This window comes from Zea mays, chromosome 1 (assembly GCF_902167145.1).
Source record: "Zea mays cultivar B73 chromosome 1, Zm-B73-REFERENCE-NAM-5.0, whole genome shotgun sequence".
NCBI lineage: Eukaryota > Viridiplantae > Streptophyta > Magnoliopsida > Poales > Poaceae > Zea > Zea mays.
Window position 1 is genome coordinate 252,582,312 of NC_050096.1, and position 59,020 is coordinate 252,641,331.

The 59,020-nt window shown below is 43.5% G+C and overlaps 1 protein-coding gene, 2 long non-coding RNA genes and 1 pseudogene across 13 annotated transcripts; 1 reads left to right on the forward strand and 3 right to left on the reverse strand.

Moving 5' to 3' along the window:
• Positions 1-2,995: 2,995 nt before the first annotated feature.
• LOC103643644 (uncharacterized) lies at positions 2,996-10,251 on the forward strand. Of its 10 annotated transcripts, none has more exons than XR_561143.3 (7): positions 2,996-4,571; positions 5,141-5,602; positions 5,700-8,729; positions 8,848-8,931; positions 9,026-9,120; positions 9,209-9,820; positions 9,981-10,251. It is a non-coding gene; the product is annotated as an uncharacterized lncRNA (long non-coding RNA). The 10 variants fall into 10 exon arrangements; XR_561148.2 differs by having other exon boundaries at positions 5,700-8,206; positions 8,576-8,729; positions 9,209-10,236; XR_561149.2 differs by having other exon boundaries at positions 5,700-8,206; positions 8,620-8,729; positions 9,209-10,236.
• Positions 10,252-16,963: 6,712 nt separating this feature from the next.
• On the reverse strand, positions 16,964-21,118 carry LOC109942158 (UDP-glycosyltransferase TURAN-like; annotated as a pseudogene).
• Positions 21,119-22,511: 1,393 nt separating this feature from the next.
• Positions 22,512-26,193, reverse strand: LOC103643646 (uncharacterized). 2 transcript variants are annotated; one of them, XR_002266850.2, is made up of 4 exons: positions 23,698-26,193; positions 23,271-23,540; positions 23,069-23,164; positions 22,512-22,944 (listed from the first exon to the last, which is right to left on the reverse strand). It is a non-coding gene; the product is annotated as an uncharacterized lncRNA (long non-coding RNA). The 2 variants fall into 2 exon arrangements; XR_002266849.2 differs by lacking the exon at positions 22,512-22,944 and having other exon boundaries at positions 22,960-23,164.
• A 10,840-nt stretch (positions 26,194-37,033) lies between these two features.
• Positions 37,034-39,573, reverse strand: LOC103645435 (uncharacterized). The gene is made up of 3 exons (XM_008668489.2): positions 38,738-39,573; positions 37,407-37,557; positions 37,034-37,228 (listed from the first exon to the last, which is right to left on the reverse strand). The coding sequence occupies exons 1-3, from the start codon at positions 39,571-39,573 to the stop codon at positions 37,034-37,036; spliced, it is 1,182 nt and encodes a 393-aa protein (XP_008666711.2).
• Positions 39,574-59,020: the final 19,447 nt, after the last annotated feature.

Below are 59,020 nucleotides of genomic sequence, written 5' to 3' on the forward strand. Positions count from 1 at the left end.
ATTTCTTTTTAGTTTTTCAAGTATAAGTTTACAAAATGTTCATATCTGAACCAATAGAGTATAGTATAATAAACATTTGTAGAACAAGCCTCACAAGCAAAATAAAAAATGACGATCCAAAAAATAAGTCAAGTGGCCGTGCGGTTTTTAGGGCTCGATTAATTAGGAATTTCATGGCAAGGAACTTAAAGATGTGGTTTTTGATGACCTGGAGAACATAAACCAAAGATATGACATTAACTACTACACATTATCAAAGTATAACCCCTTGTTAAGGCTACAACAACACCACAATACACACAGGTACATGATAAGGAAGTACATAACACATTATATGTCTAAAGTTTGGGTCACTTGTCCTCTATTCACGATAAGAAAGTACATAACACATAATATGTCTAAGTTTGGGTCACTTATCCTCGATTCACCATATCATCTAACTACGGAAAGAAAAAGAGCAACCAATCACACATCCATACATGAGAACAACTTTAATCTGCTATTGTTTTTAACCATGGGAAATCTTTTTGGTATATATGAGCTGAAACATCCATCGGAAAAGGACAATAAACCTGCAGATACTTCTACTAACAAGACTGTCACGAGTATGTTTATGTTTTTTATAGATAAATATAAATTAATAGCTGGATACCTCAAATCTCCACACAGTCCATTATGGCATAGCAACAGAGCATATGGGCTTCAATTATGGCATAGCAACAGAGCATATGGGTTTCTGTTTTTTATAGATAAATATAAATTCTCGGCATCATCCAAGCAGTCCATTATGGCATAGCAACAGAGCATATGGGCTTCAATGACAAAAAATACAAGTGCCAAGAAGTATCTCAAAATCTCGTGTGAAATTAGAGCATGGTAGCCTATGCAAACATAAGTACAAATAGAGTTCTGAACTGAAATCAATAAATGCATCATCAAATGCAAAAGAAAAATGGTTCCTAAAATATCAAGACAATTCTGAAAATCGCCCCAAGGGAGGATATGCCACTCTGTGCTATCTATGTGGTCGCTTTTAATCCATCAAAAGCATGTGACTGACGATGATCCCTGAACAAAGCCACAAAAATGATAGGATTTCGGAGATTGTTACCGGCGGGCCGGGCTACTCGCTGCGACGCCGCCCGTGTATAATCCATGCAGTAGATGCATTTGAAAAGGGTCAGCTTCAGCTAGTAGCTCACAGTAAAAAACAGGACCGAGGCCACATCTCGATATCGTCATGGTTTGCTCACACAGAAAACCTGTTAAGTTTCAGTCAATATAGAGAGATTCTTGGGCCCAAGAACAGGTTGCATAAAGTTTACTTCCGTTCATTCCTTCATTCACCGCCATTGTTAAACAATAATCCTGCTGCACGGGGTCAACAAAAGCAGCTTCGTTTTGTATGCACCATCTATGGCGATATTAGTACTAAGGGCATGTACGAGAGGTAAGGAATGAGGGCAGACATACCTCACCACTTTTTTGGAAGGGGAGCTCGCCGGAGGGGATGGAGAAGCCTCGTCAATGGTACTACCTCGCAGACCTGCAAAGAGAGAGTAGAGGTGAGGAACTAAAGGCAGAGAGGATCCATGTGGCTAGCGGAGGGATAGCTCCATCCCTAGCACCCACTATGCTGCTCTCGGTGATCTGGTTCACCGTTGTGCACCTCGCCGTATTCCCCCTGTGCTTCTAGGGATCGTCCAGGTGCGCGTCGACGTCCACGGGTCCGTGGAGAACCACCGCGTGTGCGGTCGCACCGTCCCCAACAACAGGAGAAGGAAAGGCGAGGTGCGCGTGTGAAGAGCTCCTGCACCGAACGCAGTGGATCCATGGAGGAGGGAAACGCGCGTGAAGAGCTCCTGCGCCGAGCGCAGTGGATCCATGGAGGAGGGCGACGGTGGGCAGGCGGAGGGGACGAGAAGAGTGGATCCTACACCGTGCACTGTGGATCCGCAGGAGGAGGACGGCGGGGGGCGGGTGGGTGGGTGGAGGGGAGGGGCAGTTGGTCAATGTCAACGAGGGTGTAGCACGCGGGGTACTCATAGGTGTGCTAGAGAGCAAGGATAAGAGCTCGCGGAGTGGAGGTCGTGGAGGTCCTGGAGACAGGGGATGCGGGTGTGGACCGACACCGTCACAGCAGCGGTTGCGAGGACGAAGGCGCCGTCACATGTCGACCTCTCGAGAGACCGATGTGCGAGAGTGAGCTGGAGGGGGGCCCACTGGATAGTGAGAACGTTGGCGAGGGACTGAAACACCAAGTTGGGCCGAGCCAGAGAAGTGTGGTGTGCTGGCCATGCTAGTGGGCTGCACCAAATAACACAACCCACACGTCGTCGTCACCAGCTCACCGTGGCGCAAAAATTGTACCATACCGGTCAGTCGATCCCCCCATTCCCAGCTTATAAGCCTTCCTGCTTTGGAGGAAGCAATAGTGCTCAAGTGCTCTTGTTAGTGTCAAAGTGACTTGCTTTTTGCGCAAGCGGACGTGGGCCCGACGTGTGCAAAATTGAGGGTGGCTGTAACATGGGCCCGAAGTGCGGAGTGTGGGCCCGACGTCTAGAGTGTGAATGGGAAATGGGAATGGGGGGCTGTCACATGGGCTCGATGGGCAATGTCGTAATGGGAATGGGGGCTGTCACGTGGGCCCCGCGTCCGGAGTGTGATGGTTTGCGCTATGGGAATGGGGGTCGTGACGCGGGGCTGACTAGGGTGTGCACCAAGGAATGTTGAGAATGGGAATGGGAATGGAAATGACAGCATGGTGTGCAACAAGGAATGGTGAGAATGAGAATGGGAATGGAAATGACAAAACAGGAATGTGAAAGGCAGAGCACGGAATGGCAGAAAGGCAGAACACGGAATGGCAGACTACTATTGCAGCTTATTCCCCTCCTATTGTCCGCTCCATCTCTTTCTCAAGTTTTCTGAAATCCCTAACCCTAACCGCGTGCGGCCCAGTAGCCCAGTGTGCGGCCCAAGGCCCCTCCTCTTCAACACGGCCTCCGATCGGAGTATCCATTGTCGGTGCCTCCACCACTCCTCGGTCGCGTAGCCTCCACCGCGACAGAACAACATCCTCCAACCCCGGCGGCCTCCATCTCCCCCTTCTCTTCAACGTGTGACACAACGGCCTCCTCCTCCCCCACCGGCGGACTCCACCACCCCACCGGTCGGCGACCTCAACCGTCCCCGCCCCTGTGCACGCCGTAGATCCAGAGACAGCTCCACGACATCATCTTCTAAGGACCGCATCTTCGTCTTCAACGGCGACTACGTTGATCGTGGTGCCTAGGGCCTCGAGGTCTTCCTCCTGCTCCTCGACTGGAAGGTGAATTATGTCGCAGATTTTCCAACTCACTGTTAAGCCTCATGCATGTTTTGGTTCCATTTTTGTTGTTGAATCTATGAGATTTATGGACGCAGATTGATACTAACTGGTTGAGTTGTTTTGATGGCAGCTCAGACTCTGACGATAATGTCTTCTCCCCTTTGTTTGGATTGGACTTAATAACAACTGTAGGTTTGCTAATTTTGCACAATAAACAATTAAATGGAATCAACATAGAATTATTATTCATGACCCACACAATTTATCTTGGAGTACTTGTTCTCGTTCCCTCAGATTTCAATGGTTGGCATATTGATGATGTGATATCGATGTACTAAATATTGTATAGCGGGTTGTTGTTAGAGGTAGCAGATCATTAATTCTAAATTTAAGTATATATATCATGAATAATGGGTATAAATAGACATTTAACTGTACTAAAAATATAAAGTCGCACATACTTAAATTGTGAAAAAATATGATGCCATTTAAACCATATGTATGTTAAGTGAATTAGAATTATTCGTTTGTTTCATATTGTATTCATACGCTGTAGCTGCAGTTGTAGGAGGTCGCTACGATCGCTATTTAGTGCCATGTGTGATATATATTTAGACATTTGATTGTTAACTCGCACAAGATGTGAATCCTCCTTTGACATTCTATAGAAATTTTAATTCAACCATCGAATAGTGTGAAACATAAATGATTGCTAATTAATGGTGTTCTTTCTTTCTTTCGAGTGCTACTCCAAAATTGTGTGTTCCTTCTCCGGGGAAACCATGAATCCTTTAATATGGTTTTGAGAAGGAGATAATGACTAAATACAAAGATCAGGGCCCTCAACTTTATCGAAAATTTTAAAGATGTTTTGGGGAGCTTCCTCTAGTGGCAATAATAGCAGGATGTGTGTACACTTCACGTGGAGGTGTCTCAGTAGTTCCATGGTACAATTGTAATGCCATCAAATAATTCAAAAAAGGGGGGAAAGGGTCACAACTACAAGGTGAATTTTACTGATGATTTGACTTCCATGAAACTTGGATCATTGGATGAGTTATTGAAAGCAATGAGAACTGTTCTTGACCCTCCTTAGGAAGGCTCAAATTTGATCCCTAGGGATGTGTTGTGGTCTGACCCTTCCTTGCAGATGGGTCTTTCTCCGAATAAAGAACAAGACAATGGATTGCTTTGGGGTCCTGATATCACCCAGCAATTTCTGAGGACAAATCATTTGAAGGTTCGTTTTGTTTCATTTATTACTCTTCCTATTATATTTCAAATTGTTTGATCAGTAGAAATAATTTTTACTGGTGCCAGCGCCGGTGGGTACGCCTCATTTGCCTCTTTCCCATTTCTTCTTTCTCTTTAGTAGCAAATTTTGAGGCATGTGAAGATATGCCAATGAGCATTGTCGTAGGGATTCTAAAGAAATAAGTGCTATTAAAGCCTTCCAAATGATGCTACTTACCTGTAAAAATCAACTGATCAGCAAAAGTTTCTATGTATCCTTATTGAGTGTTGACACTGTTTCCGTTAGACATATGTTGTCTGGGCCTTGTCTAGGAATGAATTATTCTTTATAGTACCTTTTTTAGGAGGTTTTCCCCGGGTTTTTATGCCCCCTTTTGGTCGTGTAGTAAGATTTGCAGCAGGTCTTTTTCTTTAGAGTTTTTTGCTGATGTCAATTCAACATGCATTGTATTTCTCAATTAAATATGGTGAATTTGAGTCTGTCTTGGCGTCATTGATTCTTTCGGAAATGGATTCCTAACACAAATTTTGTGTGCATTGATCAACGACGCACAGGCGAATTGATCATGTGGAGGTCTGGAAGTGTAATGGTGGTTTATCGAGGGAGCATTTACAAAAGGCCTCTAAAATCTCAAGCTCTAAATGGTGCCTCATCATCGGTTAAAGGCGAATATGGTGCATTGTTCATCCCAAATGCCTCGAACGCTGTTGAGAATGATATTCATGGGATATATTTGTCTGCAAAACATGCAACTGTGTCCCTATTGAATGTGTAGAATATTGAGCACATGAATGAGGAAGGGCTGGAGTTCAATTAGATAATTGATGAGCTAGGTCCTCATTTTGTGGATTGGTGGGAACAGGTATTTTACCAATGGATGTCGACTTGCTGCCTCAAATAATCCCTGGTTATAATATACCATACAGAGTTCTTCCGACTAGAATGTGTTCGACCCTTACCAACGCTGAGCTGACTAGCCAAAGTTAGTGAGGAACCTTCCATGCATTTTGCTCTAGGTATTGCTTTTGACGGTGTCAATATTACTTTTGACTGTAATAGTTTTTACTAATTAATAGTACATGCCTTCTTATAGCTTGCTAAACTTTATTGAAGGGAGAAACCAGAACTATCAAGTTTAGCAGCAGTAATATAATAAGGAGCATGCTGCAACTGCCCTAGCGCGGCGACGACGATGAATATGGACATCGAGCGTGTGCTCAAGGAGAAGTTCGGCGACGCTTTCAAGGAAATCCATCGGGTGTTCGACGGGGACCAGCTGGCGGCCGAGACAACGTCCGAGGTCAGTGAACGAACTCCACCACTGTAGACAGCACTATCGTCATACTATAATCAATATCACTCATTGGCAAGCGGATCCTTTTTATAAAGGAACAAGAATGGGCAATACTCAGAGAACAGACACAGTTATTTCTACGGCTTGCAAATTCTCAATGTATTGGCCATAATTTCCCTCTAATTTCTAGCACACCTACATAGTTTACCTTTTCATATCACTTACAGATGTTGAATATTAAATTCAATATTAGTGGTTGATCCGGTGGTTGATTGTGCTAATCAACTCTCCAAGTTCTGCTTATGGTGTAATGCGAAGTGTCAACACAGTAAAAAACAATCATTAAAAATAGGAAGTGTAGACATCTCTAAAACAATGTGATCATAAATTGTTGAACTGCTTAGACAATGGAACTATTGCAGATTAGTCTTAGTTTCTTCCAATTGCTTTTGCAAGTTTGAATTTTTATCCTTTGTTTCTTCATTTGCTTGCTGGATAACTGAAATTTGGTTCTACTGCTATTCCAAGTCACTCTAAAGATTCTTGATTTGAGCCTCAGATTCTTGTAACTGAGTCAGTGCTACAATTTTCTATTTTTGAAGTAACATAACCTCATTATGCAAATCAGTCTTTGCTGCTTTGAGGTCTTTGTTGTCCTCCTGAAGATTTGAAATCTCTTGTACTTGTTGTTCTAACATTCTCTTAAGATTAACTATAGAAGCAACAACTTCATTCTTTTGAACTTCTACAATCTCATTGTGCATGTTAGCATTTGCCAGCTTCAGGTTTCATTAGTTTTCTACATATCTTAAATCCTATCAAGTTGTTGCGATAGATCATTCTCAATATTCATCAAAGAAGCCTTTAGCCATTCTATCTATTATGTGGTAGAATTCTTCTACTTCCATAGTTCCACAATATGACTATTGGGAACACTTTTTGTTGACTCCAGTTCCTTTTCCAAATCTTTAACATTAGAATGTGCCTCCTCTTCCTCTAACTCATAGTCACAAGAAACGGGTACAGTGGTAGCGACCCTTGACCCGGAAACACCATCCTCGACCTGGATATGTAGAGTAATTTTTGTACCTACCATGTAAAAATCTCTCATAGATAGTGTACCACGTTCCTCGACCCTATCGATCCAGGAATTTTGTGACTATGCTCTAACTCACTCGTTTACATAGAATTTTCTGATGTTAGCCCTTCTTTTTCTTCTATAGTTCTGCTGCAATACTATGTTCCTTGTCCAAATTGTCCATTGTCTTTGTGGTCTCAATCTTCAATCCATCTATTTTCACCCTCAATTGCTGGAGTTTTCTTTCAGCTAAATAATTTTCTGTGGTCAATGATTCAATTTTAGCTTTGGTTTCTTCGATGGTTGCCTTCAGTTGATAACACTCAATATCTAAGTTATGATGAAGTGCTTTCAGGTTATCACGCTCCACTGACTGACAGGCTGACAGCATCAAGTTATGGTTCTTTAGATTCTGGTTTTCTTCAAACAAGGTTTGCACCTCTTTCTTAGCCTTCAAGGACAACATCCCTTTTTGGCCAAAAAAAGATAACGACCTGCAGCACCAGAGCCCTTGCTCTCAGCCTCACCACGCATCTGGCTCAGGCCTAGGCACCGCGAGCACCCTCTCCGACTTAGCCCCTCAAGTGGAGGTTCTCGCAGGTGAGAGAGGTGAAACGTCCATCCTCAATATTATTCTCAGGGTCCTAATCATGTTGTATCACCTACGCTGCATAGCAGTTCTCCATATGTATTTACTATTTTCAAATTGTCGAATTATACGCCAGCAACCAAAAATTTGTCACTTGCCTTTATGTTCATAGCACACTTGTTTTGTTTTACAATTATGGCTTTTTTTATCAACTATTGTACATTTTTGATCTAGTTACTGTTGCAGGGTTGTCTTGTCAAAGTAAATTTCTGCTTCCTAACATGCTAATGTTTTTCTTCGTGTTTGGGGTTCTTCACCTCCCTCGCAGCAAAGAATGTATTTTTTATCAAGGGATATTTCGTTAATTAGCTAGATGAATATTATTACCAATGTGACCATTATGTTGTGGGCAGTGGGACTCATGTTTGGTCTGTTAACCATTTTGTGGCCTGAGTTGTTTGGACTCGATTAATTTAAGGGAAGCATGTGGCTTTGCATGATCATAAACCAGAGCTTGGTGTCATATGCCTCATCAATACAAGATTGTCCCCAATACAGGTGGCTCAAGCTGATTGTCAAGATGCATGTTCTGTCTATTTAAGGGAATACTGATCAGCTCCTGATATTAACATATACGACGATTCAAATTTTACATTTTTGTAAGTCCTATAATCTCTCATAAATTACCTCCATGGACTTGGATCGTTTAAGGGAATACTGATAAGCTTTTGATATTAACATATATGGTGATTCAAATTTTACATTTCTGTAAATCCTATAATCTCTCATAAATCACCTCCATGGACTTGGATCGTTAGCGATGGTATCATTTTATCTGTCATGGTAATGTCATAAAATGTTTTTAGAATTCAATTTGGATGCCTCTTATAGATCACATAATTTGTTTGTGCACATTTCTATAGCCTCGTTATTTTGGTCCTTTTAATTGGCTTACTCTTCGATATAAGAAAAACAAACAGATACATTTTTTGAAACATTAGCTAACCTTTTGGCTTCGTCAAATATAGACATCACATTACACCTACGACTGATGTTATTTGAATTGGTGAAGAACTCTCTCTGCGACTCCGTCTGGTGCAAGACCGATATATTAATTTTGATAAAGATGTTCCTCCAGTGAGAATTATAGTTGCTGATGGAGAAGAGGATGTTACTATCAAGGTAGTAGTCTTTATTATCACCTATCTTGAATTGTCGGTAATGTTCTAGATACATCTATTTAATCGTAAAATTAATTAGTATACTATATGTGAGACTCTGTTTTCCTGTGGCACTCTAGATATTTTTTAAATTTTCTTTTGAAAATGCCACGACTTGAAGCTATTCTCATTGTGATATGCATGGTATCTTCACATTATTCAATGTAGGTATAATCATTCAAGAATCTTTTGTTTACATTGAATTTCTAATAAGTTATTTACTCTTTTTTTGAATTCCAATTATCTTGCTATTCTTAGGAGCTAAAGAAAGAAAAACTAAAGAATGTTGTTGCCAATAAAAGAACTGCAAGAAAAAAACTGAACAAAAGCTGCAGGATGAGCTGCAGAGGAAGGTGTGCTAGATTCGATAAATGTTTATGTTCTCTTTTCTATATATACTATTTCATTAAGTAATTGAACTTAATACAACTAATTTAATAGAATGAAGAAACAATCCAACGGATTGAGACGGCTCAAGAGACGACAAAAGATGAACTTGTTGCAGCTGTTGTAAAAGAGAAAGCATCCCAGATTGACCAAATTAATAAACAATTTATTATTCAGTTTTTACAAAATCGCACTATTGCATATATCTGTTTTTATTTAGCATATTATATGGTTGGATGCAGTTGTGCCAATACAAAAATAAATTTCATTTATGTGACATCGGCATCAATTTATTCTTGTATATATGTGTTATAGTCATAATTTCTTGGCTACATATTCAAATCTCTAATTACTTATATTGATTGCTGATTTTATGTTGTTGAAGTGTTGCTACTTTTGTAATAATATAACATCGACCATATTAACAAGATGATAGCACTTCATTACATCAGTAACCCATATGCTTGTTGCATCTAAAATATATAGTTCTATCTCAGACTTCATATTTTGTAGGGCTCAACTGCTTAGAGTGATGAAGACTTGCATAACAGTCTTACGTAAATAGCAGGCTATGGCCTTTGCACGTGCTGTAGCAGCAGGGTTTGTTATCGACAACTTGTTGTATTTGATCACTTTTGCAGAGCGTTTTGGTTCTTCTCGCTTGATGTAAGTACAATGTTCTTGTGTCTAATTATAATATCTTGGTTGCTCGATTGGATATCTCATTTTTAGTATCATGTACATCTTCCTTGGCTCCTCGTGATGTTGTTGAGACTACAATTTATCTTCAACTGACTCTACATTATAACTATGGATTTTACTCTAGTGACAATGACAGTTAACGAAGGAGCCATGGTGTAGGCAATTACCAAACAACGAGTTGTTGAGAATCCAAATATTTGTAGTTTTTGCAATATGCAAGTAGCTTCAGCTATTTATCTTTTTTCCAGTACCATATGTATCATGTCGAATCACATTATAGATTGTTCTTGTTGAAAATCCTAATCCTCAATCAGGATGGACTGTGTTGCATACATTATAAAAGGAGCTACATGGTTGTATGTTGTCGCAGCGCATGGGTATTGTACTATCATATTGTTGACGCCTTTTTGGAGCGCCAAACACTCAACAAGAACCGTGGCGGTGCCCTCTGTACAGGGCCGGATGGTCCGCGCGCAGGGGCCGGACGGTCCGCGCGCAAGGGCCAGATGGTCCGCGGCCAGGTGCGAGGCGCGGCGGTGCTCTCTGCATAGGGGCGGACGGTCCGCGCGCAGGGGCCGGACGGTCTGCGGCCTGGTGCAAGGCTAGGGCTCCTGCCTGACGGCCGGACAGTCCGCGCCCTGGGGCCGGACGGTCCGCGCGTGCGCAGGGGCGGCGGAAGATCGCCGGCGGCGCCTGGATCTCGCTCCTGGGAGGGACCCCGTCGGGGAGGAGAGATCCTAGGGGTTGTCTAGGCTCGGGCCGGCCGACCTAGACTCCTATAATCGGCGTAGAGTCGAAGAGAGGCGAAGAATTTGGGGATCGAGAGACTAAACTAGAACTAGACTAGAACTACTCCTAATTGTACTGGAAATAAATGCGAATAGAAGTTGTATTGATTCGATTGATGATTACAAATCGGCCGTATACCTCTCTATTTATAGAGGAGGGGGCTGGACCCTTTACAAACTAATTTCCGAGCGAATCCCATGAATTTAGCTAACAACCGTAGCACAAAACTCGGAACCCTAATCTGTTCGGTGCTTGCGCGGACCGTCCGGCCCACAGGCGCGGACCGTCCGGCCTCAGGGCCGGACCGTCCGCCGGCTCAATTTGGTTCCAAACATATGCCCCCCTGCCTTTTGGTGGAGCTAGGCGAACCAAAAGCAACTAACTCGATGTGATCACATCAGTTTGCTTAGGCATCTTGACCCTTACTAGGATGATACGCAGTGGCCTTAGTCCCGATGGTTGACTCAACGGACGTGACTCCTTTAGCTTTGATCGAACTGTTAGTCCCAATATCGCCGTGCGCCATACTGGTCCTGACCAATTTGTCACCTTGCTTTCCTAATTTTCTAAGTGTTCTGGCGTAGCTTCGTAGTCGACCAGGTCTTCTCCTTGCAGGTCGTCTTCCTCCATGGGTGTTGGTACGTCGTTGCAGGTGTCATGGTGTATTGCGGATGAGTCGGCCTCAGGGGTCGGACGATCCGCGCCCTATACGGTTGGTCCGGTCTTTATAGCCGGACTGTCTGCCATACCTGCAAAGAGCTGCACAGTTGTTGTTTTATTTTCTGTCTTTGTGGCCGTTTGATTTTCCTCAACGGCCTTTGGTCTCCATCTCTTTTGTGGTGGCGGATACTGCGGATGTGTGTCATTGAATATTTTTCCGCCTCCTTCTCCTGATTCTCCTTTGCTCTAAGGCGCTGTTATTTTTGCTTTTGCGATCGTGTCAATCCCTATGGGCACCATCGGGGCATGGAGTATTTTGGATCGGCTATTTTGTTGACAGTCGTACCTTCTTTTTTGTTTGTGTTGGCCGATTCACAAAAAATCATCGGTCCTTCGTTATTTTGTTGTACGACGACATCTGTTGTTCCTATTTTAATGACGTCTCCTTTTTCATACTGTTGGAGGTTGTAGCTGTATGCCCCCCTGCCGGATTAGTCAGCCTTTGGGGTTGAGTTGTTCGGCAATCTTGCTGGGCCTGTGCTCATGGACCAGATTGAGGGGCTCTCAATCGGCCTTGTACTGGAGGTGTCAGCCTATTGAATATAGATGTTTGGGGTGCCCCCCAAGCGGGGTACTGTGGCATCCCAAATGAGTATGGTGGCATGCCCCACATTTGATTTGGGACATATGGTGGAGGTATGTATGTGTATGGATATGACATAGGTGGATATGGTGGTGGAGGTGTCCATGCAGGTACGTTAGGTCTTAATTGAACATTATGACCTCTCGTCCTTTCCGATTGGTGTGGTGGTCCAATCGGCCTAACCTGCCGTCGCACCTGGGTGGGTAAGCGAGGTCACTTTGGTGGCCGGTCGCTGGGGTCAGCCTTCTTTTCACATATTTAGACAATAATTAATCAAAGGTCGGGCTAGATTTTACTAACCGACTAGTTGCCTTGAACGTGTTAGTTTTCCACGTACCTATTTTTGGTCGTCGTGGTTTGAAGGTACGTGGTCGCCTTGGTTCTTCAGCGTTGCCGGACCGTCCGCTGGAACGCTCCGAACCGTCTTGCGATGTCACGGACCGTCCGCGCCTGGGCACCGGACCGTCCGCGATGCGTAGTATGGGTTCTTGCGCATGTCTCCTTGTCTGCACTTGCCCTCCAGTGCCGGAGTTTGTGATGGTCACCTTCAGTGTCTCCCCTCCATTAGGAGTCTTCTCGGCCACCACTTTCCTGCAAGCAATTTTGTTGTTTCCATCGGCCTCCCGTGCGTTGCCGATGATGACTTCTTTGTCTTTGCCCTTATCGGCTGTGTTGGGCCGAATTAGGACCTTTTTGCCATTGAAGTCGATCATATTCATTGGAAAGGGCTCCGTGTCCTCCTGAAATTTCAATCGTCCCTCATTAATGGCCAATTGGATTTGTCGTCGGAACACATTACAATCATTAGTGGCATGGGAAAATGAGTTGTGCCACTTGCAATATGCGCGACACTTTAGTTCATCGGCAGGTGGAACGATATAATCAATCTTAATGTTATCATTTTTTAGTAATTCATCGAATATCTTATCACATCTGCCAACATTAAATGTAAACTTAATCTCCTCCTACCGTTTCTTTTCAACTGGCTGCAAGGAGGAGCAAGCCGAAGATTTAGCCGGCTCAGGCCAAACTATTTCGGCAGTGTAAATTTCCTTTGGTTCACCGTCCGAACTACTTTGACTATGTTCTACTATATGGACATTGTGATGAATCGTTTTGACTAGTTCTTTGCTTCGGCTTTCACAAGCCGAAGCTCTCTGATGTAATTTGCTAGCGTAAAGAACTGGATGCCTTCTAATTTCTCTTTTAAATAATAGCGCAATCCATCAAAGGCTATTTCCGCCAGTTGTTTATCTGTTAAATGAATTTGAAAGCATCGGTTTCTCGTATCCCGGAATCTCCGGATGTAATCACTAATCGATTCATCTTTTTCTTGTCGTAGGGCTACTAAGTCTACTAAATCTAGCTCATCATCGCCAGCGAAGAAATGTTCATGAAATTTTTGTTCTAAATCTTCCCACGACAAAATGGAGTTAGGAGGGAGCGTGGCATACCATGTGAATGCAGTTCCTGTTAAAGATAATGAAAATAAACATACACAGAATGCTTCGGTGTCGGCCAATTCTCCTAACTGTGCTAAGAACTGGTATATGTGCTCACGCGTGCTCTTTTCTTGGTCACCCGAAAACTTTGCGAATTCAGGTATTCTGGTCCCTTGTGGGTATGGGAGTCGGTCAAACTGGCTATCATAAGGTCTCCGATATGACTGCCCCCCGGGGACTATACTAACTCCAAGCTTATCTCGGAACGCCCCAGCTATTTCCTCCCTTACTATATCAATGGCAACCGGTGGGAGACCACTGGCTCTTTGATCCAATATGGGTGAGTTTGTTTGGATGTTGGTATGTTGTTTTCCTCCCCATATGTTGTTCATAGGACTGGTCATTCCTTTCTAGCCTTCTAGGGGCCAGAAAGTATTCACTCTCATGGGTTTGATAGATTATATTATGGTGCTGGTGTGTCATATGGTGAGATGGGGAGTCTAGCTGGGACGGATACGGAGTTGGATATCCATCCTCCTTAAAAACTCTGTGTTGGACCGTCCGATTAAATACGCGGACCGTCCGGCCCCGTGCGCGGACTGTCCGGCCATGTGGCCGGACCGTCCGACATTATATTCGGACTGTCTGGCGCCATACGCAGACGGTCCAGATGGGCTATCTAGGGTTTGCACGGCATGTGGTGGCTTGGGTGCAGGTCTCGGTAATTGGCTTCTAAAAATGGGATCAGCCGCCGCTGACCCGGACGGTCCGCACCTACGTGCGGACGGTCCGGACATGTGCAGATCGGCAAATTTATCGCCGATGTGTGTGGGAGGCTGTCGTTGCCTAGGGTACATGTCCATCGGCATCCCATAAAGGGGTTGTGACTGGTCGTGACAACCTGTGGCCGATGAATTATGTGTGTATTCCCTCAATTCAACCTCGTGCGAAGGAAGATTTGCCATAGTAGACTTATCAAGCACACACACTAGCCTTTTATGATTATTTTGTATATCCCCTACGATACGTTGTAACTGTTCTCGTTGTTCGTCTATGTAAGCTTTAAGAGATTGGAGTTCGTTGGTGCTACTTACATTGGGGGTAATCGTATTAGGTCGGAGCGAAGCCAGATCTGTCGCCCGTTGCCGAACGACTTTGTTGTTCCTGTCCACTTTGAAGTCGGCCAGGAACTTCTCCTTTGCTTCTTGGATCAGCTGCTCCTGGCACTCCTCGAACAGGAGTTGTTCTTCTGTTGGCAAGGTTTCCCATGCCGGTGTGATGATATTGCTGGTGGAAACTTCAGAGCTATCCTTTGAACCGGCCATTGAGGGCCGATTTGATGCGTCTATATTCGCTTTCCCCAGCGGAGTCGCCAAAAAGTATGTTGACGCCTTTTTGGAGCGCCAAACACTCAACAAGAACCGTGGTGGTGCCCTCTGCATAGGGGCGGACGGTCTGCGCGCAGGGGCCGAACGGTCCGTGGCCTGGTGCGAGGCGCGGCGGTGCTCTCTACACAGGGGCGGACGGTACGCGCGCAGGGGCCGGACGGTCCGCGGTCTGGTGCAAGGCTAGGGCTCCTGGCTGACGGCCGGACGGTCCGCGCGTGCGCAGGGACGGCGGAAGATCGCCGGCGGCGCCTAGATCTCGCTCCCGGGAGGGACCTCGTCGGGGAGGAGAGATCCTAGGGATTGTCTAGGCTCGGGCCGGCCGACCTAGACTCCTCTAATCGGCGTAGAGTCAAAGAGAGGCGAAGAATTTGGGGATCGAGAGGCTAAACTAGAACTAGACTAGAACTACTCCTAATTGTACTGGAAATAAATGCGAATAGAAGTTGTATTGATTCGATTGATGATTACAAATCGGCCGTATACCTCTCTATTTATAGAGGAGGGGGGCTGGACCCTTTACAGACTAATTTCCGAGCGAATCCCACGAATTTAGCTAACAACCGTAGCACAAAACTCGGAACCCTAATCTGTTTGGCGCTTGCGCGTACCGTCCGGCCCACAGGCGCGGACCGTCCGCCGGCTCAATTTGGTTCCAAACACATATATAGAAGTATGTATAGTACTAATGGTTGTAATATAGTGTTCCCGTTGCAACGCACGGACACACACCTATGATTATACTAGGTGAGTGCCCATGCGTTGCGACGGTGTACAAATTATTCGATAAATGTTAGTGCACAATAATTACATGGAAACGAACAACATATATATCAACACCAATATTTGACATATGAGGAGTGGACATGTCAGTCAGTAATAGCAAGTGATTGTTCCCCAGAAGCCGTGAAAGGTGAGATTAGAAAGAAGGGATATTGGGGAAGTAATCTTTTATTTCTTAATTGCCAAATGTTCGAATACAAGAGAAAAATAGGCATTATGCCTTCTAACAAACATAGATGGAAAATCTCCTCAAATTGAGACAGTGGTTTCTAGCTGCGGTGACTCGGTCTCCATCGATGATTTGTTGCAACTCAATGTTCAGCACCTTGAGACAGTGGTTTCTGGCTGCGATGACTCAATCTCCATCGATGATTTGTTGCAACCCAATGTTCAGCACCAGATTAAATTGACTTTCGCTAACATCGTTCCTATAAATTAGACACAAATTAGCTTGATGCTATAACAAAACAGAGAAAATAGAAGTGGCCAAATCAAAAGAAGAGAGAGTATAACCATTCAGTTTAGAATCACATGAAATTATCTCATACAAGGGAATCATGGTCAAGGTTTTGCTCTTTCTCACACAACACTGAATTATCTCAATTTGTCCTATAGTGGTTCTGATCTGAAATTTAAACTGGCAACAGATGCAAAGGCATCGACAACTATGAATTGAAGCCCAAGGGAAATACCTTCAGGCAGTTTTGCAGCAGGCCCAAGAGGCACTTGGAGAACATAATTTGGGCCCTACAAACCTCAGATGCAAAAATAAAAATGTCAAAGTTAGTTTCACGAGTATCAAATGAATTCTTTAGTAATGTGATTACAGATGTAAAAGGAAGTTCAAGTGTGCATAAATTAGAGCCCAAACAAATCGAGTTTGTTGAAAGTTCAACAAATAGTTATTTGTCTGTTGTTGAAGGATTCAAGGAGCACAGACTACATAACCATGGAGTACTAAAACCATATGATGAGACAGAACAGCAGTATTCGGAAAATGGAACTGAAAAGAAATCACAAGTGAACACAGGATGGAGGAACTGATGTTCCATTCTCCATACACCAGTCTATATTATTATTTTGTTCCAGTTATATTATTATCTGAACATGGATTGGGTTGAAAACAACTCCTCTTGGATCATAAAAATATATAACCAAACTAAACAGTGTAACCCCTATCTGTATTTCATGGATTAAAACATCACATGATGTAGTAAACTCTATAGAACTACTTGTGCGTCCAAAAAAATCTTGCGCAAGAATATAGGATAATCTGCTATCAAGCACATAGAGACATAGGAAAGTTGCAGGCTTGAATGAAGCACCGAATAGAAACAAGAATAAATACAGCTAAAAATGTATGTACTGTCTGAATAATCTACTTGCATCACAAGCGACTTCAAGCTCAGCTCTGTTCAGCTTTTGGGCACCTGAATACAGGAAATAGACCGGTGATCTCTGTGTAATTGCCAATGCAGAAAGTCAACCCTTTCAAACTTTTGCGTGCATTCACTTCCCAGGTGTAAAGTTATGTAAGACAGTTTTTACCTGATATGAGGGCCTTCTGAATAGGGCCACTTAGCCTTGTCCTCCAAGGGGCTACTGGTGTAAACTTGATGCATGTAAAACAACATGCAAGTCAGTACGAGAAGGTTATACCATAAGATATGATGTGGCCTAAATTGATAAAAGAAAATACAGACAAAATTGGCAAGAACCTAGATGCTAAGTGGCAGAGACATGGAGACATGGATCTAAAACAATTTGTTGATTTTGTAAGTACGAAGCTGTCAGGGACTCACAGAATATGATATACATCCAAAGCTCTACTGAATCTGAGTTTCTGTGAGGAATCGGCAATGTTGTGCATTGACCCAAGGTTACCGAGCGATGATAAAAACAGCTATAAGAATTAAATGAGGGTTAGCGGTGCCCAAAATCAGGGTAGCATTCCCAAAGGTTTGGTAGAGAGTCTAAATTTTGTGGAATTGCCAAAAAATGTACCGATTAGAGGACCACTCCACTCCAGATTGTACAAATCAAGGAGGACTTACCGGACCTAACAGCAGGTCGTGGAGCCTCGTGCGCCTTGCTCCGCGGCACGTCCTGGCGACAAGGCGTCTTCTGACTCTGGTGTCCACGCACACTCCTCTCTCTTGTGGTTAGGCAACGGGAACTCTTCCGACTCCGCGTCCGCGCCCGCTCGAGCACAGAGGCAGGGAGTGAACTAATCTGATTTGACAAGAACAAAAGAGATACTATGTTTGGAAAGAAAATGTTACTTGTGCAATGCTAAACAATCTTATTATTTTGAAACAATTTCATGACCGAACTTTCATATACTCAAACAAAAGAAAAGAAGCAAGTGATACCAATTGTTTCTTGGTACGGACAACACTTAGGATCCCCTTCTGCCTAAATTTCTCTTAAAATCTATCATTTCTGGTGCTTCAGTCCACAAAACACCCAGAGAAACTATGTTTGGATGTGGATTGCATGTTTGTGCGTGGACACCCAGAGAAACTATGCTCTGGTGCCCATCAAATTAGGTAGGTTTTGTGCTACAAGTGTGCACACGGATGTAAAATCAGCTGGCATACCGAGAAATAGAGGGTAGTCTTCTCATGCAAGCCACATCGTCCGCAAGGCAACACGTCTCAACTTCAACCTTTTAATCTGATCCTCGTATTTCTTCCTATCAGGTCCTTTACCTGGAAATTTTGGAATACATGAAAAACTAAAGAATGCTTGAACTTTGGTCATTCAAGTTAATATAGCAGAATGGATTATACCTGTAACAATAAACAGTAATCTTGGGTAGACAAATTGCTTCGCATTCTTGATATCAATCCAAAGTTGCTCCTCATCCGTTGAATCATCTTCACCTAAAGCTGCAGCGACACGTCTGTCGTACATCAATACTGCTTCCAGAAGTATGCTGAAATCTTCATCTGGCGTCCTAAAAATATGTGCTAAAGGTTTATTTCCTTTCTCATATTTGAAATATTCACTCGATAATCACGTGCAATGAACACAAAGAAGGCTATATCAATGACTGCATGGTTCAAAAGAGCAGACCTGCTTGTGCTGCTCACAAGTGACGGTCTATTAGACTTCAAGAAAACTTCACCTTCAATCTTACTGGCGAAGACAGTAATGTTCATGTCTTCCCATACTTCCTCTGGATGTATGATAAGGCAACAAGAAATAAATTGAAGCGAAATAACCAAAAACATCAAAATGCTCTAGCTAATTGATGAAAAACGTACCCACTAATATGCATTTGGCATTGCCCATAGCACTACAGATGGAATTCCCTAGCCTGCTAAACAACTATTAAGTGCTGGAAGGAGAAAAATAAAACTCAAAATAGATGCTCACCCCATGTTTCTCCATCAATGAAGCAGATTGATCATAAAGAACCGTTGCTCTGGCATTGAAAGCTATATTAGTACAGGCTAGAAAATGTGAAGAGCAGTTCATATATATGAAGAAAACTATGTTTAAATTTTGATCAGTCTACCTGATTCCCCAATTTTGATCAAGTTCATGTTGCATTGCTTTTGTAACACAAAAGGCACCATCAGCCATCTGCCTAAAGTACTTCTCAAACCTATCGAATAAGAAAATGTTACTATATTAACAGATATATCAAGTGAAGGAATAAATTTCTTGAACACCAGGTTATATATGCTACGTTAATCTCAACAGAAGGTAAACAAACAGGGTAAAATAGATTACCAGAAATATATTTTGACAATAATGTGACTTCTGCCATGCGACAACCCCGACAATGTATATCCAAACTTATGCCAATCAACAATAAATTTAGCACCTCTCAGCCAGCTTGCCAGTTTTACAGCAGCCAGTGTTGGAACAGAGGGTGGATTCTATTGGAGAAAAGATAAACCAAAAATGAAATTAGGCCTCCTGTTGCATCACAAAGAATGTTGTTGAAAATTTTGAGGCTATGTCAAGAGGGGGGCTTCTGTAAGCATCAAACAAAAGGGACTCGAAGAGACTGCAATCTAATAACTTTGGATATACATTGTTGTTAAATTGACAGCTTCACAAATGTGCTACACAAAGACTAATCAGAATGAAAATGTGTCAGAAATATGAGACCATATCCACCACACAGCATGATATCCAGCTTAAGACAGACACAAAAACATGATGCTAACATTAGCAAGTTTACTATATTTATATGACATCTGATTACAAACATATACTGCAAACACACAAAGATATTGAAACTTAAGCAACTGTAGATAAGTAACTAATTTGTAAAGCAAGATGAGTAAAGAACACACCTTAAGAAGATCAAACACCTTCTCACAAATGTATTTCTGTCTGATTGTAGCACCTCTTTGTTGCACTTTATCTGGATGGACACAAAGGGTTGCCTTCCTGTATGCCTTCTTGACACCAGCAACTGCGATAAGGTCTGTGAGGGGAACTGCCTGTCAGCCACTGTCTGAACCAAGTATCTGCCCAGAAGAAGAAAAAAATGCATGATTGGACTGGTGTCTGATTCCAGTAGTTGAAGTCAAATTCAGAGAAAGGGCCTCTAGAGTTGGTAGATGGTCTGAGTTGTACTCCTCAGGTGTTAGGTTTGAGTAGTATCAAGAGTGAACCTCCAACGAATTGGATTATGCATGCATACTACAACAACAACAACAACAACAACAAAGCCTTTTTGTCCCAAGCACGTTGGGGTAGGCTAGAGATGAAACCCCGTATGAAAACCTCAGAGCTCAACCCCCAAAGAACAGAAAAGGGAAACAAAGGCAAAGGAGAACCGAAAACAACGAAACGGGGAAACACATAAAAGAGATAAAACCCACAAGGACCAGCAAGATCTAAAATGGACACAAGAAAAGGTCAAACGATTAAGGAGGAAAAGCGAAACTATCAATCAGGGTTCTGGCACGTGAATTGCACACTTCCACCCCTTCCTATCTGCGGCGAGCTCTTTGTCAATATTCCACTCCTTCAGGTCTCTCTTCACAGCCTCTGTCCACGTCAAAGTTGGTCGACCTCTACCTCTCTTCACATTTTCGGGACGCCTAATTATTCCGATATGCACTGGTGCCTCTTCAGGTCTTCGTTGGATATGTCCAAACCATCTCAAGCGATGTTGCATAAGCTTCTCCTCAATTGGCGCCACTCCTACTCTCTCTCGTATATCATCATTCCGGACTCGATCTCTCCTTGTGTGGCCACATATCCAGCGCAACATATGCATGCATACTGAAATAAAAAAATATGCATGCTAAGAAAATTCTCAAAACAGATAAGATGCCATAAACATAAGTAATAAACTAGGTCAGTGCCCGTGCGTTGCAACGGGGACATATAATATCTCGATAACTTATAATGCTCATATGTGCTATATAATTATGAGATAGAAGATGACATATATGAGCTGTCTGGGATGACACCGAAGAGAAACTCGGGCCTGTGACGCATGGGTACTCACCTAGTAATTTAATCTCTTCCTCTATGAATTGTTCCGGCATTACTGGGGCCTCAGGACGAGCTTAGTCAACTTGTCCATCGATGCCAAATACTTTTAAAAGTTTCCTAGTCTTAGCATCCCTGTATAAAATGTATAAGAAAAATAAAAGCCAGGGAACTTGAGTCAACTGTTAGATATATCTGTATTTATCAAAGTATACCAAAGAGCAAATGTCATGCTAGTTAGACTCCAAACTTTCGCTCGACAGCTGTCTGCGAGTATGTGTTTCACATCAGCAGCAGGCAAAGAGCACATGTTACCAATTGTAGCATGGTTTCTAAGGTCAATATAAGATTTTTCAACCAGCGAGGCAGCCTTATGACTTATTCCTGACGTAAATGAGAGGGACTTAGCAATGGTGTCCCAAGGCCATGCCTTTATGACACCGCTTTCTGATCCGGACCAAATTTCACTTCCAAGAGATTAAATGAAATAATAAATTTGGATAGCTTTTCAGATTATAAGTTCTATATTTCTGACATACCAGAACAAGGAAACAAACTTTAGCGAACCATAAATAAAGGAATGCTATGTTTCATTAGATAAAAGGGGCCAAGTTGTAACAGACAGCAACACGTTTACTACTATATCAGATAAACAAGCATCAACTGTATTCATAATTAATCTGTAGACAACAAGAAAGACTTAGAATAGATAGAACGGGCGGCTGAGATCGTCCAATGGCAGAACGCAAGGGAGGCAGGCTACCCTTGCGTTCTTAATAAGTAGTATATAGAATTGTAGCATGCAACAACGCCAACATACGGGACGGGAGACCCAAACATGATATGTGAAATCTGAGATAGTCTTGTGAAATCTGAAGTGGGCCTTTTAGGCGCTGCAGCTTTCTTTTTAGGATTAATTTTGATGCCATGGAGTGACATCTAGTTCATTTTGATGCCATGGAGTGACATGAAAATGAAATAGTTTCCAATTTTTGAAAAATTTCAGTGGCATGTTTCCAATTAACCCTTCTTTTTAACAGTAGTCAAGAGAAATTTTCTTTCTGTCCTTTTGGCACAAACTGACAAAGCTCTACTCTTCAATTCTTTGTCTTCTGGGAATGCTCTCAGATATTCCATTCTATACTTCTCTATGATGCAGTCGACTTCTTGCAAATCTCAATGCATAATTTATTTAGTTTAACATTTTTGCTCCAGTTCTATACAGAGGATGAATAATCTTGCCTTTGATCTTCAGATTCTTTATGTCTTCTGGGAACACTGTCAGATATTCCATTCTGTACTTTTCTACGATGCAGTCAACTTTTTGCAAATCTCACTGCAGAATTTATTTAAACACATTTGCTCTAGTTCTATACAGAGGACGAACCATCTTGCCTTTGGTCAATGTTACAACTCTTTTTCTATTGTGTTTTTAATAAATCAATAACAATGATTGCATTATTTCAGAACTAACAAACACTGAACTTATAGAAGTTAAAGTAGTTGTATATATATGTGAAATTAACAGTTCATTCCTGTATGACTCCTATATAAGTGAAATGTCAACTATTACTCTGTTCCTACAGGTACTGACATAATCATGAAGCTTTTCATATTTCGATGATAGGATTGTTGGATCTCATATACGTGAAATATTTTCTGTGTGTGCTGCGGCTAACAGAGGCATCCAACCTACATTATTCTCATCCTCTTCCCATGCAACAGGTGCATCCTTCTCTGAAGGCTGGTCCTCTGTATCCTCATGTGCCTCACAGGCACTGTTGGTCTCACTCATCAAGAGATCTTGATTCTCAATATCCTTCAGAGGAAGTATTCGAGAATTGATATCTCCACCAGCTTCTGACATCTGATCCAATTCTTCCCACTCTGTCATGTTATGGCATGGCATCACATCGAGAACTGCTCAGGCAAGAACACCATAAAGCAGTGAATGATCAAACTTAAGAGAACATGGGACAAAATGATGGATCTTACATCAGAAATAATAATGAATAACTCCATGAAAACAAATTATGGGCAATACCTGCTGCGGTTCGACTGAAACTTGATGTTCAAATCCTTATGTGCAGAAAAAGAAATTCACAGGCAGCAGGATGTTACATGCTCCGGAAGCAAGTAACTACGATAAAGGTCCAAAGGAAAATTTAATTTATAACAAGCATATTCGTTGTGTCTAAAGCTGCCATAAAATTCTGAAACGATGATGTAAGGAAAATGCTTTGTACCATAAGGTCAGTCTTAGGCAGAAAGAATCAAATCACAATGATGCAGTCATGCTACTTTTGAAAAATAAAATTCCTATGAGGCGAATACACGAATCATCAATAACCAGCAGCAGCAGGTGAACTGTAAATTGTAACCTGATGAGTACACAATACATAGCGCTCATCAGTGTCATTGGATAGATTTTAGGCACATGTCTGTTAGTGTTACATCTGCCCCTACCTTTGCAGCTACTAATCCTGGAATCCTGGCAGTGAGGTCCCAGCACCAAGCTGCAAAAATGAAACGTGCGAATTAGATAAGAGTGTAACTGTAGCATTGTCCTGTGAAACAATAATGTACGTGCAGAGGAATGCAGGATTACACAAAGAGATGATTTCCGGCCTCCTCGGACACCTGAAATAAGCAAATTAAGCGATAGGTTCTCACATGCTTCTCGCGCGGGAGTCGAACAGCGGGCGGTGGGAGGTGTACGATAGGGCCGTCGAGGTCCTCGGTGGGTGATACAGCGAAGAGGGCGTCAGCCACCCCATGCGCCAGTTCCGTCCCCTTCCGCAGGCACTCCTACCTCAGCTTCTCCCTGAGTAAACAAGATCACTACTACAAGTAAACAAGATATCATCCAACAAATCAAGAGGGTCATATGTTCACATACATAGCAAAATGTCACATTATAAAGATCTATTATGAGAGCTAGAGCAAAGCAAACTGCTTGTTGTAGATACTTGATAAGAAAATTTACATATCTCCATACTTCAATCAGTAAAAACATTGAAAACCTGACTTTCAGCATATATTTTCAGTGCGTCTATTGTAATGCCAATATCCATTGGCCATTCAGCTTTATAACCCAACAAGATATCATCCAACAAATCAAGACCTAGCAGTAAAGAATCATGCAGTTAGCAATTTGAGAAATAGAACTTTTTTAGCAAACAAGATGCATGTTGTGGCTTGAGATAACCGAAGACGGCATGTTATTTAGTGGTCTCGTGAGCCTCCTTACCCCGACCCGCAGCTCTTTGTTCTCACCTCAATTAGATGAAGAACAGTTAGAAGGTTGATACCAGTAATCCACGACTGATAACATAATACATGAGTTGTTGGCTCAAACAAACATGTAAAAGGAAATGATCGGTACTTAACCTGTGAATTCTGGTAGCCATCAATTTCATTTCAATATCTTCTTGCATCTGATCTGTTCTGGTCAAAACTCGATTTCTCATAGAAATGCGCTCTACAATTGTATTAACCATGCCCAGTTTATCAGAATATATGCCATCGTCAATGAAAAAACTTTCTTCCCTAATTTATTTCTCAGATGTAGACACAGTTAAAACACAATAAAAAACTTTCTTCCCTAATTTATTTCTCAGATGTAGACACGGTTAAAACACAATAAAAAAGTTTGTTCCCTAATTTATTTCTCATATATAGACACAATTAAAACACAATAAGGAGTTACATCAGAAATATGAAGTATAGGAGAGTTTGTTTGCTGGCTCTTTTTTATCTTCTTGAATATACTGCTAAATGTGGGTGACAGCTTATCATAATCATAAGTTCTAGGGTTACACTCAACAAACTCATGTCAGTCATAGGTGAGTTGGCTGTACAGTCATCTAGTGGAGCAATCTTGCTTACCGTATCAAAAGTACGACCAACATATCTAACATGAACATCTAGATCCAGCATAGAGAGAAGTATAGAAATTCTGACAAGTGTAAATTACGGGCCTCTTCTCTAGGTTTTTTGCAACACAAAAATTGCAGGTGTAAGTTCATGGCATGTAACAACTATATTACATGGCTACTGATAGAATTTAGAGAAAGCACACATTGATTCAGTGTCGACTTTTTTGGTGTGGTGTTCGGTTTTTCACTGAAGTTCGGATTGCTTTCCCCAAATCAAATAAACTAAAGAATAAATGAAGCAAGTAGAAGAAATCCCAAATCAAGCAGAGTAAAGAAGGAAGCAAATTGATGTCGTTACTGCACGCAGCACACCTCGCATGGCTGCTGCCTCCCTGGCTCTTTGCATGCCCGCACTGCTGTTGCTTGTACCTCGCCTCTCGCCCACGCTGCTCGTCCACATGGCCGGCACTTCTGCCCCTTGCTGCTCACCTGACACCCGCCATGCGCGGCGCCGCTTACAGACCTAGTATGTCGTCGCATGGAGAAACGAAACAGATGGAGAAGTCACAGGCTGAGGGAATTCTGTATTTCTGTGAGTCTCATGTGATGCTAGCTAGCTATAAACATACTTTATGAGCTCCCCAAGCTTAGTATCAGCTTCAACCTTGAGGGAATCCTTATTCATGAACAGCGACGCGACGTTCTTCAGTATCAAGCTGAATGTGCACACCTACAGAGTGATTACATCAAACACCTGGAGCACCAAAAATAAACCAGCCGATAGCTATGCAAGTGAAAGTAAAAAAACCCCACAACCTCAATGCTAGTCCCCAACAAAAAAGGGTTGCATCCCAGCCAGGAATCCTTACTGACTATTATTTAACAAAAGAAAGGAACATTACTATACTTTTCAAATTTTGGTACTATGCATTCATTATATTGGTCAGCTAAAAATTACATTGTCCCCAAGAAAACACCAGACATGATATGCAATTTACGTGAATTGATGCCTATACAGAAATCATGTTCAGTGGAATTTGTGGAAACATTTACTCTGTTCGTCCTGTTTGGTTAGAACTCAAAAGCAACTAATGCTACTGCTAGTGCGCCAAAACAGTTTGAAGCTATTCACACTCTTGAAACTTCATAAAAAGGTTGCAACGTGCAAGTCATCGGTCCAATAAGACAATAGCTTACCTTGTGCTGCATGCTTCACTTAACATACTTATCGAGTCTCCTGTTATGACAAAAGCATCAGCCCATGCAAGATGTCCCTTGTTAGGTTTAGGTTCTGCAGAAGTAAAAATAGTTGCTAGTTCAACAAGTTGAGCAAAAAGCATAAATACTGAACAACTTAATGCTAGTCTTCAGATTGTACCTTCACCATTCCAAATATAGACCTTGGGATGTCAAGCAAATTCATTAAATACAATATCGGTGACCTGCAAACATATAGTTAAACTATCAAGCCTACCAACCTGTATTATAGAACAAATTGCCAAATTCCATACCTTCCATGGTGTTCTTAGAAAGAATGAGAGTCTGACACTCCCACAACTATCTAGCACGTAAAAATTTATATGTTCCCATTTTCTAGCCAAGGCCCTTAATTCATACCATGCATTGATAGGTGGAATTGGAATACCTGGTTTCTGATAGCAATTGCTTTTGTGAAGTCCAATTCAAGTGGGTTAATCACCCAGAGTTAGAGGTGGTGGAATCGTATTCGATTCAAATGGCTTCCAGTTTTCCCCCTACATGATGTATAAATAGAACAAATTCGAAGGAGATGAGAAAGATCATAGATGAACCAATCTACAAAATCATATGATATTTGCAATGAACAGTTTAAAAACTCTTAATCCAGTAGAGCATGATTAATTGAGTTGCAAGTAAAAGGTACACTAAAATATCAAATAAACAGAACTATTGCAGGTTGCTGTCAGGTGAGCCCATGTACAAAATATTCACTACGGAGTGGTTAAGAGGGTGTGGATATTGTGCACTTACAGTGATGGTTCTGTCACCAACTCTGCCATCGAAGAGAACTCCCCACCCATGGATGTCGTCCATCAGGCTCTTGGTCATCCATAGGATAGTGAGATCCTATAAGAATTCTCCAATCGTTCGAGTGAGATTCATATTATCCAAAGCTTGAATTGGCAAGAAAATCACAAATGCATGCAACTTACCCTGAAGACTGCCAAAACCATCTTCTCTGTAAATGTCATCGAACATTTCAGTCTGTCACAAATATATCAAGATGGAGACCCATCAGAAAACTGGAATAAATGACATGCGACATGAAACCAACTTTGGTTGCCAACACAAATCTATAAAGAATCATATAAAGAAATAATAATGCAACAACTAATCACATCCACCCATGGACCACAAGAGAATCAAGTGTTGGTAGGTTTGGCGTTAATCTGCTCCCAATAATTTGCATGCCCAACGGCCTGATTTATAGCAGCAGATGAGATCCATTTTAGGGCCTCATCGTTTTCAACCCAATTCATATAATCTATATAAATTAAAGGAGATTGATAGGTTTAAATCCGTTAAAAACCTTCATAATTTTTCTCAACCCCATCTCCAATTATAAGGATTAGGAATAACACAACAGTGCCTATTCATCATGAGCAGTATGTGCATGTATCCCTCAGTTCGCTATCAATTTTTCTGACATCGAATCTCCAGACACCGAAGGTCCCTGGAAAAAATGGTCTATCGTTTTACTAAGAATATGCATTTGTTATACCTAATGATCACATCAAAGCGCTAGAAAAATATTGAGAGGGATGGGAGCAGACAAGTACGATGCAATATATTCTACGGTGAAAAAAAGTGCACGTGCCAGCCTCCGGCGACTTTGACGGGCGATCAATCAAAGCTTAGAAGGTGGCTTTCTTGAGCGAGGTGATGGTCACCGACGACCCCAGCGCGGAGGCGCCGACCTGGATGTCAAAGGAGTTGTAGCTTAAAAGTATTAATAAACACGCATTAGATAATCGAGTCTTATTAGAAATAGTACTAATTCATTCGTATTCGATAATATCAAACAAATTAATATGGATGAAGACATAACCATCAAGTATTATAGACATTAACTAATCAATAACAGAAACAATTTCAAAGAATAATACAAAACACATTGACCTTCATTGTTCAAACTGTCGGTAAGCATTTGTAGAACACAACAATACATTTTTATATTCGTTTGTAATGGTTGTCTGTTCGTAAATACTAACAAGAATGTGAAAAATGAAGACTTTACAGTTTTCCTTGCATTAGAAAAAGAAACATGAGTTCACCATATAATCGTTGTGAATTTCCATATTCACACGTTACTGATAGAACCCAGGTACTCCAATGGTTTTATTGGTACTGAATCCATGGATTGCGTCAAACTGAAAACAACAGGGAAGAACAATACTATGTTAATCACTTCATATTGTATAGGTGTATGACCGTGCGTTGCACTCAGGTTATACATCCAGTAAAGAGCGTGACATTTGATAGCTCATGGGTCAACTGTGTTGCTATTGATGCAAGCGAAGGTTGGCTGGTAACACAATCAGTAATTAGAACTGAATAAAAAATGGAAATGCAACCAATTAAAATTAAGTTTGGAAGGAGCACAAAAGTGTACATGTTCTGAATATTTTAATAGCATACATCTAACTCGCTTTCTCACAAACTGTTGCACTATTCTATCTATAATATACAACTCGTGTTATTTTTTAAGCTTAGTTTCACTTATTGGTCACCACAACAATCGGGCACCCACTTAACAGTTTTAGTGAGCCTGGCAACCCAAAAAAGTAAAAAAAACAAACGTATGCAAACCCATTCAGTTAGGTTACAGAGACTATATGGGTTTCCATCTATCTGCTAACACAAACAAGTATCCTTGGTGATTTAGTTAGGTGTGATTTATGTTATATTATTTAGCCACATGCTCTACATCGTTGTAGTCTGTAAAAAACAGAGGAACATATGCATCATGATCATCTTGTAATTAGAACTGAAAAAATGGAAATGCAACCTATTAAAATAAAGATTGGAATAATGAAAAGACAAACGGCTGATTAAAGTATAGTACCTTTTTTTGCAGACAATCCACATTAGATAATCATAATGAAAAGACAAACGACTGATTAAAGTATAGTACCTTTTTTTGCAGACAATCCACATTAGATAATCACTCGTAAGCATTGTTAACTTATGGTTCCGGTAAGGTATATGTTGTCCATCAGAAGATAAAGCACCAATAACATTAGCCAAAGCAGAAAGAGATTTATTTATACTTTCTGCTTCTTTCAATTGCTTTCCTGCTGAACCAGATTTTTTCTAGATGATAGTTTCCTGGTATAACATTTATTAACAAGGCAACAATTTATCATGAATAGTGCTACTATTATCAAATGCTCATGTCTGCGCCCATGGAACAAGTGGTTTTAGAGATTAACCTGGAGATGGATCTTTTGAGGTAATCTCCAAGGACATCCGGGCACCAGTTTGGCAAAGTCAAAGTCAGACTCCAGAAGTGGTACAACAAATGTGGCGTCATCTGGCTACAAAATACAACAATATGAGGTGAGAGTAGATATCAATTTTCACAAGGAAAAAAACTGTAAACATTGGTAAACTTACCCTATCAGCAGAAGGTACCATGCAGACTCCAATCCCCTGTTCATGAGATAATTTCAAAAGGTCATTTCTCAACCACAATATTCAATAATAAAATTGAGGTAATTGGGAAAAGTAGTTGGTAATAAGTCATTCAGGCCACTCAATCTTCAGCACCTGCTTAAGACCCTGTCTATTTATCACCATACTGCAGCTGCACCATATAAAAGCTGCTTTTATCTAGATCATACATCTGCATGTATGGCATACCAATCTAATACCTCAATGTCACCAGATGGGCAACTGAGGAAGTGTGTTAAGTCGTTACCTCCTTAGAGAGAACTATGCTTAGTTCAAACGCTAGTATCGCGTCATCCACCATGTGAACCCGCTCCTTTTGGTACTCAATGTACAATTCTCTGCATCAGTCAAAATTAGAATTAAACAGTTATCAAAAGCAAGCTTAACGACAAAAGCAACATGGGTATCTCAGTGTGCTTTCATAACCAACAAGAACATCTCACGATATCAATATCTTCCAAACCACAAACCTGCCACACAAACTATAGTTAAAAAGGGGTGGGTAGATCATGCATTCATTCAATCTTGGCTCTGGCGGAAAGCAAATACATTCATCCCTACTCAGAAATCCCTATTCATAAACACAGTTACACAGTCAACCACTTTCCCCATGTTTGCAATCCTCGTCCAGCAGCTGGCTGCTCGACCCCAACTGTACGCGTATGTGCACGCCAATGGCAGAGACGACAGCCGATGAATCTGCAAGAGGGTTGCAAGTGTGTGTACATCAGTACTCACGACAGATAATCACTCGTTCGGAAGATCAACATCGTGGCGTTGCACTTTACCGGGCGAACAGGATATTTCGATCCCGTGGGGGAAGAGACGCATTTTTGGCGAGTAACAATCTCCTGGCCCTAGTTGCTCGAACGTCGTCAGGAGGTTCTTCCTCTCCCTTTTCCGCACACAGGATTTGCAGCTAGAGAGACGTTTGGGGCGGGCCGCGCTGACACCTGCGCTAGTGCGCCGTTGGCGACGGCGAAATCAGGGCTAGGGCGTCGGCGGTGGGATCGGAGCTACGGTTGCTGGGGGATTGTGGCTGGGCGGTTAGGTGAGAGAGGGGCGTGAGGAGGAGGGATGGATTGGGGGAGCTGTTGCTCGCGCGGGGCGTGAGCATGATCCGGCGGCGTGAGGAGAGGATGAGGACGGGGATGGCGGGTCATGCCGTGCGGCGTTTGCGGCGGCGGGGTCGAGGTAGGCAGGGCGACAGTGGTTGTGGTTGCTCGCTCGCATGGATGGGAGGGCTGACGAGTGATGACCAGAGTGATGTACGCGCGGGGCTGGGCAGCATCCGACGGACGACGAAACAGAGGTACGGACGGACGGTTGAGATCGTTGGATGGCAGAACAGCGGGAGGCAGGCTACCCTTGCGTTCTTAATAAGTAGTATAGATTAGTGGGAGGCATGACCTAACGCATGGTGCTTGATTTTTTCCTTACTTGACACTCTTGAACGATATTAACATGAACAAAAAATATATATTATACACAATGTGGTAAACCTGGTGTATAGTAGCTAACCATTTCTTGCGCTGTCTGAAATGAATTTACATATGATTCATTTTTTCACTGGAGCACCCATGATTAGGAGTATTATTTATTGGCAATCTAATGATGGACATAAGTTTCTGATAAGAACCAGTGGAAGTCCTACAGTAACCAAGATGTACATGGTTCAAACAGAAGTCATATAAGCCAAATCACGTACATATTGCAATGTGGACAGCAATGCTCGCACATTTCCTTCTTTTCCATTTGACCATCTCTTGACTTCAGGATCAAGAAATTCAGCCAGTCTCTGTATCCAAAAGTAAAAAGTTCATGGATAACAAATGTTATTTAGAAACAGAGGAATATGTTTTTCTTTCCTGATGACCAACTATCTTACATGTTTTTCAGCATGCTCCCTCTGCACCAGAATATCCCGCATGTTCTTTTCAGCAAGGGCTTTCGCCTGAAAATTGGTAATGATGAGGACTGCCACAGGCTAGGTAAACAAACAAGTAGAAGGCAACATAGCAATAGCATTGGAGTATACCGCTCGCTCAGCTATGCGTTGGTGCCTTTCCAATTTTGCTTTATGTCGTAGAGCTGACTCAACCTCGACTACTATAAATAGGGAACATGACCAGAGCAAGTCAAGTCCCATGTTTCAAATAAGATAACACTATAGAAATATTACAGAAAAATCAGATAAAAATTATATGTGGTATGAGATTAATTATAAATCAATTCCCTGCAGATAGGCATGCTTGTTACATACTTATATGTGGCAGAAAAATCATGACGACAACTGTGCCCAAGCCCCAAGCTTAGTGCTGATCCCTTTAGCTAATCTCGGCTGGGAACAGCCTAGATGTGCGTGTAAAGAACATGGTGGTTATATATACAGCCTCGAAACAACTAAGCTCGTGTCATTAAAAAATATTAGTCTCCATGACACCCTGCACATAGGCATGCTTGATTATTTGAGTTTGAGTGTATAGATGGCTGGCATTTACAATTGTCAAAGCTTTCCATAAAAAGTATAAAACTATTAAGGTTTTACACAGAAGGTTTTTGTGCCACCTAAGTAGAATCAAGAGGATAATGGTCAGTAATATATTTGTCCAGAGTTGCAAGAAAGCTACTAAGAACCGGAAGATATGCAGTACAAGGCAGTGAGAAAAGGCTGTTAATTCCAAAGACAAAAGTGGCGTTAATTCCTTGACCAAATGCAATTTTGTTCAAGGCTGTTAATATGTTGGTTATCAACCACTAAACATAGTAGATTCTCCTTGCACTTCCTGTATTGATTCTAAAAGTTATAGTAGATTCTATGCTGACCAAGACATTCTAAAAAGGTGATTCCGAATATGAATATATGATTAGTTGTTCCATGTTTTTAATATACTATACTATCCACGACAGGTACCAGATGCAAAACCACAAGTATGTAACAAGCATGCCTATCTGCAGGGAATTGATTTATAATTAATCTCATACCACATATAATTTTTATCTGATTTTTCTGTAATATTTCTATAGTGTTATTTTGTTTGAAACATGGGACTTGACTTGCTCTGGTCATGTTCCCTATTTATAGTAGTCGAGGTTGAGTCAGCTCTACGACATAAACCAAAATTTTGAAGTAGGATATACTTCTAGCATGCCTACTTGAACTATTTTGCAGTAGGATATACTTCTAGCAATACCTTCAACACAAGAATCCATGCCTTTTCCATGCTTATTATAAGTTGTCTTCTGAGATGATGCCTCATGTTGATTGTCCTGTGTCAAGAATGCGGATTAGAACAATATTTATTTTGTGTATGCAACAAAAAGATGATGCCTCATGTAATCATAGCAAAGCTACCAGCTTTTCATGTCAATTTTGGTGCCAGCAAGGGCAGAAATAACATATAACTGATGCTTCTTGTCCTGAAATTTAGAATTCAAAAACATTAGCACGACGACAAGTGCTCCAGTCAGAACTATATTTTAGAACTATATTACACCAGTTGCCATAGATATACCTTTAAGAGTAATTTTTACTCAAAGCACCTTCTAAATGGCCAACACCCAACATGTTTGGCCTACCATAGCCAAAAAGAAAGTAAATCAGTATACTCACGGTAAATCAACAGAGACCACTGCAGAACAAAGTGTGGCGGACAACTCAATGTTCCTCCACTGTCAACACAACAGGGTGATGTGTCTGTGTCCACTCTTAATAGGACTATAGATTTACTTATAAAAAACTAAATTATTTACTTTACGAGCATCGATAAACAACACACCGTTCTCCAGCTCAGCCCCTCCATGGCATGCTCAACTACCACTACCAGATACAACTACTGACTTCACGAGCCTCCCTACAAAGACGAAATCCCCAAGCTGTCAGCAGGGTCGTCGGAAGTTAGGAACAGACCGAACGGATCAGGTGGATCAGGGGCGAAACATGGTTCGGAAGGACTAAATTAGGGGAGGAACGAGATAGTCTGGATGGGTTAAGCGCCCCACCAAACGTCACCTGCTGTAACAACATTACCTTGGCATTGACACCATCAGATGCAATCCTACCCTCGCTCTTGGACTTCAGATACTCAGCACGGGTGAACTTGGTGAAACCCCTGAAAAATCAAGACATTGCACCAACCAAGTCAAAATCAAACCTTTCATCAATGTTGTGACCTGACATTGGGTTCAACAGCAAGGCATCTTCATTCCCACATAGCACTTCATGTTGCAGTTGATCTTTGTTGGTCAGGGAACTTAAACTCGGCACGACGGAGTGCTTCCTAAGCATGATTATCATTGCTTTCTTAAGCGTGATTTGTTGGTGGATTGAATGGTGGGTCACGCGTCTCCTGGCGAGTCAAAGGACGGGGGGAGCGAGATTAGAGGTGGGGATCGGCGCTCCCAGCTCCTGCGCGGCTAGGGAAATAGACAGGGGAGGCGAGGATCTCGAGCGGGACTGGGATGAGCGGCGTCGGGGCAGGGGCTCTCCCTCGCCCTATGCGCAAGGATTGTTGCACACCATATGGCTGGACGGGGGCAGGGTCGGTGTCACGGGGGGCACTCCCTCGCCCTATGCGCAACGGGTCCTCGGCGGGTGGATAGAAGACCAAGAGACATGGTGTGGAGGCATTTGCTGACTCACCATGCCATGCCAAGGACGGAGATGTCGATGGCGGAGAAGGTGCTGGAGGCGGCGGTGGGGGCGCAAGCCACGGAGCGTTGCGTCGCCGTCACCATCCCACGCGAGCATCGTCAGGAGGCGGTTGCAGTGTGCAGGGAGGGCCGAGGATGGAGACGATGATGCCGATGGCGGAGAAGGTGTAGGAGGATGTGGTGGGGGTGCACGCGGGCGAGGAGAGGCGCAGATCCGCCTACTGCCGGGGCTAAGGTGGATGGGGGCGGGGGCACGCACGGGGGTGGCGGCGCCACGGAGGCACGCTAGCTGTGGACGTGAGGGAGGGCGTGCACGACGAGATTAGCGGGGGGTCCACGCCTCCGCGGAAGGAGCTTGGCTGCTAGTGCCGACTACCGGCGCTAGGGAGGAGCTCGTCCAGTCGTCCTGCTAGGCGAGCGCGCGACCTGGGCGGAGCTCGGGGCGGTGACGGCTCCAGGCGTGGTCAGATCCGATTGGCGTCGGCGGCCCGAGGCAGCAGAGCGTGGTCCCTGACCATAGCGACGAAGGGGGCATAAATGGCGGCGTGGGAAAGAGGTTGGAAGATGGGTGACAGAGATGGCGGTCGTATCGATTGTGTGAGGGGGACGGCACGGGACCGGGCGGTGGGGGCAGGGCGACGCGCGCGGGGTGAACCAAAGTTGCGGGGTGAGGGCATCACGCGCGTAGGGTGAGGAACGCTGGCGGGGGTGCGGGCGGGATTAGCCGCCGGCGAGGGCGACGCACGCGGGGCGTGATTCGCGGGCGCGAGGAAGACGCGCGCGGGGGCAAAAAATCGCGGGCGGGGACGTGCCCTGGTGGACGCCCTCCGTCCACCCTTAAGGATTAGTAGAGATAAAGGCTTGGTCGCCTCCCTAGACCACGTCCCCACCCTCTACGACCTGATCCTCCCTCACCACCCGCATGGGATGCCTAGAACATGCAACTTCCATAATTTACGGTTTCTATTTTTCGGTAAGTTGAGACGCGCCATAAATCAAGGGAAATGCGTGATATTTATGGTACATGGCCATACGCGTGGTTTCCATGCGTGATTTTTTGTTTTTAAATATTATCGAAGTGGACGCGGATAAAGCGTAAACATGTGTTTTAAATGCTGTAACCTTGGATGTATTGTTAACGAGTTTGGATAATGCATAGAATCCTCTATTATACCGTAAATATTTTATGGATATAGCATAAACTCACACCAGGTGACAACGAAATCTATGTATTGGCCACTTGTTCTCAAATGTTGTGAATCAAGAATAAGACAACACAATTGTTTAGTATTAAAAACATTCGTCTTCTGAAGCATTATCTCCCCATGGATATAATGTTCATCAGACGAAGATTTCGAAGGACATACCTTCATCATCTTATGAATAAACCAGAATACAAAGAGATAAAAATGGCAAATACAACTTATCGATTTATTCATATTCGCATTTGGCAAAACATACATAAGTATTAACAGAATATGTATTACATTGATACCTTCGGCTTGCTCGAAGGTGTTGACATGAGAGTGATTACAATTCAGCGTGAACGGTACGATGCTACTGTTCATCTATTTATAGGCACGAGACGCAGCCCGGTTAAAAGTACATTTATGCCCTTGACATTTACTTATGATCATAACATAAATCATTAAGGACCAAGTAGTCTTTTTCCCTTTCGGTCAGCATCATCATTAGTCTTCATCACCGTTAAAAGCCAAAACTGTCACTCTGGCAATAGCTTCGGCGTTTATTTTTATCATCCTTAAATCATATCTTCGTCTTGTATGCCTTCATCGTGAGGAAAAGACTTCCATCCTGAAAACGAAGCTCCCTGTAATAGTTTAATACTGAAAGCAAATGATTAATTATGTTTTTGAGTATCTTCGGAAGAGGAAGACCCTCAACACTATGAGTGTCAAAAAAGATTATAAATAGCTATTGTTATTAGCATAAATATTTGGTGGTAATTGTGATTATACTCTTCTCCTTCTCGAGCATTGCAATTGGAATTTTACTACTTGTTTTTTAAATGTGTGGTTTTACACCTCTATTTTGAAAATGAAGCTATTCTTTGCCCCTCCCTCTTAACATTGTTAATGAAAATCAGGATTAGTGATTTAAAAAATAAAAAATAAAGGGTAAAATCATAATTGCAATGTTAGAGAATGGTACATAATCATAATTAACCCCGAATTTTTTTAAGGTTAATTATGATTATACCTTCTCTCACCTTGCAACTGTAATTTTACCCCTCATTTAAATATTTAATCATTAATTCTGATTTTCACTAATGCGCCTAAGGGGATGGGCAAACGATGGCTTCGTTTTCAAAACATAGGGGTTTAATCACAAAGTTAGAGGTAGTGTGGTTGGATCAAAAGACACTATTAGACCAGATCTTGCTCTAGTTATTAAAAGTTCAGAGCTTCAAATATATAAACTATATTAAAGCAGTAGTTTCATACTTCGTGTGTCACATGTGAAGTGCATAGACTTATTTCTCTTTTCTGTTTCTCACTTAATAATGGGTTATCGTCTAATAATAGACCGGTACACCACAAGGTTAACACGACTGGGTAGGCATGCAGGGAGGCGGGAGGTTGGCGAGTCGAGTGGACGAGTGGCGCGACGCATGAAAGAGCCATTATGGCCTAATAAACTTCGTGTTCGGTCTACGCTGTCATGCCGAACGTCTTCTTTCCCGCCGTCGTCGTTCACGCCGGCTTCAGCCTCCTCGTGCATTTCCATGTGATCATCACTTGTCTTTAGGTTGCTAACACGTCGGAAGACGCGAGGACGGCCCGCACAGCCACGGCTCGCACGCAGAGGTCCCCGCTGCCGGTGGCGGATTTGAGCAGCGCCGCCACCGCGTACACGGTCGCGGAGGGCACTGGCGCGGTGCACGCCAGCTCCTCCAGCACGGCGGCGCAGGAGGCCGCGGACCAAGCGGAGACGGGAGACTAGCAAGGCCACGAAGGAACCGGGATCGGCCCAGGGGGTGGCGAGGCAAGCGCTACAAGAAGGCGCGCGTCGTCGGCGAGCTGGGAGAGCGAGACGGCGGACAGCCGCGAGACACTGTGGAGGTGGCCGAGCTTGGGCACGTCCCTAGCGCCGGACACAGGTAGCAGCGCGCGGTACGCGGAGCGCGGTGGCGAGCGACACGAGCAGCGCCGCGGCGTGCAGGATGGCAAGGGAGTCCGACAACGCGGCGAGCGAGGTGGAGATGGACGGCCACCGATGGAGGTGCGAAGCCAAGCCCGGCCACGTGCCCGGGCATGCCAGGCACTGGCTCCGCCACCGCAAGCGCACAGTTCGACACCGACGACGATCGTGCCTTGTTCGACGGAATGTCGGATTGTGCCGCTCGATTGGCTGATTGCTGAAGCCGGGCGTCAATGGGACGACCTACCCGTCGTCTAGTCTACAAGCAGCGCGCCATGGTCCTCGCCTGCATCCACACCACCACGGGCATCGTTGAGTAGGCGCAACAACATATCCCGCCACTCGCCACGTACGTGCCGCTGCAGTGCACTTGCGGTTCTTGGTTCTTGCTGAGGCAGAGCATCGTGCGGTGCCCGCATGTTGCTGGGACTCAAAACAGAGCACTTCGGCTCTGCTCGTCCGCATAAACAGAGTACTTCTGCTCTGCTCGTCCGCTGGATTACATAAACCACAGGAGGGAGGGACAGCCTCTTCCCTCCGCAACGGGCGACGAACACCCCCGCCTAGAACCTACTACCACCCCCAACACCTCACCGGAAAACGCCATCACCAAGAACCGGGTGGACGCCAGGGGCTTGTGCGGGACGCAACGGCGTCAACCAGAACCGGGTGCCGACTGCCGAGCCTCGAGCTTGTTGAAGCCAGCGAATGCATCTACTCATACTCTGCCCGCGCATGGATTCATTCAATATTTAATATATATATATATATATATGCTTTATATATATCTAGATTTATCATCATTTATTTGAATTTAGATAAAAAAAATAGCTAAAACGACTGTTATAATGATATATAGAGAGTATGAAAAACACCTTGTGCATATCTACTTGCACAATGACAAACTTATTCGCTTTAGATTTGGAACTAACCACACTGGGGCTGGCCAGTTAGACCAAAGTTGAGGAGATACTATTTTCTCGCTGCGATTATGCTCCAAGTCAAATACACCAATATCACGTCGTTTATTCTTGAAAGCTATATATGGTTCGTCATCAGCGAAGTAGACATGATTTGCCTTTAGTTGCGGATGTTCTTCTGCATGGAGGCAAAGCGATTGGTTGTGCCCAAGAAATAGCGCATTGGCACCCAAGCTACTTATTTCAACAAGTTTTTTTGATGCTGGTTCCACTTTATGAACTTTGATCATGGAGGTACTGTACCAAGGTAACTCACGATCCAAGGCAAGTTCAGAATCCGAATGATATTCTTCTTCGCCATCCCCTTCTTCTAAAGTGTCGTCATACCTCCATATTTGCAGCAGCTCACCACATGAAGCTTGAACAATGTAAATCTTCTCGTCATATATATCTTTAACACGATCCAATAATATCTTGTGTGTCATTGCCGGGGTACCAAGATCAAATTCATGGATTTCTCCAAATCGAGTGCAGGCATACAACAACCGGCCATTAAATAGGCAATCTTCATAGGAATCGCCATGTGGCAACAAAGTCCACCTATCATCCCCTGCTCTTGCAAATGAAAGCTGACAGTGTGGGTTATGGATGAGCACCACAAAATATTCTCCCGCAGATGGATCTGAAGACAGAAAGACCTTGTAAAAGAGATAGTCACGTAGTTCACTGAGGTCAAATATGGACGGTATGCCTGAAGTTATCCACACTCCAAAGTATCCTGAGTGCTCATATCCGCAAATGGCTCCAGTATCACTAAAGATTGGCTTCACCCACTCAATGGTGATGACCGATGGCAAGGCAATCTGGTCGCCAGTGATGGGGTTCACAATGTGTAACTCAGACCTCTCATCAGCAGTGGCAATCCAACCATATGACGAGCCAAATATGTACCTGCTACGGAGAGGAGGGTCCGGCAGAGTTAACGTGTAGGTCTTCTTCTCTGCAAGGCTGTACAGGCAAGCTGCCCTTGCGCTAGCAGACTCAGAGGTGTAGAGAAGGCATGGTGTGTGCTGAGGATTGTAAGATCCACTGTTGCATAGGCTCGTGTATATGTCACGCCATATGGAACAGACTGATCCAGCACGCACAAGGTCAGGTAACTCCAGATTAGCAAAGATAAGCCACAGAACATCGAACGACAGGTCCTCCGCCGTCTTCTCCATCGTATTCGGATTAAATAGAGTGTTGAACTCGGATGCTTCAAATCGTGACTTATCCATCAGCTTGGGATGAGATAGATTACTATTGAACTTGGACAATATAAATCGCAGCTTCTCCATCAGCTTCATATTAAACATGGTACTACTGAACTTGTATACTATAAATCGAAAACCACCAAGAGTATACATCCTCAATACTCAGATTAGACCCGTGGAACTAGCGACCAGGAACTAACGATCCTGGAGGGTGAACTTATTATAGGCCGGATGGCTGGTAAGGGGAAGAAAAGGTATGGGACGTATGTGCGTCTTGAGGTAGTAATTTATAAGGGCGTGGAGGGAGTTCGTTGAATTCTGATACTGTCGGAGTCGGACTCTATCTCAATCTCCAAAAGTCCGTTCTAATCTAATCTCTTCGTGCGTCGTCCTAATCAGCGCGAGCCGCAGGCCCCGCTGACGCGAATCGCGACCTCCGCGATAACTGTAAAGTTATAACTGTAAAGTTAGGGTGCCGAATAGTTGATGCACCTGCTTCATCATCTAGAAAAAAGAAATAAAGGAGATTTCTGACGAGTTTCATTTTTTTATGGAACCTTCGTTGGTGGCTCGAGCAACATATAAAGGCGATCATCACTTCCGACGAGTTGAGTTTTATTGCTTACTATTTCCTTCCTTCCGATTCTTAGCTGCTAGGAGCTTTCAAGTTGTTCCCTCCCATAATCTAGAGTAATTACAGATCTGTACACGTTATATAAGCAACTTCCCTTATGCAAACCTGGATGATTAGTTATGTATATAGAATTTTGAAGAGAAAATATATTTTTTTCGAATACAGACTTTGTTCTGCCCTCGAATCCTCCATTTTAAATAGCAGCTTGATGTACTAGTTCTCACGTCATGCTGCTATAAAATAATTGGAAGGCCATAGTTTATTTGATTGCCATAGCCCAAAGTTTCACTTCCATTGCCATGGTTGAGTGATGAATTTCCATGATGCTCCTATGGCGTAAAACAAACTAAAAAAGGTCGTCATTAATCATTGTTGGAGTTGTGGTAAAACATATATCAAATCATTTGGTTCATGTGAACTGATCTAGAAACCACGTTCTGTATCAGCAACTCAGCGCACAAGGCTGACTAGAGAGCAACTGTAAGCTTACCACAAACACTAAAAGCCTTCTTCCAACTGGTATGACAGTTCCACTTGGCTTCTCCCTATGTGTGTTTCAAATCAAAATGTGCAAGTGACACATACCCAATTGAAGACCCATCCATGGTGCCTGAAACATTAATAAACCTTATGTAGTTCCAAACCTCACGGCATAATATAGCAAGCTGATTGCGGTTAACTTACCACTGAGAGGACATTTTTTGTAACGGTCGATGGTGCCCGGCACGATTTCACCAATTAAGGACCCACTTTCACCATTTGTTTGTGGAGTCCTCAACGATTGATGATTACTACCTAGCCATGTACCAGCAGTTGACACTGGACTCGTTAAAAAAGATCTTGTGACCTGTACAATCAACTACAAACTTATAATTTCGTAAACCTGTATTTGACTATTTGTTAGCATACTGCACAGCAGTGAAAGCAGAGACATTCAGTAGTTAGATAGGTAGAAACTTAAGAGCATACTTCTTGACTTATGAGGTCCACACACAAAAACGAAAAATTGTCTAACATTTGTTCAAACAGATGAAGCGCATGTCATTAGAGTTGGTTGCCCGTACTATATCTCTGGACATGTGAGCAGATGTTAACTTGGTTTTTATTGTCCACCTTCCCATCATTGGACATGTGAGCACGGCTATCATCAGTGGCGGAGGACGGAAAAAAAATTAGGTATGGCTGGAACCTGGAAGCGGAAGGCACAGCGGCTCTGCGGCTGAGCGAGTGAGCTGCTCGGGCCGAGCGGACGGCGGGCGGAGGCGCGGAGCTGCTCGCCTGCTCGGGCCGTCAGGCGCTCGGCGGACGGTGGGCGGAGCGGCTCGGTCCGAGCCCGAGCGGACGGCGGGCGAAGGCCGGAGGCGCGGAGCTGCTCGCCTGCTCCGCTGCTCGGGTCGTCGGGCGCTCGCTGGACGGGCAGACGGCGGGCGGAGGGTCGTAGCCGCGGAGCGGCTCGCGGCCTCGGGACGAGCGGACGGCGGATAGAGGCGCGGAGGCGGAGCGGCTCGCCTGCTGGGCGGTGCTGGCTGCTCGGGCCGTCGGCGCTCGGCGGACGGGCGGGAGCGGGACGGAGGAGGCTCGAGCGCTCGGCCGGCTGAGCGGACGGGCGGACGGCGGCGACCGACTGATTGATTAGGGTTTAGAGATGCTGGGCTGGACCTATTTTTTTCTTGGTATGGCTTGGGCCATAATAGGTCATAATGGGCCCTCCGCCCCTGGCTATCATGGAGTTCTTCAACCAATGGCCCACAATAGTGCTTGCCCTTTTGAACTCACCCGCGTTCAAAAACATCACATGCTCACAAAATCAGTAAGGAAAGCAATAAAAGACATAACTTGTTTCTAAAACGGTGGCTTTTGTTTCTTCAGTTCACCATCATATTCAACTTTGTCATTGTATGTTGCTAAAAAAACTCGGTCGGGGAGGGAAAGACCGTCCTCCCGGTATTATATTAAGAAAAGACCGAAAAAATCATTAGTGCACTCATCGGTCGGGTTTTTTATAGGAGTTCTTTTATCCCAATCATGAACTAACCACCTTTCTAAGTCTGCTTGAGTGATGGGGCCATCATCATCTTCCATCAATACTTCGCTATCTTCAGATACACAAAGTAGTTTCCTCTTATTAGGATTTGTGGGACTATCTAATATCTAAACATCAGAGGAGCTTCCATCATCGACTTATTTGTCATACTTGTATAACGGACACGCCTTTCTCTTGTTTATATCTGAAGATAGTAATATAGCAGCCAATTTTTTCCTAAAGTGTGACATGTCATCCTGCAAATAAGAAACAAGTTATTTAGCAATTATATGTATCATTGATTGTAGATGTGCATACTATGTCATAGTAGTAATAATATACCTAGGTAAAATTATCAGATAATTCATCCCCTGTCCAGTATTCGATATAGTTTAGTAGAAAGAGGCCACATGAGGAACTACATCAACCAGATGATAAAAATGTCAAGATTAACAGCAATGAATATTAATAGCAACAAAGAAGAATGTATGGTGTACCTATCTGTTTGCTTTGCATATTCCATTTCCATTTCTCTAAGTGGCCAAGAAGCAACTCGAAGGTCTGGCCACCTGTGATCTTTTAACTCCTTACGCTGAGATACCATATCAATTTGTCTTTGGAGTCCTTTTATCTTGATATTATTATAAAAACATAGAATTAGAAGTTGAGATTTTTTAAGTTAATAAGGTGTTAGTAATTGTTGAGTTTGTGTAAACTCATAGTGTCAATGAGGTCGTTGCGACCGGATGATGTACCAAGTGAGTTGAGCACTTGTATCTCCATATTTCTTGCATTGATCACGACAAGATACCAGTGCATTTCTCGAATATTTATTGGAATAAACACCTACATCTCAATTATAAATATTGCAAAAAAAATACATGTAAACACTAACCGTGTAGATTGCAAACTCGTATTTACCATGTCATGGTCTGGATAAAGTAAAACCCTTCTTTCAGCGCTAGATATTTGTGCCATGTCTTTAATTGGATATAACTCATCTGTTTTAGTTTCAACATCACCGTCTCGCTTTAGAAAGTTGAACTGAAAAGCATTTTCTATGTGTACACGACCTCCAGATTGGCATTTTAGATGCTCTTGAGCTTTTATTAAATTTATGTAACAGTCTATCACCTGCAAGTGTGTAAGTTATGGTTAAAAATACTAGGGTGAGTAATATTTTTATATATAGCAGGGTCACCAAATGAAAAACTAATCATGATTACCTCATCACCTAGATATGCGTCCGGTTGAAATAGGCATTCCATCCACTTTCTTTCCACAAAGGCATCATCAATAAGCATGACTTCTACCCTTGGTTCACAAGGGATTTCTTTAATCCAATCGATGAGTGCAAGATCACCCTGTGTGCATATATAATCTAGGAACAAAACAGTCGTGAAATCAAACATAATTCACTTACAATAAAAACAACACAAATTGATCCATACGATACTATGGAAGTTATCATACCTTTCGGAACTATAGTAGTGGCCACCGATTTTTTTTGGCTTGTTATGAGACAAGGACATAAGTAGATATTCATTTACATATAATGTATTATCTCTTTGGATGACTGTAAGTGCAACATTTTCCTCTTGAGATTCCATCCACGGGAGACAAAAACCTATAATCATTGTTACTATGTATTATTTGATACACGATTCAAAGGTTTATACTATAACCAGCTAAACAATTATACATGCATTAGTGATAACATTACAGTGAACAATTAATATTGCAAATAAAATGGTATAAACATATTGTAGAGGGAAGGTGGGGGCAGTCTACAGTCAATCATTTGAATGCAGATTTACGTAACATTATTCTCCAGAGACTAGCATACTGCACTGTAGTTATTAACTTCAATAAATAAAATCTGAGACTGGTTGTACAGTTTTTGACCCTAATAAAATATGAAACTGCATTCAACCTCAAATTGGTCATAACCCGAAACATCCGCATAGTGTTCACATACAGTGTTGGTCGAGTTCACAGGCATTATACCGACAGAAACAAATTCACAGTCCAGCTACGGCGTAAGGACCACCTTATAGACGATATTCTTTGTGTATGTTACACCATTTATTGTTGACTTCTTTTGCACCCCTTTCTTCATTTTCTCATCAGTGACTGGAATTACAAGTACCTTCACATTCAATCGAATTGTGACCCTTGAGAGAGCAACATATAGCTGGCCATGAGAGAATACTGGTTCTGGCAAGTACACAGCAACATTAGGAATCGTCTATCCCTAAGACTTGTTAAAAGTCATGGCGAAACTTAGTCTTACCGGAAACTGCTTCCTTTTAAAATGGAAAGGGAACATCTCGTCATCAGAAGGGCACATGGGTATACGAGGCAAGAAAACTCGCATTCCAGCATGCTGGCCAAGGACAATTTCAACATTGATACTATTTTTTTTGGAAACCACGTACCACCAGCCGTGTACCGTTGCAAAGTTCGTTAGCAGGGTCTATATTCCTAAGTAACATGATTGGGCACCCAATTTTGAACTTCAGAACGTGTGGGGTAGTCCATTAGGAGTCAGCGTGTTTAGGAATTCCGATGGATAATAGTTATTGGGATCGTCCACCGCGGTGTCAAAGCTATGGTACATCATCTGCTCCCGTTGGAAACGATCGATCATCCTCATATTTATTATATCCACCCAGTCGTTCCGAGTAGTCAATATTGCTCTTGAAGTGATGTAGCTTGTATTAGACATGTTTTCGTTTAGACTGGGGTAAATGTCATCTATCAATCTGTCAAGGACGCGGTCATCACCGGTATATGGCACACATACCTCATCTGGAAGACGAACATCACCATCGATGTTCACTTCCTCATTTCCATCACCGACGCGTAGCAAACATTCTGCAAACCATGGGTCGCTCTTTGCTCTCATGTTGTGAACAAGCTTTAGGTGGCACATTGATTCCCATAGGTAAGAACTCCATAGAGAGGCAGCAACTATCTGACCCCTTGACACCTTACATATAACAGGGAGTACTTGTCTAAAATCTCCCCCAAACACAATAGTCTTCCCACCGAAGGGCAGACCAGGGCGTCCCATGATATCACGCATGCTGTTGTCCAGCACTTCAATTGATTGTCTCTTAGCCATTGATGCCTCGTCCCAAATAATGAGCGACGCTTTCTGTAGCAACTTTGATGTCCCACTTTGTTTCGTGAAGGTACATATAGCACCATCATCAATAGTGAGTGGTATCTTGAAGCGTGAATGGGCAGTTCTCCCACCAGGCATTATGGAATCGGCAACCCTAGATGTAGCTATTGCAACTGCAATCTTGTCCTGACTACGTAGCACCGCAAGCAATGCCTTATACAGATAAGTCTTTCCAGTCCCACCAGGCCCATCCACAAAGAACACATCGCCATTACTAGTGTCAACAATAGATAAGATCTTTTCATAGGCAGACTTATGCTCCTCATTTAGGGTTTCTTGCAAAGCAACATCTTCTATCATCGCCTCGATACTTTCCTCCTCGTAAATCTCTCTATCAATACCTTGTGAATCATCATATCTATCGATGATAGAAGGGAGGGGGAATGTCTTTATGTCTTTACCCATTTGAAAGGGAAATGTGCCCTTGGGCCATTTCTATGTATTTTGGTGATTGAGTGCCAACACATGTGCTTAATTGGGAATTTATGTACATGGATGAACAAGGTGAAAATCATGAAGTAAAGGTATGTTTCTAAGCCTTAGTACATTGGTTTTAAGTACTAATATATTTGTCTAAGTGTTAGAAACAGAAAGAAGAAGAATAGAGAAAAGGAGAAGGGACTTGGCTGTGTGCTGCCAAGACCCAGCTCGGTCTGGAGCACCGGACTGTCCGGTGTGCACCGGACAGTGTCCGGTACGCCAGGCTGGCGCGACTCGAACTGGCCGCTCTCGGGAAATTGGCCGGCGGCGTACGGCTAAAATTCACCGGACTGTCCGGTGTGCACCGGACTGTCCGGTGAGCCAACGGTCGGCCAGGGCCAACGGTCGGCCGCGCAATCCGCGCGGGACACGTGGCCGAGCCAACGGTCGGAAGACGGCACCGGACTGTCCGGTGTGCACCGGACATGTCCGGTGCGCCAACAGCGCCAGATCTGCCAACGGTCTGCAACGGTCGTCTTCGCCGTTTAAGGAAACAAATCGGGCACCGGACAGTGTCCGGTGTGCACCGGACTGTCCGGTGCCCCCGACGACAGAAGGCAAGGATGGCCTTCCGGATTTGCTCTCAACGGCTCCTAGCTGCCTTGGGGCTATAAAAGGAGCCCCTAGGCGCATGGAGGAGACACACAAGCAACCTTTGAGCATTCTTGATCATCCACACTAAGTCTCTGCGCATTCGTTTGTGTTTCTAAGTGATTCGAGCTCTGTTCTAAGTGAGAACTCTGAGATAGTCTTGTGAGCTCGATTCTTGGCCGTGTGTGTGCGCTTTTGCTGTGGATTTGTGTGTGTTGCTTTCCTCCCTTACTCTGTGTTTCATTTGTGATCATATACTTGTAAGGGCAAGAGACTCCAATTTGTGGAGATTCCTTGCAAACGGGATAGTGAAAGGAAAACAAAACACCGTGGTATTCAAGTGAGTCTTTGGACCGCTTGAGAGGGGTTGATTGCAACCCTCGTCCGTTGGGACGCCACAACGTGGAGTAGGCAAGCGTTGGTCTTGGCCGAACCACGGGATAAAACCACTGTGTCACTCTGTGCTTGATTCTCTTGTGGTACTGTGTTTTGTTGAGATTGTTGAGACTTCACCTTAGCCACTTGGCAATAATCGTGCTAACACTTAACAAGTTTTTGTGGCTTAAGTTTGAAGTTTTTACAGGATCACCTATTCACCCCCCCCCTCTAGGTGCTCTCAATTGGTATCAGAGCCGTTCTCTTCAAGAAAGGGACTAACCGCCCGAAGAGATGGATCCTAAGGGGAAGGGAATTGTGATCAACGACAAGGAGAAGGAGTCCTTCGTCAACGAGCCAAGGGATGACAAGTCCAATGACTCGGGCTCGGGCCACAAGCGAAGAGATGGGAAGAAGAAGAAGACAAGACGCATCAAGGAGATCGTCTACTACGACAGCGATGAGTCCTCTTCTTCCCAAAAGGACGACGAATACGACAAACAAAGGAAACCGGTTAATTCTAACTTTTCTTTTGACTACTCTCGTATTCCGCATAGTTCAAATTCACATTTGCTTTCCATTCCACTCGGCAAGCCCCCACACTTTGATGGGGAGGACTACGGATTTTGGAGCCACAAAATGCGTAGTCACCTATTCTCTCTCCATCCTAGCATATGGGAGATTGTAGATAGTGGAATGCACTTTAATAGTTCGGATAGTCCTATATTCATTAATGAGCAAATCCATAAGAATGCACAAGCTACTACTGTTCTTCTAGCCTCATTGTGCAGGGATGAATATAATAAAGTGAGTGGCTTGGATAACGCCAAGCAAATCTGGGATACCCTCAAGATCTCTCATGAGGGAAATGACGCTACCTTGCTCACCAAAATGGAGTTGGTGGAGGGCGAGCTTGGACGGTTCGCGATGATAAGGGGCGAGGAGCCAACTCAAACATACAACCGGCTCAAGACCCTTGTCAACAAAATAAGGAGCTACGGAAGCACGCGATGGACGGACCACGACGTCGTCCGACTAATGCTCAGGTCCTTTACCGTTCTTGATCCTCATTTGGTGAATAATATTCGTGAGAATCCCAGGTACACCAAAATGTCGCCCGAAGAAGTACTAGGAAAATTCGTCAGCGGGCGAATGATGATCAAGGAGGCAAGGTATGTGGACGACGCCTTGAATGGACCGATCAACGAGCCGCAACCTTTTGCTCTCAAAGCCACAGGGAACAAGGAGGCGCTACCCAGCAAGGTGGCGCAAATTGAGGCAGCCGGTCTTAATGAAGAAGAAATGGCCCTCATTATCAAGAGATTCAAGACGGTGCTAAAGGGTCGCAATGGACAGCCGAGCAAGACTAAGACCAAGGGGAAGCGATCATGCTTCAAATGCGGTAAGCTTGGTCATTTCATTGCTAACTGTCCTGATAATGATAGTGACCAGGAAAAGGGGAACAAGAGGGAAAAGAAGAAGCATTACAAGAAGGCAAAGGGCGAGGCGCATCTAGGCAAGGAGTGGGACTCGGATTGCTCCTCGTCCGACTCCGACAATGAAGGACTCGCCGCCACCGCCTTCAACAAATCAACCCTCTTCCCCAACGAGCGTCACACATGCCTTATGGCAAGAGAGAAGAAGGTATGTACTCGCAACTCTACCTATGCTTCTTCAAGTGAGGACGAATCTAGTGATGAGGATGAAGTAGATTATTCATGTTTGTTCAAGGGCTTAGATAGATCTAAGATAGACAAAATTAATGAATTAATTGATGCCTTGAATGAAAAGAATATACTTTTAGAAAAGCAAGAGGATTTGTTGTATGAAGAGCATGATAAATTTGTTGAGGCACAAAAATCCTATGCTTTAGAAGTTAAGAGAAATGAAATGCTTTCTTTTGAACTATCTACTTGTCATGAAACCATTTCTACTTTGAAAGGTGTCAACAATGATTTAAATGCTAAATTAGAAGTAGCAAACAAATCCAATTCTTGTGTAGAACATGTTGAAATTTGTACTAGGTGTAAAGACTTTGACATTAATGCTTGTAGTGAACACCTAGTTTCAATTTCCAAGCTTAATGATGAACTGGCTAGTCTTAATGCTCAACTTAAGACTAGCAAGAATGATTTCGATAAGCTAAAATTTGCAAGGGATGCCTACACAATTGGTAGACACCCCTCAATTAAGGATGGACTTGGCTTCAAGAGAGAAGCTAAGAACTTAACAAGCCATAAGGCTCCCATTCCCGCCAAGGAGAAAGGGAAGGCCCCTATGGCTACTAGTGCTAAAAGGAACCATGCATTTTTGTATCATGATAGAAGACAAACTAGAAATGTAAGTCATGATACTTATGATTCATATGTTTATGATTCTCATACCATGTTTGCTCCTAGTTCCTCTTATGTGTATGATAGAAATGTTACTAGGAGAAATGTTGTTCCTAAAAGAAATGCTATTCATCATGTGCCTAGAAGGAATGTTATTCATGCTCCTAGGAAAATAGTAAATGAACCTTCCACAATTTATTATGCTTTAAATGCTTCCTTTGCTATTTGTAGAAAGGATAAGAAAATTGTTGCTAGGAAGTTAGGGGCAAAATGCAAGGGAGACAAAACTTGCATTTGGGTCCCTAAGGATATTTGCACTAACCTTGTAGGACCCAACATGAGTTGGGTACCTAAGACCCAAGCCTAAATTTGCCTTGCAGGTTTATGCATCCGGGGGTTCAAGCTGGATTATCGACAGCGGATGCACAAACCATATGACGGGGGAGAAGAAGATGTTCACCTCCTACGTCAAGAATAAGGATTCCCAAGATTCAATCATATTCGGTGATGGGAATCAAGGCAAGGTAAAAGGGTTAGGTAAAATTGCAATTTCTAATGAGCACTCTATCTCTAATGTGTTTTTAGTAGAGTCACTAGGATATAATTTACTATCTGTTAGTCAATTGTGCAATATGGGATATAACTGTCTGTTTACAAATATAGATGTGTCTGTCTTTAGAAGAAGTGATGGTTCACTAGCTTTTAAGGGTGTATTAGACGGCAAACTTTATTTAGTTGATTTTGCAAAAGAAGAGGCCGGTCTAGATGCATGCTTAATGGCTAAGACTTGCATGGGCTGGCTGTGGCATCGCCGCTTAGCACATGTGGGGATGAAGAACCTTCACAAGCTTCTAAAGGGAGAACACGTGATAGGTCTAACCAATGTTCAATTCGAAAAAGATAGACCTTGTGCAGCTTGTCAAGCAGGGAAACAGGTGGGAGGAGCGCATCACAGCAAGAATGTGATGACCACTTCAAGACCCCTGGAGCTGCTGCATATGGACCTCTTCGGACCCGTCGCCTATCTAAGCATAGGGGGAAGTAAGTATGGTTTAGTTATTGTTGATGATTTTTCCCGCTTCACTTGGGTGTTCTTTTTGCAGGATAAGTCTGAAACCCAAGGGACCCTCAAACGCTTCCTCAGGAGAGCTCAAAATGAGTTTGAGCTCAAAGTGAAAAAGATAAGAAGCGACAACGGGTCCGAGTTCAAGAACCTTCAAGTGGAGGAGTTCCTTGAAGAGGAAGGGATCAAGCACGAGTTCTCCGCTCCCTACACACCACAGCAAAATGGTGTGGTAGAGAGGAAGAACAGGACGCTCATCGACATGGCGAGGACGATGCTAGGAGAGTTCAAGACCCCCGAGTGCTTTTGGACGGAAGCCGTGAACACGGCGTGCCACGCCATCAACAGGGTCTACCTTCATCGCCTCCTCAAGAAGACGTCGTATGAGCTACTAACCGGTAACAAACCCAATGTATCGTACTTTCGTGTATTTGGGAGTAAATGCTACATTCTAGTAAAGAAGGGTAGAAATTCTAAGTTTGCTCCCAAAGCTGTAGAAGGGTTTTTATTAGGTTATGACTCAAATACAAAGGCGTATAGAGTCTTCAACAAATCATCGGGTTTGGTTGAAGTCTCTAGCGACGTTGTATTTGATGAGACTAATGGCTCTCCAAGAGAGCAAGTTGTTGATTGTGATGATGTAGATGAAGAAGATGTTCCGACGGCTGCTATACGGACCATGGCGATTGGAGAAGTACGGCCACAGGAACAAGATGAACGAGATCAACCTTCTTCCTCAACTATGGTGCAACCCCCAACCAAAGATGACGAACAGGTACCTCAAGTGGAGGCGCTTGATCAAGGGGGAGCACAAGATGATCAAGTGATAGAGGAAGAAGCGCAACCGGCACCTCCAACTCAAGTTCGAGCGATGATTCAAAGGGATCATCCCGTCGACCAAATTCTGGGTGACATTAGCAAGGGAGTAACTACTCGATCTCGATTAGTTAATTTTTGTGAGCATTACTCCTTTGTCTCTTCTATTGAGCCTTTCAGGGTAGAAGAGGCCTTGCTAGATCCGGACTGGGTGTTGGCCATGCAAGAGGAGTTAAACAATTTCAAGCGCAATGAAGTTTGGACACTGGTGCCTCGTCCGAAGCAAAATGTTGTGGGAACCAAGTGGGTGTTCCGCAACAAACAGGACGAGCACGGGGTGGTGACGAGGAACAAGGCTCGACTTGTGGCAAAAGGTTATGCCCAAGTCGCAGGTTTGGATTTCGAGGAGACTTTTGCTCCTGTGGCTAGGCTAGAATCAATTCGTATCTTGCTAGCATATGCCGCTCACCATTCTTTCAGGTTGTTTCAAATGGATGTGAAGAGCGCCTTCCTCAACGGGCCAATCAAGGAGGAGGTGTACGTGGAGCAACCCCCTGGCTTCGAGGATGAACGGTACCCCGACCATGTGTGTAAGCTCTCTAAGGCGCTCTATGGACTTAAGCAAGCCCCAAGAGCATGGTATGAATGCCTTAGAGATTTCTTAATTGCTAATGCTTTCAAGGTTGGGAAAGCCGATCCAACTCTTTTTACTAAGACTTGTAATGGTGAATTGTTTGTGTGCCAAATTTATGTCGATGACATAATATTTGGTTCTACTAACCAAAAGTCTTGTGAAGAGTTTAGCAGGGTGATGACGCAGAAATTCGAGATGTCGATGATGGGCGAGTTGAACTACTTCCTTGGGTTCCAAGTGAAGCAACTCAAGGACGGCACCTTCATCTCCCAAACGAAGTACACGCAAGATCTGCTAAAGCGGTTTGGGATGAAGGACGCCAAGCCCGCAAAGACTCCGATGGGGACCGACGGACACACCGACCTCAACAAAGGAGGTAAGTCCGTTGATCAAAAAGCATACCGGTCAATGATAGGTTCTTTGCTTTACTTATGTGCTAGTAGACCGGATATTATGCTTAGCGTATGCATGTGTGCTAGATTTCAATCCGATCCTAAGGAGTGTCACTTAGTGGCGGTGAAGCGAATTCTTAGATATTTGGTTGCTACGCCTTGCTTCGGGCTCTGGTATCCAAAGGGGTCTACCTTTGACTTAGTTGGATACTCAGACTCCGACTATGCTGGATGTAAGGTCGATAGGAAGAGTACATCGGGGACGTGCCAATTCTTAGGAAGGTCCCTGGTGTCATGGAACTCTAAGAAACAAACTTCCGTTGCCCTATCCACCGCTGAGGCCGAGTATGTTGCCGCAGGACAGTGTTGCGCGCAACTACTTTGGATGAGGCAAACCCTCAGGGACTTTGGCTACAATCTGAGCAAAGTCCCACTCCTATGTGACAATGAGAGTGCTATCCGCATGGCGGAGAATCCTGTTGAGCACAGCCGCACAAAGCACATAGACATCCGGCATCACTTTTTGAGAGACCACCAGCAAAAGGGAGATATCGAAGTGTTTCATGTTAGCACCGAGAACCAGCTAGCCGATATCTTCACTAAGCCTCTAGATGAGAAGACCTTTTGCAGGTTGCGTAGTGAGCTAAATGTCTTAGATTCGCGGAACCTGGATTGAATTGTAGCATACATGTAGTTATGCTTTTGATCATGTTCCTTTTTTTTTGCATTATGTTGCTTATTATGGTGCTCAAGTTGTACAAACACTCCCTGGACCTCACAAGTCCGTTGCAAAGTGATGCACATGTTTAGGGGGAGATGTGTTACAACTTGACCCTTTGAGACTAACCTTGTGCTTGAGTTTGATAATTTAGTCTCGAAGGAGGATTGAAAGGGAAAAGATGGACTTGGACCATGAAAGACTTCCACTGCACTCCGATGAGAGGGTAACTAATTCCAAGTTCATCTCATGAAATCTTATTGCCATTTGCTCTTAATTAAAGACTTTGGTGAGGCAATGGGGTTAAAAGGCCAAGATTGATCCCGTTTTGGTGCTTGATGCCAAAGGGGGAGAAAATAAAGGCCAAAGCGATAAATGGATCAGCTACCACTTGAGAGATTTTGAAAATAGTAGAATAGAGTTTTTGTTGTGTCAAAAGCTTTTATTGTCTCTCTTGTCAAAAGTTGGCTTCTTGTGGGGAGAAGTATTGATTATGGGAAATAGGGGGAGTTTTTGAAATCTTTGATCAATCTCTTTTGGAATGACTCTCATCAATCTCTTTTGGAATGACTCTCTTTATACTTCAACATGTGTGTTTGACTTAGAGATAGAGATTTGAGTTTGATTTGCTAAAACAAACCAAGTGGTGGCAAAGGATGATCCATATATGCCAAAATTGAATAAAACTTAAATTTATTTTATTTGAAGTGAGTTTGCACTTGTTCTAGTTGCTTTATGTTGTGTTGGCATAAATCACCAAAAAGGGGGAGATTGAAAGGGAAATGTGCCCTTGGGCCATTTCTATGTATTTTGGTGATTGAGTGCCAACACATGTGCTTAATTGGGAATTTATGTACATGGATGAACAAGGTGAAAATCATGAAGTAAAGGTATGTTTCTAAGCCTTAGTACATTGGTTTTAAGTACTAATATATTTGTCTAAGTGTTAGAAACAGAAAGAAGAAGAATAGAGAAAAGGAGAAGGGACTTGGCTGTGTGCTGCCAAGACCCAGCTCGGTCTGGAGCACCGGACTGTCCGGTGTGCACCGGACAGTGTCCGGTACGCCAGGCTGGCGCGACTCGAACTGGCCGCTCTCGGGAAATTGGCCGGCGGCGTACGGCTAAAATTCACCGGACTGTCCGGTGTGCACCGGACTGTCCGGTGAGCCAACGGTCGGCCAGGGCCAACGGTCGGCCGCGCAATCCGCGCGGGACACGTGGCCGAGCCAACGGTCGGAAGACGGCACCGGACTGTCCGGTGTGCACCGGACATGTCCGGTGCGCCAACAGCGCCAGATCTGCCAACGGTCTGCAACGGTCGTCTTCGCCGTTTAAGGAAACAAATCGGGCACCGGACAGTGTCCGGTGTGCACCGGACTGTCCGGTGCCCCCGACGACAGAAGGCAAGGATGGCCTTCCGGATTTGCTCTCAACGGCTCCTAGCTGCCTTGGGGCTATAAAAGGAGCCCCTAGGCGCATGGAGGAGACACACAAGCAACCTTTGAGCATTCTTGATCATCCACACTAAGTCTCTGCGCATTCGTTTGTGTTTCTAAGTGATTCGAGCTCTGTTCTAAGTGAGAACTCTGAGATAGTCTTGTGAGCTCGATTCTTGGCCGTGTGTGTGCGCTTTTGCTGTGGATTTGTGTGTGTTGCTTTCCTCCCTTACTCTGTGTTTCATTTGTGATCATATACTTGTAAGGGCAAGAGACTCCAATTTGTGGAGATTCCTTGCAAACGGGATAGTGAAAGGAAAACAAAACACCGTGGTATTCAAGTGAGTCTTTGGACCGCTTGAGAGGGGTTGATTGCAACCCTCGTCCGTTGGGACGCCACAACGTGGAGTAGGCAAGCGTTGGTCTTGGCCGAACCACGGGATAAAACCACTGTGTCACTCTGTGCTTGATTCTCTTGTGGTACTGTGTTTTGTTGAGATTGTTGAGACTTCACCTTAGCCACTTGGCAATAATCGTGCTAACACTTAACAAGTTTTTGTGGCTTAAGTTTGAAGTTTTTACAGGATCACCTATTCACCCCCCCCCCCCTCTAGGTGCTCTCACCATTGACTGCAACATGTTTCTAATGTCAATCAAGACCATCTGCTGCAAATGGGTTTTGCTCTGAGTAATACGATGATAATCCTCGGACATTGTGTCAAGGTGTCTCTGCCACGATTCTGCCACATCATTCGGCTCGCAGTAAACCAGTATCGTTGCAAACAACCTTCGTAGCGCTGATGGCATTTGGTAAAGTTCACCTTCATTGAGACACTCATCTATTGTGTTGTCTGCTTCAAGCAATCCCCTTCTTTGTGCTGCCTCACGAAACTATGGTAGTGTGTCACCATCTACTATCCTTAGATCTGCATAGGAGGTAGCACCAGTCACATGGTTTAGGAGGAGCCGAAGATAGAAGCGCTCCCCCTCAGATGGTAGAGTGGAGGCAATTCTACCGACCTGTCCACCTGTATTTTGTTTCCTCCGTTGCCACACTTTGCCCTGCTGCCAAGTGTACCACTCAGGGAAGTCACGATACAGGATGCCCCGAGCCTCCTCGTGTAGCTTATTCGCCTCAAAATATGCTGTAATCATTGACCTATCAGCACCTGGACGGTTGATGACTCGCTCGACCTTGTCGCTCATGAAACGTCACCATGTGCATGTTTGGAAGATAGAGTTGCAGCTGCATCACAGATGGAGAGTTCTGACTAAGCTCAAATCCATATATCCTCCATAAGGCTTCCGGAGGAGTCACCCACCTTGCATCTCTATACTGCTGGATCTCATCTACATCATCATTTTCCTTGCTCGCATCTCTCATAACAACAGACGCATGATCATGGCCTTTGTATATGTACTTGAACAGGTACTTAACAGCCTTGATGCTCCCACACGCCTCAACATTGATGTGACAGTTGAAGAGCCGAAGGAGGTAAGGGTTGTAAGGGACAACCTGTTGGGGACTTGTTCTCAATTGCTATGAATTAAGAACAAGGTAACATAAAATGTTAAATGTTAATGCCCTTCGTCCGCTAAAGCATTATCTCCTTTAGGATATAATGAACTTCGGACGAAGACCATAAGCAAAATATCACGAAGGTCTTACCTTCGTGATCAACTCTATAAAACAATATAAGCAATAACGAAACATGAAACATTAAAGAAATTTATACCAAATATAAATATTATTATACATATATTTTATTATACAAACCTAAATATTAAAACATAATATTTAGGTACATTTATACCTTTGCCTTGGCAAAGAGCAATAATTCCAGTGTAATGCGTCGATGATTATAGGATTGCGTGAACAGTAAAGGAGTACTGTTCATCTATTTATAGACACAGGACGCAGCCTGTGAGAAATTACAATCATGCCCCTTACAAAATATTACAATTATGACTCAGACCCTTATGGACTAAGAAGTCATTTCATCTTTAAGTCGGTTCGAACCTTCGTCTTCATATACGTTATACTACCGAAGCTTCATGAGTGGTAGCTTCGGCACTGCGTTTAAACGGATTTGCCGAATGTGTTTGTTCCTGCAGGACCTTCGGCGACGAAGCATGGCCCCAACAGTAGCCCCTTCGCGGTGCTAGATCGTTTTTTGTAACGAGCTTGATCCGTGAAAAAGTCTCTTAGGCTTCGGGAAGCCGAAGGTCCGAAAAACACCTTCCCTGAGCTCGTTGCCGGGAAACGATAAAATTTCCGAGCGCAGAATGGTCCCACCATGCAGATTCACCTTTTCGGGTTTTGTGGCCCACCGTTCAGTGGGTGCGAGCGACTGTTCGTCCGGTGTAGGAGACTTGACGATTCACCTTCTTACCTGCAGCACTATATAAACAGACAAGTAGGTGTGAAGTTACCACAACATTCATTGCTATTGCACTGTTTTACTGCCAGGAATTTAACCATAGCCGAAGCTTGACCCTTGCACTTCAAACGAAGCACCACTTCGGATTCTGCTTTGTCACAAGAAGAGCTTCGGAAAAAAGGTCGTTAATTTCAAAAAACTTCTAGCAATTCATAATCAAATGGCTAGAGTGTGTTCCACTGCCAGGGTTGAGCGTGAGGGGGATGAGACCGAAGCCACTGAAACTGTTTCGATTTCCGAGGCAATGAGGCGTTCTGGGCTGGTAACATCAGAGGACACACCTGCTGCCGAAGCAACACAAGCTGACGTTGAAGAAGATGAGTTTGAAGATGAGTACGGTGCAATGCCATCTAAACCCAGCCACTTAGAGTTTGGGAAGTCTACTATTACCGAAGGTGATATGGCTAAGTTACTGAAGCTAGGCTATTTTAGCGAAGACAAGAGGGAGCTAATTCGCTTCGGGGGAGAGGAAGTTACCCCGGAGCCCGAAAAAGATGAGGTGGTGGTTTTTAAAAGCTTCTTCAAAGCAGGGTTAAGATTTCCCCTGCATGGGATGATTGCAGATGTTTTAGAGAGATTTGGGATTCACCTTCATCAGTTAACCCCTAACGCCATTGTTAGGCTTAGTGTTTACATCTGGGCACTCCGAAGCCAGGAGGCAGAGCCACTTGCCGAAGGTTTTTGCCGGGCACACGAGCTTCATTACCAGACAGAAGCTAGAGCCAGTGCCCTTGACAAAGAAGCTACTACTAAATTGGCTAAAAAGGACAAAGAAATTTTTGAGAAAAGTCCTGAGCCAAAGATGGCTACTTCAAAGAAAAGGAAAGCTACGGCCCCGAAACCAAAAACGTCGGGCCATGAGGAAGAAGCTCCTGCGATGCCTTCTGCTGCCGATGTGGAAGAAATTCTAAAGGTAATGACTGAACCTTTGCCTATCAAGCTAAGTCTGCTGGCGCCACAACTGACGAAGCTTTTTCAGAAGGAAAAGGAGCCTTCGGCAACGGAAAGTCCTGGTAAGCTGAAAAAACGGAGAATTATCCAAGTGGCCGATGTTATTCATCAGACACCACCGCTGGCATCAGCGTCAAAAATACCAATTGCTGAAGACGCTGGTGCTGCCGAAGCTGAAGCCGCCAAAGCCGAAACCACCGAAGCTTCTGATCTAGAAACCACTCTTGGTGATATTGATAACATGCTTCTAAAAATGGCTGAGGAAGAAGCTGATGCGGCCGCGGTGGACACAACAATTGAGAAAGGAAAAGAGCAGATTGAAGATACTTCGAAAGAGGAAAACTTCAATTTTCAAGATATACTAGGGCAAGAGTTATCAGAAACTGAAAAGGAAGAACTGAAAAAATATGCTGTATCCTGTGGGTACAAACCAGGGGCTTTGCTATTTGGCGGAGTCAATGAAGGGAAATTGAGGTGCCTTCGGAATCGAACCGAGGCAAAGGTCGTTAGGACTTTCTCAAAGAATGTTGGCCTGCCGAAGATTGAGGCGGACCTCTGTAGATACCGGCGATAGCATATCGCCGGTAGCCTGTTCTATGCTAATTTTAAGGTAAAACTCTTAACTTTTTATTATTTTTTAAATTAAGATGTTTTCTGACGAAGGTTGTTTTGGAAGAGTATATTACTAAGTAAAGTGCTGAGAATGCAACAAGATCTCGAAGACGAGAAAACAAAGCTACAATTAAAGATCTAGAAAATAAAGTCAAAGATCACGAAGCTACTTTGGAGAAAAAGGATTTCGTCATCCACTCTATGGAGGGCTCGTTGGCAGAAGCTCAAGCCGAAATTGACAGATTAAACAACGAATTACTCATGAAATCAGAAAAATCTGAGCAAGAAAAGAAAAATCTTGGGACGAATCTCAAAACCGAAATTGAGAAGAGTTCAAATTTGCAGAAATCATTAAAGGAGCTTCAGGATAAATGTTTAGACTTCGACAACCGATGCGTGCAGCGGCTGAAGGATGTCTTTCACTCAATTGGAGCCAGCTCTGATAAGTTTACACCTTCAGTCGAAAACCTGTCAAGCACCTTTGAATATATTGAGGGCGAAGTTGATGCACTTGACGAAGTTATCGCTGGGCATGCCGATTTCTGCGCCCTGTTAGCTTCTCGAGGCACAGCTACTGCTTTCCTGAAGACTGGCTGCACGCACGGGAAAATTGTTAATAGGCCAAACTTCAGTTTGTCACCAGCAGATTTGATTGACATCCCCAGCCTAGCTCGAAGCATAGGAAACAGGTTTATGACTCAAATTTGGATAAACGGCGGGCGAAA

Bases quoted from the DNA above. Each gene is read 5' to 3' on its own strand.
- LOC103645435 (XM_008668489.2), bottom strand. From the start codon at position 39,573: ATGGAGAAGACGGCGGAGGACCTGTCGTTCGATGTTCTGTGGCTTATC. The intron at 37,558-38,737 runs GTATGACGACAC...GCGGTGGCGGAG, and splicing joins GAGCTGCTGCAAATATGGAG to CCAGTGCCTGGCATGCCCGG. The intron at 37,229-37,406 runs GTACCGCGCGCT...TGGCCTTGCTAG, and splicing joins CGCTCGCCACCGCGCTCCGC to TCTCCCGTCTCCGCTTGGTC.